We start from the raw sequence: 72,089 nt of genomic DNA on the forward strand, positions 1-72,089 counted from the left end.
ACGTGGTTTCTGTACAGACAACGTCAAAGTTACTGAGAGAAATTGTCAGGTTTTGCTTTCTCCGTCCCAATTTCCTGGAAAAATTTATCGACAGAACCCTTTGTGATTCTCAGTTTCGGTGATTGACTCCCCTGGGTGCTTGGCGATTCGATTGACAGTGTGTGTGTGTGTGTGTATTTCGACTCACGACTTAAACTCAGTTCATTTCACCGACTGTCAAATGATTCATATTCGTGCATCACAATAATTTTAACCTTAATGAACTCTGTATCCACTCGACCACCGCACCGTCATCCTGCATCGTTTTGTCCCCGTTCCTGTTACCTAAATAGTCAGTTGTTGATCTTGTTTTATTTTTAGTTGCTTGGTTTGGCTCGTTTTATCTGCTAACTACTCGGAATAATTGCTTGGTTTGGGTTTGGTTCATTTGCTAACTATCCGATGTTCCGATGATCATTGGTTCGAAGGTCAAACATTCGAACCCATAAACATTCGCCCCATTGCGCCACTTTTAAGCCATAAGCCGCGATAGTGTAGGTCAGTAAACAGTTGTCGGGAAAAATCTTTCAAATCATTCTGTCTATATCTCTGTTTTACACTCTTCTCTTGTCTCACTGTAGTTACTTGGTCTACTTCTTGACTCTTATTATCTTGTGCACTGTTTTAAGGCTTTCTCTTGTTTGTATATCTCCGTATTCTCTCTCTCTCTCTCATTTTTCGAGGCTATCAAACGACGCAGGGATCAAAAACTTTAGACCAAAACTTATAACTATTTCACAGTTAAACAGTATTCCAGCGTAGGTCATGCGGCATGGTTACTCCTAGCTCTTGATAGGTCGTTGTCTCGATTGATTGATTAGGTTATATTATTTTCAGACAAATCTATTGCATATATTGTTTCGTGTAAATTTAAAGTCAGGTGTGGTGTTATTTGGGGTTACTGTATATGATGGTAGGGGATGGTAGACCAATGGAACGGTTTAGCATCCCAAGCTGTTGAATCACAAACAGTATTGGACTTTAAAATCGCCCTTGACAAAATTATCAAGAATAATGGCGGGGTCCAACACAGATCACTGACCTCCTTCCCTCGGCATGGTTACCTCTAGTGGATGGCCGTTGGGTAAATAAAGTATGTTAGACCTGGTAATATATTAATGGGGGGTCTTAACAACTCTAAGGTCTTGTATGTGCGTAGTTTAGGTCAGTATATACAGTACACTCCAGTCACACGATATTAAGATCACAAGAAGATTAGTATCCCAGTTTATTTTACCTGTTGATTTAAAACTCCTTAATGCTACTTGAGGGTTATGTTATATTGAGTAGGATTAGATTGTGTTAGACTATTTTTTTGGTTAGGTAGAAACGGTTAGGTTAAGCTAGGAAAAGTTAGATTAGTGTTAAGGTGTTGAATCCTAAGTTGAAATAAGCTGGGGGTTAATCTTCATATAATCCTATAATCTCTGTATGATAAGAGATTAATTAGAACTATTATATGAAAATGATTAATCTTAAATTCCACTATTTTCTATGTTATTGTGGCGTTTAAAGTCGCACATCTCTGAAGAATTGCGTTGTTTACAGGCAGAGGGGAGGTAACGAGGCTTTGTAATTTAAATAAAACATCTGACTTGCGTCCTTGGGGTAACAACAGTTGTCTCAGACCATAAGTACCAAGTATTTTAGTTCTAAGTAGCTGGTTAGCACTCATTACCAACAGAATGGAACCTGGCTGAGTGTTAGTGAGTGAGTGGGAGAGACGGATGTTTTTTTTAAGAGAGAAAAGTTTGAGTGTTTTCTTGACCACGAATTGGTGATCTTAATTATGGCTCAGTATGTGGTTGTGACATTTTTTTCTTCATGTTGTTTGGAAATGTTTTTTGACAACCGATTCATAAATAAGGTTTCTTTTTTTCAATAATTTTTTTCCTATACTTGTTTTGTGTGAGAATCTGGACCACGACTGCAAATAAAAAAAATATTCAAGCATTGTAGGTCATTAGTGAAATCGTTTTAAATATCCAGTTTACGAGAATAAGAGCACTTTCGTGTAGATCTTTATTTTTTAGGAAGTTTTCTGGGAACAACATCTGGCGTATTATGGCCATGAAAGTTTCTCCTGACATAGTATTGTAAGCGAAGTTAATTACTGACTGTTTTCATACTTGCAGTAGTTAGCTTAGCACCTTTGAATTACCGATATGTTTTCCTGGGTTAGTCACTTCAGCACTTAATTACTAACTAAGTGTACCTGTATTAGTTACCTCAGCACCTAATTACTGACGTGTTTATACCTGTACGCGTCAGCCCAGTCCCTGCCTCACCTTAATGACAAAACAACAATATTTTTCCTGTGTGAGGGAGTGTTTATCCCTACGCCCATTCAACCTCCTTGCCTACGCCTGTGTTATATACGCTGCCTCACCATACGACCAGCCTTGCACTAACGCAACTATGACCAACATTTGACTATAATTTTTGACAATCTGTTTAATTAATGATGATGCGTATTGGTGTAATGGTGTTCATCAGGTGGTGTAACGTGAGGGTAATGTAGTGTTAGGGTGAACTACTGTAAACTGGGGTGGGTTGGGGGGTTGATCTTCATGTCATCCAAGGTTTTTAGAAACTTTTATTGGGATTAAATTTGTGTTTTTAGACCAGATGCATTTTCTGTGTTAATACTCACTAGGTGTTGTGGAGTCGGCAGGTGGTAACGGTACCTTAGCTATCGTTAACATCTGGAATAGCGGTTTTGGTTTTTTAGGCCAGAATGCAACTTAAGATTATCAAGGAGGAGGATTTTGTAGTTACTGTAGTTAAAAAAAAATAGCTCTTAAAGTTCTTGTGGTTAGTGTTGAAGTGGTATAGATTTTACACTCAGATAATGGATCATCTGCACCTGCGGTTAACGCTCTCCTCTGCCTGGTATTAGAAGTCAGTGGTAAAGGCTGCAGGGGCGGTCTCAAGTTCCTGTGTTATGTCGGATAGTGAATGTAAGTGACCAGAAAATATAATGAGAGGATATGATAGATATATTGAGGGTTTATATTACGAGGAGCCGTATATAACTGGGTCTTCTAAACCGCTGTCTTGGTGGTAATGGTGATAATGGTGAGAGGTCGTATACATCAGTGAAGGTGTGTGGGTAGTCACTTGATATTTGGAAGGACCACTCGGGAATGTTGAGCCTCGGAGCTGTAAACTTGGGGATTGTGAGCTTTATATTTTATTCATCAGACAGAGATACGTACTTTTCTTTACCTGAATTTAAATGGATGGAGAAAAGGTATTTACTGTGGGAAAGATGACAGGCAGAGAAGCGTAGTATTGTCAGCGACTGGGGAAATTGTGGCAAATAAGTCATATATCTGGTTCGTTGGAGTGCAGCTCAAATTGTATCATAATGTTGACTGATTCTTAGTTTATCTCTTTCATTACTTGTACTTTGAATTTACTGAACAATAGACTGATTTACAGGCCTATAGTGTTGAGACCAAGTGGGTGGGTGGGTTAGTTTAATGTTCCTCGCCATGAAGAATATGACACAAACTTGTAAATACCTCCGTCTTCTATGTTACAGTAAACGGCTTCAGTGTATAAGGTTCAGCCACAACACCGCCTCGAGCCAACAGACTAAATTTCACTTGTGTTTCGTGGTCTAGGATTCTCCCTCGTGCGGTTTTGAGTTCCGGATACATGCACTAGTCGCGTCCCTCCCGAGTTAAACCTACAGACCATAGTCGCAAGTTAGAGCAGACACCACGATTATAGGCAGTAATGAGAACAACGGAGATGGATGTCATGCAAAATTAGCCGCGGTTTTAGCAGTTTATTAATGCAGTAAAGTCAGTGGTCATGCATAGTCCCGCATCGTCGAGTCATACATTTCCCTCACTTCTGGATTATTATTTTTTTTTATTCTCCCCATCACACACGCCTGCACTGTGTTGGTGGCTAATTGATTGGTTAGTTGCGACGGAGAGCTGCCAGCTAGAGTTATGCTGTGTAGATTAGTGAAGCAGGATAAGTTAACCGGTACCTCTTGGATGTTTGTCCCTACTTCAACTCTTGGAAGCCTTAGTAAGGTGATAAAGTAAGGATCACCTGAAGATTACCCACCCTAACTGTAACCTAACCTCGCCTCACCCCCCAACACCCATCAGGTGACTTCAGTGGTTTATGTTCAGGTAAAATAAACTGGAATGTCTAACCTCCCGGTGGTGGTAAGGTACAATAAGCTTCCATCAATATTGGTGACTCTTGGGAAGTAACTTACGTGACTCCCCAGCAGCTGAGTCACTCAATATTTTATGCCCTGTGAACCTTACACTAATATATTATCGAGTAGCGTCAGTGTTTTAATCACGTCCGTCATAACCTGAGGATTAACTAACCTAACCTAACCTAGCCCAGCCCACCAGGTATACGTTTAGTGTATTCAATATTTAGGCGAGATAAGTTAGGGAAAGCTAGGGAGACTAATCTTAATGTGAAATAAGCTTTGTGTGTGAGTATCGTATCATTTTCCTTTCCTCGGTTTCACTATTTCTCCACTTACAACACGAGATAGTACGTTACAAGCACCTTTGCCGCATATGTCGACACAAGCTTTCACATTTCACGTCGTTAAGAAGAGAAAAATATAGACATCTCTTGGAATGGAAAAAAAAGTGAGTGAAATGCTTCGTCTGACAGTGCCAGAGAATCGTGTAACGTAACGATAGACTTTACTATTGAGTGTGTGGAAGGGCGTTAAGGAGGGGACCCCCAGAGTAAGTGGCCCTTAACACAGCTTTATGCCCCCCCCTCCCCTCTCCCCCCTCCCCTCCCGAAGAAAGCTAAAGAGGGCAGTTTTGGGATCACATGAAAATTAGCCTCCGCCCTTTAGCTTATTTCACCTATTGATTAAATCCTAACGCTACCTGGAGGTGTGGGATAAGGCTAGGTTAAGTTAGACTGTCAAGTTAAGCTAGGTTAAGCTAGGCTACGTCAAGTTAAGCTAGGTTAAGTTGGGTTAGTGTCAGGGTATTTCGTTATTAGGTGGAATAAGACGGGGGTTAATCTTTGTGATTCCATTTTTGGTGTTGCAACAATACTATATTATATAATTGAAAATACAAGGTTTGTAATTCCTATCATTTATCGTCGTGTGATTTTTAAAAGTTGTTGTGGAATCGACGACTTGATGAACGTTGTCAATGAATCCTCTGGCTGTCGTGGGTTGTGGGCTTTCATGCAGTGTGGGCCGTAGTGAGTTGTGGGCTATACGTGGGTTGTGAGCCGTCATGGGGTGTGAGCCATCGTGGGTGACAGAACAACACAACAATTGCAGGTCGTAGCTGTGTGCATGATGCCAGAAGCGAACCGACGAAGTGCCGGTACAATTATACTGCACTCGAGCGATGTCTTGACCTCCCCCCCCCCCTTCCCGACGCTTATTGGTGAACTTTACCCTTAAGTGACCTCGTGATAACTCGGCTATTGACCTCTGTTCTTGATCTTTGTCCAGTGTTGACCAAAGTAGCGATTTGTGTGTTTCATGCCAAAGTAAACCAGATGTGATAAAATTACTGTACCATCTTAGAGTCTTGGTCTATCTTGCTATAACGTGGGTCTAGTCTATATCTTGCTATCTTGTTGGTCTAGCCTATCTAGCCCTCTGTGTGCGTGTGTGTGCGTGCATCGACTGGTTTCTTCTCAATGTTCATAGTAATCGAAGCTGTTCTCATTGTTTTGAAGGAATTTTTTTTTGCGATCTCGTGTCCTTCGTGGTTGTGAACGAGTAACACACACACACAGGTTTGATTAGCCTTAGGGTGGTTAATCTTCAGGTGATATAAACCCTGGGGTCCTAATCTTCACATGATGGAAAGGTACCGGTAACTGAGGACCTCTGGAAACAATCATCTTTCCATCATGCTGACTGTAAATGACCCAGTTCCTGTAGTGATCCAACATGTGTGTAGGTATCGTAGTTGAGGTATCGTAACGTGATACTGCACTACTGTTTATAGGTTAGTTTGCGGTGAGGAACGTGTTTTAGCAGATTCTTGGGTAGGTGAAGAGACTGACGGGGGTGAGGGTGGGGGAGGAGATTGTGGCAGAAAGACAATTATACAATTATATCACGTGGAGAATAGCCCCCCCCCACCCAGCTTATTTCACCCGATGATTAAATACACTAACGTTAACCTACCGGGGGGTGAGTTAGGTTAGATTACTTTAGCCTTAGTGTAGTCCAAGGGAAATAATTCACCTTGGAAAGAGTGTTGAGAAATAGAGTGGTGGTGGAGGTGTTTAATAGGGTGTGTTAATCAGGGTGTTGACTCAGATTAGTGGGAGTTCCGGCTCACTGATGGTAGAGAGATGATCGCCCTCTAGGTCAGGGTGATGGAGGAGGGTGTAGCTTCCAACCGCTCTAGTAATATCTTGGTGCTCAGGGACCCAAGAACTTAAGTCTAATATTACGACATCATTGACGAAGATAGTGTATGTATACGTTCTTTTAGCTGTTAGGTCCCTTTAATCTATCTCCAGTTAAGAAGAAATAACTCATTCTATGGACGTTTCAGTACCCGGAGCCAGAAGGTTTATATAAGATAGATGATCCACGTGACTGATGCACCGTTATACACTGATGGTGTAGCTTACCGTGATATATATGTTGTGATTCAGTGCGTTAAATGTCTCCCCATGATGTGTTGAGGGGTATACACCAGATTAACTTGGAAGGTCTACATATAATGCTCAGTTCCCTCTCTGTGAAAGTGGGTTGACGATAGGAATTTACCCGATGGCATCTGGGACACTTTGCCATCACGTAATGACGGCTAACCCAAGCAAGCGTGGAAGTTGGCCACAAAACAGTAGTGACGGTGACGATAACTTCAGGTATGGGGTTAAGATTAGAGGCAAAATGGAACGCAGATAAGTGTGGGATTATACTGAAGCTAGATATGTTCTCAACTTCTTAACTCGAGGAGGTGAAGGGAAGGGAAATTGGAGTTAAAGTCCTCAAAAATCTGAACTTAGCTCATTTTACGGTCTCTGTCGTGTCCTGTCAAAAAGGGAGGTAATGCACGGTCATATATGCAGCGTCATGGTGACTCATCACTGTAGGCGTCATGGGACTGCAGTTTATGCTATAATTTCACGGCTGGGTGGCTGGTGAGTGGAGTCCTCTTCCCTGCTGACGTGGGAACTTGGAATAAAATACACTTCAAGTCTCTCACCTCCTGCATTTATTATCACTTCCCTTCTTATTTCTTCCCTTTCTTTACGAACGATCATAGTTTTGTGCATTCACTTTGAAATCAGCCGATGACTAGCTATGCACGGAGCTCACACTGGTGATATATTATTTTTGCGCCAAGACATTGATTACTGAAATCACAATGCGTAACTGAAAAATAATTACATTGCTTAACTGAAAAAAACCAAAACAATCCCTTCCGTAATATTTTCTTTTAATTCACCAACACCATTCATTATAAGCCAAGTAAACAATGTGTTTTTGCTCGTAACAAGGCTAATAAAGTACTTGGGTTCATACAAAGGAGTGTTAGTTACAAGACTAGCGAGGTCATCCTAAAACTGTATGTTGCTCTTGTGAGACCACACCTGGTTTACGCAGTACAGTTCTGGTCACCGTATTACAGAATGGATATAGAATCCTTGGAAAGAATTCAGAGGAGAATGACAAGACTAATCCCGGGCATTAGGAACCTTGAGTATAGAGACAGGTTAAAGCATCTTAATTTGCACTCCCTTGAGAGACGTAGAGCGAGGGGCGACCTGATAGAGGTGTATAAGTGGAAGGCAGGGCTAAACAAAGGGGACATTGGAAGGTACTCAAATTATCCAACCAGGAGACAACCTGTAACAATGGTTTTTAGACAAATTTAGATTTAGGCGCAAATAGGTAAACACTGGTTTGGAAACAGAGTAGTGGATGAATGGAACAAGTTACCAAATATCATCATTAACTCGAATACGCTGAATTGCTTCAAACATAGGTTGGATGCTCATATGAGCAATAGGGGTTGGGTGTAAACGGGACTGCCCAGTATGGGCCAATAGGCCCGCTGCAGTTTCCTCCATTCTTATGTTCTTATGTTCTTATAACGAGATATACATAATTCACTGTACATTCTCGCCAGAAATATCCCAAAACTCGTGTAATTTTTTCGCCACATAGAGAACTCTCAACCAAGGAAAATGAGGGACAGCACGAGCCCCCCTCTGTACGTGTTATTATCTAAGGTCTGGTGGAGGCGGAGGTTCACGTCGCCATATGAATTTACTCTAGCGTGAAGAATAGAAGACTTTGATGGCTGGGTCGGATCACCTGATTACAACCCTCACCCCACCCCCTCCCCCTCCTGCTTATTTCACGTTAAAATATTCACCATAACATTAACTCAAGTTCAATGTGTGCCCCCCCTCCCCCCTCGGTACTTTGTTTACTCGACTCCTTAATCCTTTCACAGTTTGATGCCAGATAAGTTTAATACAACTCAGACAATATTTAAGACACAATTCAACCTTAACTGCATCACTTTGTCGTTTTGGATAAGGAATTCAGGTCTATATACTGTGTAGTCTTGTGTTAGTCCAGTGTAAGAGTAATGCGGATTTAAGTTAGTGGGTTAGTTATTTTCTGTTCTTGACTTCTAAGAACTTATGACTGACACGTGATCTGTCCAGCGAAACAGTTGATGAAATATTTACTAGTCAACCAACCTCACAATTTTCGTCGTTGTCACTGAAATTGTTTACATTAAATTGTTTCTGTGACTGAACCAAAACACTTATCGTTACTTCTTCCAGCAATTAAATCATCAGCGTTTTCTTACAAAAAAACATAAATTAAGGCAAATAATAAAAAAAAAGGTCAAGGGATTATTAAATGCTATTTGTATACGAAAAATATAAAATTTCCCTTTAATCTTCTTCATTATTTCATTTCGTTTTAACCTATAGTCAGAACATTTCACAAATCCAGGTGCTTGCATATCTTAACCACAGTTGACTAATTTTAATAAGATCAAATCTAACTATTCCTAAACTATTAAAACTGGAAAATTCCACAATAAGTTTAATTAAACTTATTCGATCCATACGTGACCTCACCAAACCTTAGTGGGCCATATAAATGCGTGGCTGTCGGACTGGGAAAGAGTTGGTGAATTTGTGTATTCTGACCATTATATTACTAGAAGGGGTGCGGCAAGGTTCACAGTACAGTACATGCGAAATAAAACTTGCAGTTAAGAATTTGTCAAGAGCCCGCTCCTCACCAGGCGCCGAACTTGACCTTAAGTTACTCAACAAACTATAAACATGTGGTGAAGGTGTTTCCTGTTTACTTTGTGTGTGGTCAAGTGAAGACCGTACCTCTTTGTTTTATATATTCAAGTGTTGTCACCAACTTTAGCTTCTTTACTACCTGATATTCAACACTAAATGACGACTTGAACAAAGGGTGCAAACCTGTGCGGTTCAGAAGGGCCTCACTGGTGCGGACCTGTGCGGTCAGGAGGGCCTCCCGGCCTCACAGGGCGGGCAGGGTGGCCGGGCACCTGAGAGCTAAATCTTTCATGAAAATATTGGGATAAACCGAATCATATATTTTCTTCCTCGAGGGTCGAAATTTTCCCCAAAATAAACAATTAAATCAAATTCGAGCGTAAGACAAAACTTTGGTTCATGACGACTTGATTACCGTAGTTAATTTATTGAGTTAAGTGAGGTTAAGGTTAAGTTACATAGGACGGAGCTCCCACTACTGCCTTCATCCACATAACATCTCATAAATGTGTGAGAGAATTAAAGTAAAAACTAACACTTACCACCATGGCTGTTAATAGCTAATAACCTCATTCAGTGACGTCACGGGTACTGTAAGATCTGGCTAATGGTTTCCTGCCTTAGATTGTGCTGTTTGGGTAATGGAGAAGATAGTGACGCAGCGTTCCTCGGCCTGGACCCCCGAAACTACCGGCTCGAACAGCTAATATCTGTGACAAGTGGTGTCATTCACGCTTAGTCTGTGTCTCGTTGTGTTATCGCTTCGTTATCCCATTTGTTTCTTTTCATGCTCGCCATTTTGTTGTCTCGTAATTTATAGTTATTTTCTCGTCTCTCTGCCTCTTCTTCTTCATTGTCTCCCAAACTTGTTACCTCACCGTCTGGTTGTCTCTTGAAACCTCGTCGTCTCCTCGTCTTTCTATACAGTCATCATCATCATCATCATCGTCTGTCTATATACGGTCATCGTGTCACCTTCCACTACTTCATCACCAGGAAGAGCTTTGTCACGCACAGTTAGTATTTCTGAGATAGATTTTCTCGTCAGTCCTTCAGCTTTTGTGTGTTTGTTTGTGACCTGTGTGTGTGTGTGTTTACTTGTGTGTGTGTGTAAGTGTGTATTTGTGACCTGTGTGCGTGTGTTTACTTGTGTGTGTGTAAGTGTGTATTTGTGACTTTTGTGCATATTTGTATTTGTGTTTATTAAAAGAATTGTTAATATCACCGTGTGTAAAGTCTGACAGCATGGTACTTGACAAATTTGGGATTATCTAAACTCCTAACGATTAATTTCAACAGCTTATTTCACCTGAGGATTAAGCACCCATTTATAACCTAAAGCCCCCCCCCCCCAGGTAGTGTTAGGGTGTTTAATCCTCAGGTGATATAAACTAGGGTTCCTAAGCTTCTAGAGATCGTTTTCTTTTATTGATTACACTTGTTTTTTTCAGTCCTAGTATCTGTTCCTTTCTCTGTTCCTTTCTTCTTTTATTTTTTATTTTTTTCTGTATGAATTTTCATCAGATGACTGGTAACATCTGCAGCGGCGCTTCTGGGCTTAAGACACTTGCCAGACAGAGCTTCTAGGTATATGACGCTCCATGTGTGTGTGTCTGTCTGTCTGTTTGTCTTTCTGTCTGTCTGTCTGTCTGTCTGTCTGTCTGTGTGTGTGTGTGTGTGTGAAAATTTCCAATGCTTTCGTCACTCCAGTTGCGGTGGTAATGCGAATTTTCAAGATGTGTGCTGTTCACTACGTCTGTCATCTTGTTGTTTCTCTCTCTCTCTCTCTCTCTCACACACACAGACAGACAGACAGACAGACAGACAGACACACACACAGTATTATTGTCTTGGTTCTAAGTTACGTATCAAGACTGTGAAGGGTTGGTGGAGGTAGAGAAGGGAATATAGAGGGATGGAAAGAAAGATGGAGATAAGAGAGGGTAGTGAAGGAAGGGAAGAAGGGAGGGAGGGTGAGGGAAAGAGAGAGAGATGAGAGGAAGGGAGAGAGAGAGAGGGAAATGCCGATTGTATGGTTAATTGATTATCACACTTGTTAACGAAATGTAGTGTTTCCCTCCACCACAATCCGTTCTCTCCACCCCTTCTCGCCCCTCACTCACCCTTCTAGCCCCTCACTAACCCTTCTAGCCCTCACTCATCCTTCTAGCCCCTCCTCACCCCCCTAGCCCCTCCTCACCCCTTCTGGCCCTCACTCACCCTTCTGGCCCCTCACTCACCCTTCTAGCCCCTCACTCATCCTTCTAGCCCCTCACTCACCTCTTGCCCCTCACTCATCCTTCTAGCCCCTCACTCACCCTTCTAGCCCTCCTCATCCTTCTAGCCCCTCACTCACCCTTCTAGCCCCTCATCTTCTAGCCTCACACCCCCTTCTAGCCCCTCACTCACCCTTCTAGCCCCTCACCCACCCTTCTAGCCCTCACTCACCCCTTCTAGCCCCTCACCACCCTTCTAGCCCCTCACTCACCTTCCTAGCCCCTCACTCACCCTTCTAGCCCCTCACTCACCCTTCTAGCCCCCTCACACATCCTTCTAGCCCCTCACTCACCTTCCCCAGCCCCTCAGCCCCTCACCCTTCTAGCCCCTCACTCACCCTTCTAGCCCCTCTCATCCTTCAGCCCCTCACTCAACCCTTCCTAGCCCCTCACTCATCCTTCTAGCCCCTCACTCACCCCTTCTAGCCCCTCACTCATCCTTCCCTGGCCCCTACCCTCACTCACCCTTCTAGCCCCTCACTCCACCTTCAGCCCCTCACTCACCTTCGCCCTCACTCACCCTTCTAGCCCCCTCCCACTCACCCTTCTAGCCCCTCACTTACCCTTCTAGCCCCTCACTCACCCTTCTCAGCCTCCCACTCACCCTTCTAGCCCCTCCTCTTCTAGCCCCTCACTCACCCTTCTAGCCCCTCACTCACCCCTATCTACCCCCTATTAGTCCCATTACTCTCGTTCATCATTACTCTCCCAAATGTATCCCACATAGCCTGAAAAATCCCGCTTATCTCACCTGAAGATCAACCACCGTAATGCTACCTGAGGGGGTTAGATCAGGTGAGGTTAGGATAGCCTTTGGTTAGGTTAGATTAGCATTTGGTTAGATCAATTTAGTCCTTGTTTATGTTGGTTGGATTAGCATTTGGTTTGATTAGGTGGTTTATCTTCATGTGAAATAATCTTGGGTGGGGGGGAAGAGGTGAGGTGATCCTATATATCCGTAACATTTTTGTTGAAGTTAAACAGAACGAGAAGGAGACAGGAGGACCAAGGTGTGAGATGGATGGGGGGGTGTCACCATGGCCGGGTTAGGCTGGTGCTGACTTTGCTCTCTTCACGCGCTCTCCTCCCACAGTCCTTACTCAGCCCGCTTACTGCTAGGGTGCTCCTCTCTCTCTCTCTCTCTTTGGCTACCGAGTGTTGTACGTAAGGGTAGCAACACGTCGCCAGGTATTGCTCATTCAATCTCCTTGTTCACACGAGTTGTACCAGATTTACTTCTTGCCTCTTCTGCTGGGGGAATGAGGGATGGCTTGGGTGTCCTTCCTTTGCCTAGTTAGTGCTTTTTCGGGGTGTATAATAAGGTGTTTGTGATAATGTTATGAAGGGGGGAGGGGAGGAAAACGTGCATTGTGTTTTGATCATCGTGGTGCGTTCCGTCCGTCCGTCCGTCCGTCGAAAATGGTGTCCTCGCAATAACTCAAGTTTAGATGGGAGGATTTTACAGGTAACCAGACACCATTCACAAGTACATTGAAAATATCTGATAACTCGATTGACTTTGTTCTCGGTCGATAGATGGACCAACTCGTGTGTGTGCGTCTTACCATAGCGGAATAGTTGTGGTTTTAATACAGGTACATATAAATAATACTCTACTGAAGGGTAGTCAAGAGAGCCTGGTTAACTACTCGTATGTCTAAATGTTCTGTACTTGATATCAGTTTAAAGTGTGTCTGTGTGTGTGTGTGTGTGTGTGTGTGTGTGTGTAATGTTTTGTTTCATTGTGGATTTATGCTTTTGTTTGTATGTTTTGTGTTTGTTTATCATGGGTAGGTGTGTTTGTAAATTATTTGTCATGGATTGGCTTGTGATTGTGTCTGATTTGTGTGTTTGCGAACGTACGTGTGTGTGTGTGTGTGTGTGTGTGTGTGTGTGTGTGTGTGTGTGTGTGTGTTGTATATCTTTGGTGTGTGTTTGTGACTTGTTTGTGTGTGTTTGTTTAGGTTATTATGCCGTGTGTTTGTACCAGGTTACCGTAGCGTTTGTTTGTCTTAAGTTATCATGATGTACGTATGTCCGTCATAAGTTATCGTAGTGTGTTTTTATGTAGAAGTTATCGTAATGTGTTTGTTTGCAGTTATCGTAAATCAAGTAATACTAATAATTGAATGAAATAAAAAGATAATAAGTTGAAAGAAAAGAATGAAATAGATTGAATGAAAGGAATTAAATATAATGAAACGATTAGAAAGAATTAAAAAGAATGAAGAACGTAGAAGAAAGAATAGAGGAGGAGAGGAAGAGGGATAGATAGATAGATAGATAGATAGATAGATGGATGGATGGAAATTGATGGAGAAAATAGAAGGGAGGGAAATTGATAAAAATGAGAAATTGAGAAAGAAAATAGAGAAGGAAAATGATAAGAGAATAGAATAAGAGAGGAAACTAGAGATAAAGTAGAGGCGGTATGGAAACAGGAGGATTAGAATCTGTCACCTGGAGGAGCTGAACCAATACATGTTTCTCAGGGGGTTAACACACACACACACACACACACACACACACAGTTAAAAATCGCTACGCTCCGAATACTTTCCTTTCGTAATGTCATCCTCTGCCCCGCCCCGCCCCGCCCCGCCTCAGGACACTGCTGCCCCAATTGTCTTAACGTCATCGTCTTTTTTTCTTGTTCTTTTCCTTATTTTTTCTTGTTTTTCTTCTCTTGTTGTTGTTCGTCTTCTTATTCTTCTTAATTCCTTCGACTTTTCTTATTCTTGAACACTTTTCCAAGGCAATACAATTTTGTTATAATCATGGCAAGTTCTTCGTTATATTTTGATATTATAACCATCTGGCGAGCAATTAACATCATTAGCCATTATTTACATCCCTCGCCATTGTTAACATTACTCGCCATACATCACATAACAGCAAAAAAAAAAAACATCAACAGGTAAAAACATTAACACGTGATCGCTGTTAATATCTCACCCGTACTGTGAGATGGTCCGCTGAGTGTGTGGGTCGCTAGTCTCAGCTCTTGGGGTAATTGATTCCATCCTCACCTAAGGCCGCCCATCGTCTCCTGAAGGTGTTTACCCCCGACAGACGAGGCACACAGACAAGCACCTGAGAGTCGGTGTGTATGTCAAGGTGGTGTGTGTGGGCATTAGGGGAGGTGTTGGTGTAAATATGAGGCTGACGTCATGGGTTCATAGTTGATACACGTCACTTGTCACCATCCAATCATCGTGCTGTAGGTGACGTCAGAGATCTACAGTACATTTCAATATACAGTACACGTAGTGACGGTGCTAAATGTAGTGAGGTGGTGTACAGTTATACTCGTTGCTCGTTCGTAAGACAAATGGGAAGTTAGTCTCGCATCATCTCCCATCGCTACTGCCGAAGGAACCTGCAGGGTCATCATCTACCGCGAGAGTGTTACAGGGGAGGAGGTGGTGTAGTTGACGTCGGGCGTGAATTGGTCTTATGAGTTGGTCTATAATTATGTACCTGTAGTATTTTCATCTAGATTTTTTTTTAGGTACACAGAACGTCATGACTTGTGTGTGAATCATTTACTATAGGTTCTCCCTGATCTATAGTTTATGGCAACAAAATGGTGGTGTGAGTGATTTACCTTGAGAACTGGGAAGGGACTATTAACTGTACAATAATGTGATCTGTCGAGTGTTAACTTTAAAAACAAACCAGAAAGAACATAAGCGATCTGTCATTCCATCATATAATTCCTAAAAAAAAAAGTTCTGAGGTAAAATATCCTTTTAAAGTTATTTTGTTTAATGTACTGTAGTTTATAACATTACCGATACCTTTTAATTGTGATATATTATTTCTTCCGCCGCACTTTGATTTTGATCCAAGTTTCCTCCTCTGCATTGGGTTTCAGACTGACGAAGGAGGAGGAAGAGATAGAAACGTCCGACGAAGGAGGAGGAAGAGATAGAAACGTCCGACGAAGGAGGAGGAAGAGATAGAAACGTCCGACGAAGGAGGAGGAAGAGATAGAAACGTCCGACGAAGGAGGAGGAAGAGGTAGAAACGTCCGACGAAGGAGGAGGAAGAGATAGAAACGTCCGACGAAGGAGGAGGAAGAGGTAGAAACGTCCGACGAAGGAGGAGGAAGAGATAGAAACGTCCGACGAAGGAGGAGGAAGAGATAGAAACGTCCGACGAAGGAGGAGGAAGAGATAGAAACGTCCGACGAAGGAGGAGGAAGAGGTAGAAACGTCCGACGAAGAAGGAGGAAGAGATAGAAACGTCCGACGAAGGAGGAGGAAGAGACAGGAACATCAAATTTCAAATGACATTGGGAATTTTTGGTGTAAAGTGCAGGTGAATTCGTTCAAGCCAAGACTGTATGACTCCGAGTTTGCTTCAAGCCAGTATTGGAGGATACAATCTGCTCTAGTCATAACTATAAACACCAGAATTTAGTAGACATAATTCTGACGGGATTTACTTAAAGCTAAGGCTAATATCAAGAATTTTATCTAACCAGAATTAGGTAACAATTTGCTAACGTCAGAATTGCTACACCTTGATCAACCCGGAAGAAAAACCCTTAAAGAACTTGATATAAGGAACGAACTTAATCTAGAACTTGGTTTTGTGAAGATCATTAGTCAGTGTTTGCCGTAAGGAATATTCTGACATGATATTGTGGGATAGCAAATAATATAACAAAGACTATAAACGACTTTGTCATGCCATCACAAAGGATTTAACACCTGCAATGGCCTATATAAACGACTTTAATGCCTGTATATGATGCTACAACGAAAGCTTTAGTGAAGCCTTGTGTATATATGAAGGGAACGTCCACCTGTCAATGCCTTCAAGCTTGAGGACGAGGTAAAGCTGAACCTATTCTCGGTCCAGGGCGAAGGAGGAAGTGTCGACTTAGAGGGAAAGTCCATCACCCTCTCTACCAAACAAGATGAGCTTCAACATGTTCACTTTCCTGCCGACGACGCTGACGGTGGTGACGCTGCTGCCTCTGTTGCGTCTCGTCCTGGTGTCCATCATGAGGGAGTCCCGCCACGCTGACCAACTTTTCACCAGACCTGAAGCCTTCAACCATTACTACGACTTTATTGTGGGTGAGTGTGACGGGCTGCGGAGGTGGCTCATGCTGCTGCTGCTGCTGTTCTCACATCTATCAGTCTTTTTCTCAGTCACTCAGTCTCTGCCTCATCATTCTGCCTTTGTCAAGTTTTTTTTTTCCCTTCCCTGTCTCTTGTGTTTCCTTCTGGTTATGTCTCTACCTTTGTGTGTGTGTCTCTTTGCATTTATTTATAGGCTTTCGTGTCCCTCCTTATCTCTCCTTGGTTAGATACTCATATGTCTAGCAGTGTCACTTGACCATGAGCGTCCTGGAAGCTAATAGGGAGGTAGCTGGGTAGGAGGAAGAATTTATTTAGTCAGTCAGTCGGTAGGTCATTCAGTCAATCACACAGTCACTTAGTATGTCAGTCAGTCAGTTCATCAATCTATTCGCCAGTTAGTCACTTAGTTTGTCGGTCAGTCAGTTGGTCAGTTAGTCATTCAGGAAAGGTGTTTATAATACTAACCCACCCCCACCCCCAAAAAAACTACATAACTGGTCTTTGTCTTCAGTGGGTGCAGGAACGGCAGGCAGTGTGGTGGCCTCCAGACTGTCTGAAGTGGCAGGCTGGAGGGTGCTGTTGCTGGAGGCTGGAGGTACCCCGCCCCCAGAGACCTATGTCCCCGGTCTGGTGGGTCTCAACTATCTCCGGGGCAACATCAACTGGGGCTACACTACCGTCCCCCAGAAACACGGACTCAAGAACTTCCAGGATCGGGTAAGTGTTAGGGGGAGGTTAGTTGTTTAAACGGTGTCTAGGGGAAAAAAATAGCAGGGGAAAAAAGTTACGGGGATAAAAAAAAAAGGGTCAGAAAAAAGTATCGGGATTTTTTACTGGGGGAAAAGTCATGGTATAGGGAGTCATCTTTTAAATGGCTTAAATTGGATTTGGTCAGGTTAAGATTTGATTAGGTTTGGTTCGGATAGGACAAGGTTAGATTAAGGTTTGGTTTGGTTGGGCTAACGTTTAACGATACAATGACAGTTTCCACATTGGCATTAGAATTCCAGAAGCAAGCAAGCCACGTCCTCATAACCATCAGCTATGGGAAGGTATAACACTACTCTGAGAATGCATGAATGTACTGTGGCGGAAGGAGAGGGCCAGGTTTCCAAGATAACCTGGACGGGGATCATTAACCTGGTGAGTTATGGACGCGATGGAGCGGTATATTGGCCGCGTGTTCTACTGCTGTTACCTGCCGTCCTCTCAACCCGTTATATACCCTCCCAAAAAACAATCACACATTCCCTCCCTGCACGTCCAGTTCACGTAAAGTCATTGTGGTTGAGGAATTAGACGTATGTAACCACCATCGTATAATACTACCTCAGTCTCGGAACATCTGCAGTTTATGACCACTCGAGCCTAATGGGGTGGGGATTAAGTTAATGACTTGGTGGGCGTTAAGGGTTTCGCTCAGTCACCATGACGTATTGTATTTTGAACGTTCCTGACAGTGAGTGTGTCTTAATGATCCCCTTGAGTGGTGTGAGTGATGACTACCATGTGTTAGTATCTTCGCCTGTTGACAGAGGTGTGTGTGTGTGTGTGTGTGTGTGTGTGTGTGTGTGTGTGTGTGTGTGTGTGTGTGTGTGTGTGTGTGTGCTTCCATCATTTTCTTACACAAGTCACTGAGAAACGTCAAGGAACAGTGACTTGAATTTTATGATATACTGTACCTCAAGATAAGCATTGTTGACTTTGTCTATTTTTAAGTCATGGAATAGTTGTAGTGTGCGACATACTGTACCACCGCTTAACAGGCAAATTCAAGGTATCTGGGTCTTACCTTGTCATTCAGACGCCAGGTAGTACGTGTGTATTAGGAGCCTCTTGACTGTCTTCTCCACGCAGCTGCTTTCAACTCCTTACCTGGTATGGTCACTATCTTGTTAATTCCGCCATTCCACCTCGTTCTGGGTCTGCCAACGGGTGGATTCATATCAAGTATCCGGTTCAGGTTTCTTGTTGGCGACATTCTTCTTGTGTGACCAGACCATCTTGGGGAAGTATGAGTAATAAGGTAACACGACCTAAGGTGCCCACAGGAAGGTGTTGTCTGCTGCAGGTTATCCTCCTCAGTATGGTGGCCAGTAGCAGCGACAACTCTCACCTCTTAAAGATCATTGTGCATTTTCACGTTGCTGTGCGCAGTGTCAAGAATATGCTTAAGGAAGCACAACCTTTCCTTGGTTGATAATGCAGCGAATCGACATCTTCCCGGTGTGTGACGACTTGCGCCAAAAGCCAGAATTATTACAGCTGTCTCACATGCCCCATCAAACACCTCTCGGACAAACCTACACTACATCTATACAGTCTATAGCTTAAATACATTTATATTGTTTATCTTCCCTTGAACCAGCATCTTTCACTTCCTATGACCAAGTATTGCTCCTCGTTGCTCCTATATTAACATATCACCAATAAATCCCGTCTAAATCTTGTTGGTTTGCTCACCTACAGTATGACAAGCAATCCATGAATCATGACGTCCAACCCTGGTAATTCTCACCAGAGCTTAATTGAAGGTCTTCAGATGACATAACCATTTCCCGTGATTGCTTGACCAAACACTGACCGCCTGGTATGTGAATTACCATTACCCATACTTCAACTTACTGGACTCCTTTAAATATGCAAATCATTCGTGTTGCTCTGTTAGTTTCTGAAGCTCCCAAAATAACTCGATATCATACTTACAGACCTACTCATGCGTTTTACCTCTTTTTGCATCATTTACTCACGTCTGTCATCACCCTACCCTCGTTCTCTGGTATAAAGAGGTTCTGTTCAGCACTTGTTCGTCAGAAGTAAAATGTTGTGAGTTGTTATATTACATTTTGCTTTCTACATCATACACCAAGTCATTGTGCAGGTATACAATATACACAGTGCAGGTATACAATGTACAGTCACGGAATGAAGTCCTGTCAGCTCTCTGACCTGAAACTCATAAACCTGCGAATCCGAGACATGATACATTGTTGGGCCCACTGGGTTGTATGTTGTCTCGGATTCACAGGTTCATAAGTCTGAGGTTTCATTGATGGGATGGAAGATTGACAGGAAGTTTCCGTGACTGTACATAAGACAGCACAGATATACAAAGCAGCTTAGACCATGCTGGGTGTAAAAGCATACTTTCTCCCCTTCGACACTTACTGTTGCCATCTTCACTTCCCCGTCATCAATACCTCCACCCACCCCCCACCCCCCCAAAAATGCTACTTACACAGTGCATGATGGATAAAAATTGATAAATAGAAAATGAAAATTTAAAAATAGAGAAACGCTTAATGAGTAACTCTCTGGTGCCCGGTCTGGTTACACGTCAGCCATCGTACTAGTAACGTGGGTAATGTTTACGTGAAAGAGCAGAAGGCAGGACTTTTATGCATCTTCTGTGTTTTATATTATGATATAGTACTACAGTAAGTTTTTATCGTTCATGGATGGATATTCATGTCGTTAAGATTTACACTATAAATAAGCTCCTTATAATTGAGATTTACACTGCCAATACAGTGTTCATCTGAAGATTGGACACACTAGTTTATTTCAGCTGATGATTAAACACCTTAATGTTAACCTGAACTAGATTACTGGGTAACTTGAGCTAATTTAATCTCCCAGATTGCATTCGGGTGTTTAATCAACAAGGCAAATAAACTGGGATGCCTAATCTTCAGGTGAGATATTATTATTTTGTATTGCTATAATAACAGTACTGTAATGTACTCAGATCAACTTTTCTACAGTATTTTTTGTGATCAAAATTGTACACCTATCTTTACACTAACGTCTGGACTGTGTTTATTGGGCAGAGCGCCACCATCCCCCACGCGCGGGTGTTGGGCGGGGGATCCACCACCAATGGGATGCTGTACGTCCGTGGTAACAGACGAGACTTCGACCATTGGGCTGCCCTGGGTAACCCCAGCTGGGACTATCAGAGCGTCCTCTATTACTTCAAGAAATTCGAGGACTATCAAGGTCACAAGACGCCAGAGGCTGGTGAGTCATGTTTACCTTTGACTCCACTATCCCACCAAAACTATAATGTAGATTATTTTTTCCAGATCTTGAGGAGCCTTCGTGAGATTCTTACCCTAAGTGGCTCAAAATGGTGCCCAAGTTGCACCAGTAAAGGAAAATTTTACATATTAATTTTTAAAAGTCTGAATCGTTTTATGTATTCAGTAACTTATGAAGAACATTTGTGCCCTCGTCACGCAGTTTGTCTCGTATCAGGTGTTAGCTTGTGGGTAATCTTAGAAAAATCACATCGTCTTTACCAGTAATGACTTACACAAAGATTCTTATATCCATTGTTGTCTATATCAATCTATATGTCTATATATCATACGACCAGTATATACACACAAGGTTCTCTTAAGGACTTTATTGTCTATATGTATCTATCTGCCTGTAGTGTACTATATATATCTTGTGACCACCATTTTCGAGTACAGTAATTACAAAGGTTCTCTACACGTATAAACTGATGATAATGTCATTATTTATTGAGGTATTTCAACTGCCAAGGTCTTTAAGCACGTTCAACAATCATATTTCCTACACAAGAATAACTTTGAGACAATTATGGAAGATTTTATGAGTAACGGTGTAAATTTTCGTCATAGAGGAATACCACGGGAGGGGAGGACCTATTGGTGTTACTCCTGAAGGAAAAACTGGCAAGCTGGCGAGGGCCTTCCTGCACGGTGGCCTTCAGTTGGGCTACGATGTCCGCGACCCCAACGGTGAAGAGCAGATGGGTGAGTTTCATACACCCGTATTCTCGACCCCCACATCTGTAGCCTCAACCCCACATCTGTAGCCTCAACCCCCACAACTATAACCTCGACCCCCACATCTGTAACCTCAACCCCCACGTCTGTAGCCTCAACCCCCACATCTGTAACCTCAACCCCCACATCTGTAACCTCGACCCCCACATCTGTAACCTCAACCCCCACATCTGTAACCTCGACCCCCACATCTGTAACCTCGACCCCCACATCTGTAACCTCGACCCCCACATCTGTAACCTCGACCCCCACATCTGTAACCTCAACCCCCACATCCTGTACATCTGTAACCTCGACCCCCACATCTGTAACCTCGACCCCCACATCTGTAACCTCAACCACCACATCTGTAGCCTCCAACCCCACGTCTGTAACCTCGACCCCCACACACCTGTAACCTCAACCACCACATCATAGCCTCAACCCCCACATCTGTAGCCTCAAACCCCACATCTGTAACCTCGACCCCCACACCTGTAACCTCATCCCCACACCTGTAACCTCATCCCCACACCTGTAACCTCATCCCCACACCTGTACCACCAACCCCACACCTGTACCATTAACCCCACACCTGCACCATCAACCTCACACCTGCACCATCATCCTCCACACTCTCATGGGCACTAACCTAATGACAGTGATGGTCAACTTGTTCGGTCGTGACACCAACTTGCCGTCTCTTGAAGTTAATATTGTGTGGGTGAAGCAGGTGACCCAGCTAAGTGTTTGTGGGTAAGTGTTGCCGCTGCTTATATATCTACTGTGGGAAATGGCAAGATGTTTGATGTTTATTCAGAGAGAGAGAGAGAGAGAGAGAGTAAACAGTTCAGGGAAGGTTATTGGTGTCATATTTACTTGCTGTCTTTTATATATATATATATATATATATATATATATATATATATATATATATATATATATATATATATATATATATATATATGCTGATAACCACAATTCCTTGGTTATCAGCATATACCTAGACCTTGCACCTACAGTGATTTACTTGCATATATATATATATATATATATATATATATATATATATATATATATATATATATATATATATATATATATACAGTATATATATAAACGTCACGTCCTACATGAACAAGGACCCCGTGCATAAGTTTACCAGAACAACGTTACAATACTGGATTCTGTTACGCCAGAACACCTCTCCTTCCCTAAATACGTACTTATATCCTCAGTTAATCTGTATCTGTCGAGAGTATTGTCATTAGTGTACGTCCTATTGCACTTGATAGAACTTCACGGTGCATAATAACTCATTCTGCGACGTCATATAGAATGAAGAGACGAATGTGGTCATGCATGGGTGTAATGATCGTGGTTAGCAGGCAGAACTCTGTGTGTGTGTGGTAACTATATATATATATATATATATATATATATATATATATATATATATATATATATATATATATATATATATATATATATATATATATGCATACACGTAATCCTAAATTAGTTACCACACACACACACACACATATGTATGTATGTAATAATAATTAACGGTTTATTGAAAGAGCATGGCAGCCGGTAGGCTGAAAATTTACAGTTACGTTATTGGGGAATGGGTCTCTTGATTTACAAAAAATAAACGAGAAACATAAGTGATACAAATATGATATATAATAACTAGGTGGGGAGAAGCTCAACCTTCAGGGCATTTCAATATACTGTACTGTAGTGACAGTGGAAAAAGTAAGATTTACTGGGAGTGTATACACTGGTTGATTACAAGTTATTGATAATTTTTACAATGGTTGTGACTGGGCTGTTCTTATAGCGATCAGTTCGTGTGTGTGTGTGTGTGTGTGTGTGTGTGTGTGTGTTGATTTAACTGAACACTGAGCTAAATTTATGAATCACTCTCGTCCTCTTCCTCATCTTACAGCCTTCAGTGGCTTGTCTCTCACCCAGTGTTTTGTAGCTTCAGAAATGTGAATATAGCGTGGTTCTTGGTGGTACTGTATATACTGCAGAAATTCTCATATGACAGTCTAATTCTTGGTGACATATACAGTATTAAGAGAGAAAAAAAAATATTTCCCTTGCAGGATTTGCTACAACAGACTATACAGTGTGTGGGGGAATTAGATGTTCCACAGCCTGGGCCTACCTCAGACCTGCAGCCTCCCGCCCCAACCTGCACATCCTGCACAGTGCCACCGTCCTCAAGGTAGGTCATAAGTGTCGTGGTCATAATTCAGTCAGAAAATGGAGCATATCTTTGTGAATTAACCCTATAGAAGGCAAGGGTTTCTCTGAGCTGAGTAAAATCATTTGGAGTAGTGTTAGCCAGAATACAATACCTTAGTGCATCGCTGCCCTACAAGAGGTTAATGAAAGAATTGAGGAATCACCTGAAGTTTAGTCCCCAAGCTTCTTTCACCTGATGATTAATCCCCCTAACGCTAACTAGGGGTAGGGAGCGATAAGTTATATTATACAGTATATTGAAGGTGTAAACTAACCTTGTTGTTCCTGTTGGCAGATCCTCTTTAACAAGAACAAGAGGGCGACTGGAGTTGTCTACAGGTACAGAGGCCAGGTGAGTCTTATCGTGACTTCATGCACCTCACCGAGCCCTAGAGTTACCGTAGATTATAGAGCTTTAGGATTTGGGATAGATTATAGTCATTGGATTTATTGCAAATTATTGACTTAAGTTATTATAGAGTACAGAGTGTTAAAGTAATTACAAATGACAGAGCATTAGTCATTACATTTTATATAACCTCCTACTGTTCCAGATTACAGAGCTTTAAACTTATTACAGATTATAGAGCCTGAAACCTACTGTATTATGATTAATAAAGCCACAGACATATTACAAATAACTGGGCCTAGGATGTTATTTTGGCTACAGGGCCTCGATTACAGTACAGTATTACATATTACAGACCTTCGGATGTATGTATTTCAGAACTTAAACCTTCCCTGGTTCAACACTTGACTTTGTATCAGAGTGGGGAACGGAAAATTTTCTTTGCAAATACACTGTACTAGGAGATTAAATTACTGAATAAAATTAGGTGAGGTTGCATATGTGAATATGCTGCAGATCTGCATTTTGCTTCTTATTCGTGTGAGAGAGAAAGAGAGATGCAGGTGTGTGTGTGTGTGTGTGTGTGCGTGCGTGTGTGTGTGTGTGTGTGCGTGCGTGCGTGCGTGCGTGCATGTTAGAGAGAAAGGGAGGTAGACCCCCGTCTCACAGGGAAACTTTAGTTTGAAGAGAATCAACACAGATTGGACATTAGTAGCTCTACCTGACAATTTATGATGAAAGATTGACCATTTTCAGTTAGTGATTGGAATAAGGGCTTGCCAAGACGGCCAAGTGATGACTTGACAGTTCCAGGTTCATGTGAAAGTGAAGGGGCAGTGTGGTGGTTTAGTGGCTGACATGCATGTGTGACATTCTGGATTAAACAAAAGTACAGTATCAAGCTTCACTGATGAGATGCTTTGAAGCTCAAGATATGTTAACAATAAAAATGGACATATTCTAGAATTACCATTATGCAATTAAAAAGTTTGTCTGTAGTTTAAGATCATGATCAGACTTGATCAAGTTGATCATCTGAAAATACTGTATACAAATACATGCATGTGCCTTCCTTCTTGCAGGATGCTACATAATATGTTGTGGGTAACCTTCACGGTGGAAGTTGTCTTGATGGGGTGTGTGTGTGTGTGTGTTACAGGTGTTGACAGCTCGTGCCAGGCGGGAGGTAATAGTGTCGGCGGGGGCGCTGGCATCACCCAAGCTGCTCATGCTGTCGGGTGTAGGTGCTCAATACCACCTCGATGAACACCATGTAAGTCTCACACTCGTTACTTACGTTTTGGTGACCTTTATGAGGGGAGATTAATAACACTTACAGATGCTCCAAAATGTATCTGTTAGACCTTGTAGTGAAACTTTAATGAGCTTGTTGTATTGGAAGAAACATAAGTGTGTCTTAGGCAAGAATTTATAATGGTAGAGTGATCATCGTACTAGGCTATCTGTGTACAGGGTATTGAAAAAGCGTGATCTATATCTAATGTGAACCTGAATTAACCGTAAAACTTGCTTAAGTTTACCATGTGATTAAAGTCGATTTAATAAAGCATATTACGTTCACAGAAATAATTATAAAACTTGGTGCGTGAAATACCCTTTTTGCCGAACAATTAGCACGTACGTTTGTTTCCACCCACAGAATTATACTCAGATACTTTTACTTTTATCCTCTTTACCACTGATCAGCTCGTTAGCCGCTTGGGCGATCGGTTACGTCTCTGTTTCACACTGTTGGCAAGTACTGGGCATGAACTGGTTCCTGAATGTATCGGAACCTGCTCCAGTGTTGGTCACGTCTGGTCAACACTGGAGCAGGTTCAGATACATTCAGGAGTCATTTGGAAATTTCTCAATTTCTGAACAGACCTAATCAGCAAAGGTACTGTGTGTGTGTGTTGATGTTGCATGTGTACTTCCCTTGCTATTTTCGAGGTGAATTTTTTTTTTTTTAATTAACAAACGATGCACAGAGAGAGTTGTTTAATGTTAATATATTTTGAGTATCCATTTTCTTTTAATAAACTTTTCAGTAGAATCATATTTATTGTTCAGACAGTATAAAAATATTCTTCTCAAAACCATTATTAACTACAATCATGTACTGTATACAGGTGAAGGTGGTGGCAGATGTACCTGGCGTGGGACAGAACCTACAGGATCATCTGGGGGTGTATGGCTTAGCCTGGACCACCAAGACCAGCTCTCCTAGCATGGACAACACCTTCACCTTCCCCGCTGTGGCCCAGTATGTCCACCACAGGAAAGGTCAGTCTCTGCTGGGGAGTACACTCATGGGATAATGGCTGTATATTCTGTAGGAGAGGATGATGGAAACATTGTTGCTGTTTGTTTAATTGTGTTGGTAATGTTGAGCATGATACTTGTGAATGTATTTGTTGTTTGTGACTTGTAACTAAAGTAGTGTGTTTTCTAGTTATTTCTTATACATGTTACTGTATTGACATAATCATATAGCTAATCTCTCGATGACTCACGTGAAGATAACCCCCCTCTGATTTTTCCATGTTCAGATTAATTACCCTGAAGCAAACCTAACCTAACCTAACCTAACCTATCCTAATCTAACTTATGCCATAATCATGAGGTGAAATTAAGCTGAGAAGGTCTAATCTTCAGGTGATCCCAAAGTAGTTTGGTGTAAAATTCCACATGCTTCGATAAGTTTGGTTACATGAGGTTTTGTCTTGCAACTGATTCTGTAGAGTAAGTATACGTTGATGTATTACAGGACCGTGGACAAAGCCTGTGGGAGAATACGCCAGTGCTTGGGTGAAGACAAGGAACGATGGCGACCCGTACTACCCAGACGTACAGTTTTATCTCTCCCCTGCTGTGTTTAGCATGGACATGGGGCTCTTCCTCCCTTACATCTACAACTTTGATAAATCGGTAAGGCTAATCTGTTGTCTTAATACGTAGAGGATAGTTCTTCCCACCCACGATAATCACAAGAATAATAGTAATAATTCATCATATTAAAGGTACTATACACAGAGCTAAGAAGACATGTTAGTAATGACCTGTGATAGAGATATCCCCGTTAGCGAGAACAATTTGTGCAGAGCACTTCGAGAAATGAGTTATTTCCGGGTAACGAGACGACTCTCAAAGCCGGAAAAAATCCCTCGTTCCCGGAATTTTACGGGTAACGGAAATTTTTTCTCGGAATTTCCAGAAAATGCACCCGATTTTCATCTCTCAAACCCGGAAAAAACTCCCCATGCCCGAATTTTTTGGGTATCGGGAAAATTTTCTTGGAGTTTTCCGGAAAATGTGCTCCTCGAAAATTGTTCCCAAAGCCAGAATTTCCGGAAAATTCCGGCTTTAGGAACGATTTCCGAGAAAATTTAAATTCTGGCTATCGGAGAGTTCCCGGTTTGAGGGATTTTGAGGGGTTTCAGCTAACGGAGATATTACTGAACTGTACTGCGAGAATGATGAGTTAAAGTAGTGCAGTACAGTATGCAGGGGTTGCTAATATGTTGTGTAATAATTGACTTGCAAGTGATGCTGTGATGGCATTCATACAGTGTCCTGGAAATAAAAATAGCCTTGTTATTATTGCTGGCATGCAGTAGTTATTCAAAGCTGTTTAACATTTAATATTCATTTATCAAACCCAGTCTATAGTTAACAAAAACCCCTTTTCAATACAAATACAGTACTGTATTTATTTTAAGTCATACACTACTGTATTTTAAAACAATTTACATTATGTGTATTATGTTGTAAATGTAATATTTGTAAATATTGGTGCTGTATGATCATATAATACTGTATGTATACCAGGTAATATATATATATACATATATATATATATATATATATATATATATATATATATATATATATATATATATATATATATATATATATATATATAGTATATATATTTAATGTGTGTGTGTATATGTGCAGAAATACTTGGAGTACACTCGTCCACTGTTCAATCATCAAGGGTTCACGGTGAATCTGTTCCTGCTGAGACCCAAGAGTCGCGGGGCGGTGTTCCTCAGGTCCAGAAACCCCTTAGATCTCCCCATTATCGACCCCAACTACCTAAGTCACCCGGATGACCTACATGCTCTGGTCAATGGTCAGTGCTTCTTTACTTTTATCCTCTTCGCCACTGATCGGCTTGTTAGCCGTTTGGGCGGTCGGTCACGTCTCTGTTATGCACTGTTGGCAAGTACCGGGCCATAATGTAAAGTTTTACCTCACCCTAACATTTTTATTTTGTTGGAAGAGTTGCTTTAGTGTTAAAAGGACTGCAGGATGAGGTAGTCAACATAGATTAATGCACTCAACGACTGAGAGAATAATGGGATAATATATTTTTCAAGTCGGTAAAAAGTCTCTAAAATTTATTCAAGAATACACCACAGATTCTAGAGGTAGGAAGGAGTTATATAAATATGTCATTATCTAAGTACAAATATTATTATCCTGGTAATGAAAAGTACTTTGCCCTAGTTTGTGGAAGACCCCTGGGTTAAAATTCATAGGACTCCTTAGGATGGTATTAATCTGGTGACAAAAATGTGATTAACTTGTACTGTACTTGGTTGACTCGAGTGTGTGTTCACTGTAAAGTGGGCATCCTGTCTTTCAGCCAGTTTTATATAAGCATTAGCCTTAAACATGATGTGTGACAGAAAATCTATTCTGGGTAAAAGTAAATATTTGTGAGATGAAAAAGTTATTATAAAGATGCACAGATACATTGGGTATGGAGGTGTTGGGAATTTGATGAATTTTAACGTGACGAAAATTATTTACAACAGTACACTCAACCGATATGAGGTGGAGTAAATCCCCAATTTTGTTTTTAAGTCTAGGAATATGAAACTTCATTGGATAAAGTCACACAGAGAGTAAATTGTTTTTACCAAACTGTATAGAATTTTGTCACACAGATATTTTGTCTACTCTGTGTGCATGGAAATAAGGTGGAATCGACATTCAGAAAGCAGTATTATGCATGCATGAATGGAGACCATGGTGTTTAGTTATTTTCTAGGAAGGACCTTCTACTGTAAGGTGTTGCTAGGTCATGTGAAGAGACAGTAGTTGTCCAGATACTGTAGATAGATATTTAGGGCCTTGAAGGGAAGTACAAGAGCAGAAAAGAATAAGAAGAATTGAATGACAGCAAATGAAGGAAGATTCTTAGTTTGTGTCTATTTGCTTTCAGTAGTAAGCTTTAAAAAGGGAAATAGAAAAAGGATATGTTGTTTAATATTCCAGAGTCAAAACCTATCCATTCTATGAGTTATGTCAGCCAGGAGATAGATTACTGTTACCTTCTTCCAAGAGAAATGGTATTGGTATTTAGTCTTTTAATGGGATCATGTGAAGATTAGGCACCCCTGCTTATTTCACCTGATTGAAACATCCTAATGCTAACCTTACCAAACCCAAACTAGGCCCCAGGTGAAATAATCTGGGGGCCTAATATTCACACGATCTTTTTTAATGTCCCCGAGATCCCAAAAGATTGCTATAGTTGCACACGTTCCCCTCTAAGTGTTATTGTCCCCACACCAGGTATCAAGGTGCTGATGGCACTGGGCAACACTACATCTCTCAGGAAACAGTTCCAGGCCAAGTTCCATGATAAGGTGAGAAGTTAATCTAATGTTCCTGTTTATTATGTTGTCTTAGTGATCTCGTGGAGTTATAAGGTAATTTGTGATTTTTCCTGAGACAAATCAGAGGTTGGAGTTTGTCATAAACTTCTTCCTGTTTAATTGTGACTTATTCCCTGTGAACACTAAAATTTCTCAAGATTAATTAGAGTATTTCTATTGTTTTCAGTAATATTATGCATTTGCATTCCACTAAAATGAATGGGCTTGAGATTTTGACCGTTAGATGTCAGGGGCTGTCACCGCATTTACTAACTTTCAAGTTATATATGACGTACTTAGTCACTAATTATAGGAATTGCCATACAGGTACTGCACTGTACTTCTTTACTGTACCACCACTTTGCCTCTCTCATAGATTATGTGCTATATTGACCAGCATTCACATAACGTACATATTTTACAAATAAATGTGAGCTGGAATTATAACACGAGTACAGTAATCAGTCGAGAATTATCACAAACTTGACAGTAAGAGATATGCAGACAGATATAATGACTTAAAGATATGAATAAATCGGTAAAATGATGTGCATTTGTGTAGAGTTGTTGATTTAGGGCAATAATGATGGTGGTGATAATAGCATATCATAAAAACATAGTAATTTAAGAAACATTTGTGTGGTGTTTTGAAGTGAAGGTGAGCGAGGACAGTGTCGATGAAGGTGATTGATAACAAGATAGACAAATTTAAATCTTATGTTAGTGAGGAATAGTTAGGGTAGTGATGGTGATTGATAGGAACCAATTGTTCTGGTTATGCTTATTATGGAACTTTAATGATGCGATGAAAAACTAGTACAGTTTAGTGATAATGATGAGTGAAGAATTTTGAAAACTTATATTTGTTACAATGAACTAGTATGACAGTGAAAGTGTTGATTTTACAGCCGGTGCCTGGGTGTGAGGGGGAAGCCTTCGGGTCCCACAAGTACTGGGCTTGCTACGTCCAGCACATGGCCTCCTCCTTTTGGCACCCCACCAGCTCGTGTAAAATGGGACCCTCCTCTGACCCCCTTGCAGTCGTTAACCCCAGACTCAGGTAAGCTCGTTAGCTTTATCTACGTCATCTACAGACACTCAATTTCCTATTGCTCAAATTCTTAGTCATTCACTCAGTCAGTTATTCAGTCATTCCATCAAATACTTATCTGTCACACAGTCAGTCAATCACATGAACATTTTACTCAAGTATTCTAAATTCCCAGTCTAACAATCATATCCTTCCTGGCCATGACACATCTTGTTCTCGCATCCCTTCTGTACAAGCATGAGAAATACGTACTCACCTAAAAATTAAACACTGTAGCTTATTTCACTTTAAGATTGAGCATTTTTCTGCTACCTTGGAGTGTTAGGTTAGGTTAGCATTAGGGTGGTTAATCATAAGGTGAAATAAGCAGGGTGTCTAATCTTCAAGTGATCCAAAATTAAATACTGTATACAGTTTTGTAATCTATTGTCGGATGTGGAAAATAATTGTGGGATAAATATCACTTTGGAAACCCAGAAAACAGATGCATAGATGTTAACAGACAAGATAACTAACAAAAAAAAAGTATAAAAAAAAATCACATTTCTACCTTGGTGCGTTAGGTTAGTATTTCCTTTTTACTTTTATCCTCTTCACCACTGATCGGCTCGTTAGCCTCTTGGGTGATCGGTCGCGTCTCTGTTACGCACTGTTGACAAGTACTGGGCATGCACCGGCTCCTGAATGTACCTGAACCTGCTCCAGTGTTGGTCAAGTCTGGTCTGAAAAAGCATCACATGTTACATTATAGCACCACATCCCGGGTACACTCCACACCTGCAAATAAGGAACTCCTCGGTATTCTGAGATACACATACCAGGTACCTCGTTCACACTCTACTCTTGCTGAGTGGGATACTTCCCAGGTAATCATACTAGTACTGGTTCTACGCCTGGTATTATTAGGTCGCTCCACGTAGCGACCGCCAAACTTCTCAAACACGCAATTATTTTCTCCTATCCTGGGTGGTGATATGTAGGGTATCCCCAGTTTCACAGTGGAGGTGCATAATGGCCATAAGCAGACACACCACACCCGGTGAGTCCCTCACAGTGGTGGTTGTGGTGGCCTGACCGACGCTCTGGACGCGTGCGCACCTGTTTTGGTGAGTGAACGGGCCTTACTAAGCAAGGCCTGATGGACTTTTATCACCACACACTAGTACAACTATTGCTTCACTTTATAACATCAGGCAAGGTTTTAAAATGTAAAAAACTGCTAGGTAAGTCTTTTTAGGGCTGAATGGAGCACGATGGAGTTCACTGACCTGTTTTGGTGAGAGAGCGGGCATTACTGAGGATGGCCTACAGTTTCCACTCTTTAATTTTCACTTTGATGTTATTCTGTCTCTCACATATACATTTTCCTATCTATTGTGACCTTATGCCTTATAATTATATATCTTAATCCTAAATTACATACTGAAATAAGTGTCTGGTTTGCCAGTTCCTGGGAAAATTAATTGTGCTATATCAATAACTCAAAACTGTAGCCCGGGGCAGAATGGGCGCCAACATAGACAAAGCCTAGCGTCGTATATTCATGGCGTGGGTATATCCACTTCACTTCGATCTGTATTTAGGGATCCTCCCCTCACACGTTGCAGTCGTTGAACACATTTCATAAGATTCTCTGATCGTCGCATTGTTCGTGGTTATTCGTCACATGAGATAACGAGGTGTATTAAGGTCACACCGAGGCATACAAGATATTTTCTTTGAAGTATAGTTTCTGGATCACTTCCAACACTTCACATAGGTCTGATACATTTATCCTTTCTCCAGATCATTGTTCTCTTATATTTTTATCTGATACCTGCGGTAACTATGTTCACTAATCGTTCACAGACGTAAATAGTATGACCTTCAAACGCGATCTACACTTGTCCCTTATAGTATAGTACTAGTTTGTATCAATTGGACCTTCCCAATCATCCTATAGATACCTTGAGTTCTCCTTAGTGCTATAAGTACATACATTTAATATTATATGACCGTACCTTGGTACAATTTGTATAAAACAACATACAGTAGGTGAATTATCTTTTACCAAAGTTTCCCGTTTTTTGTGACACTACAAGCACCGTGGATTTGAATGTTATGTAGCGTACTATGAATAAAAGAGATATTAAGGATGACAATGATGTGCGCAGTACAGTAGACCATTCCGTAGATCTATCTTTGTACTCAAAGGTACACTTAATAATTCTTAAATCTCAGTTTGCTGTTTCCACTTGTTGAACTGCCTTCACTGAATGATCTGTCACAATGCTCAGATCTTTTTACTTAACAACAGTATCCAGCAAAATGTTCAGAACAGAATACAGTACTGTAGTTGTAAATACGGTAGCTGTATTCTACATGCAGAGTTTTACATTTAAATACCTCGTGTAATGTTTGATCGCTGAATTTTATTTACCGTAAGCTTTTTCATAATGAAATAAAAATTCAAGAGGACAAAACAAGAGTACTTATTTACAGTTGGGTGGTAGGAAGGAAGAGAGGATGTTTAGCTGTTGAATATTCAGTGATGCAGTATTTTGTGCTCTGTTAATTATGAGGAAAAGGTCAATAAAGAAATTTAATTTAGTGGTAACCTTAATGAGCTCCACAGAGGATGTATGTGACCTATGATGACCTGTATGACCTCAGGGTTCACAGGGTGTCTGGGCTGCGGGTGGTGGACGCTTCAGTCATGCCCATCATCGTGTCCGGCAACACCAACGCTGCAACCCTCATGATTGCTGAGAAGGCATCCGACTTCATCAAGGAGGACTGGAATGGCCACGGCTGACACACTGTCTCCCTCACTCCATTGTGATCTACTCGGCACATGTACTGTATATAATTGTAGATGCTTATATTGTATCAGTGTATATAAAGTTTGCTTGAAAGTTTATTGTAAATTCTTGATTTGTACAGATTTTGATTATACAGTACGTATACTGTATTTTGATATTAGAGATCATTGTACTGTAGTATAAAGCGATTGCGCTTTGGGATGTATTGTATATGATTTATAAACATCTCGGAGGTCACTATTCAGTCAAGTGATCATACATGAACCTGATGGAAGCCTGCCTTGCTAGGGGGCCACAACTAAAATTTGAAGAAGCCACAAGTTCAGAAAACTGTTAGGGGCAACTTTTTATGGAGTGAGTTTTAAACTCTTCGGACAATCTGCCAGAGAACATTGTGTTGGCACCGAGTGAAAGTTCATTCAAAACGAGACTTGACCAACACTGGCACAGACACATTCTGGAGCCAGTACACGATCAATACTTCCTAAAAGTGCTTAACAGAGACGTGATCGACTGCCCAAGCATCTAACAAGCCAATGAGTGGCAAAGAGAATAAAGTAAATTAAAGAACAGTAATATGAAGTAATGATAAATGCTTGATTTTTTTGAGTACACTGTATTGTATAGTATACATAAGCCATTATTGCGCTGTACAGTATGTGACTATTTTGTACTGGTGTATATGAAGTGCTGGGAGATCATTGTACAGGTATAAATTTATGGAGGATATACTAGACATAGTACTTTTTTTATGGGGAATAGCCCACCTGGGCACAGGTCATCGACCCACAATGGCCTGGGAGGCGAAAAAATAGGAATAAAAAAAATTGAGGAGGATATGAGTATGTTATGTACTGTAGGTGAGAGAGGTGATGTGTGTTATTATGTAGGTGAGAGAGAGAGAGAGAGAGGTGATTTGTGTTATTATGTAGGTGAGAGAGAGAGAGAGGAGAGAGAGAGAGGTGATTGAAGTATTATGTAGGTGGAGAGAGAGAGAGAGAGAGAGAGAGAGGTGATGTGTGTTATTATGTGTAGGTGAGAGAGAGAGAGAGAGAGGTGATGTGTGTTATTATGTAGGGTGGAGAGAGAGATAGAGAGATGATGTAGTTATTATGTTGAGAGAGAGAGAGAGAGAGTGTATGTGGTGGTGAGAGAGAGAGAGAGAGAGAGGTGATGTGTGTTATTATGTAGGTGAGAGAGATAGAGAGGTGATGTGTGTTATTATGTAGGGAGAGAGAGAGAGAGAGAGAGAGAGAGAGAGAGAGAGAGAGTAGGTGAGAGAGTGAGAGAGAGAGAGGAGTGTGTTATTATGTAGGTGAGAGAGAGAGAGATGATGTGGTGCATGTAGGTGAGAGAGAGATATAGAGAGGTGATGTGTGTTCATGTAGGTGAGAGAGAGAGAGAGAGGTGATGTGTGTTATTATGTAGGTGAGAGAGAGAGAGAGAGAGGTGATGTGTATTATGTAGGTGAGAGAGAGAGAGAGAGAGGTGATGTGTGTTATTATGTAGGTGAGAGAGAGAGAGAGTGAGTGTGTGTGTTATTGTAGGTGAGAGAGAGAGATAGAGAGGTGATGTGTGTTATATGTAGGTGAGAGAGAGATAGAGAGGTGATGTGTGTTATTAGGTGTGGGTGAGAGAGAGAGAGAGGTGATGTGTGTTATTATGTAGGTGAGAGAGAGAGACAGAGAGGTGATGTGTGTTATTATGTAGGTGAGAGAGAGAGAGAGAGGTGAGTATGTGTGTTGTGAGAGAGAGAGAGAGAGGTGATGTGCTGTGTAGGTGTGAGAGAGGTGATGTGTGTTATTATGTAGGTGAGAGAGAGAGAGAGAGAGGATGTGTTGTATTATGTGGGTGTGAGAGAGAGAGGTGATGTGTTTATTATGTAGGTGAGGGAGAGAGAGGTGATGTGTTTTATGTAGGTGTGAGAGAGAGAGAGAGATGTGTGTAGAGAGAGAGAGAGGTGATGTGTTGTATTATGTAGGTGAGAGAGAGAGAGAGAGGTGAGGTTGTCTTATGTAGGTGAGAGAGAGAGAGAGAGAGAGGTGATGTAAGTTGTATTATGTAGGTGAGAGAGAGAGAGTGAGAGAGAGAGAGAGAGAGGTGAGATGAGAGAGAGGTGATGTGTTGTATGTATTGATGTGGTAGGTGAGAGAGAGAGAGGTGATGTGTTTATTATGTAGGTGAGAGAGAGAGAGTGATGTTGTTTATGTAGGTGAGGTGATGTGTTGTATTATGTAGGTGAGGAGAGAGAGGTGATGTGTTTTATTATGTAGGTGAGAGAGAGAGAGGTGATGTGTATGTGTGATGTGAGAGAGAGAGAGGTGATGTGTTGTATTATGTAGGTGAGAGAGAGAGAGAGGTGATGTGTTTTATTATGTAGGTGAGAGAGTGATGTGTTGTATTATGTAGGTGAGAGAGAGAGAGAGGTGATGTGTTTTATTATGTAGGTGAGAGAGAGAGAGGTGATGTGTTGTATTATGTAGGTGAGAGAGAGAGAGAGGTGATGTGTGTTATTATGTAGGTGAGAGAGAGAGGGAGGTGATGTGTTTTATTTTGTAGGTGAGAGAGAGAGAGGTGATGTGTTTTATTATGTAGGTGAGGGAGGGAGAGAGAGGTGATGTGTGTTATTATGTAGGTGAGGGAGGGAGAGAGAGAGAGAGAGAGGTGATGTGTTTTATTTTGTAGGTGAGAGAGAGAGGGGTGATGTGTTTTATTATGTAGGTAAGCGAAGTGATGTCTGAGGTAGAAGCCACAAGAGGATTAGAGAAAGTGGGGGAGAGAAACCATAAGAGGAAAGTTTAGAAAGCAAAGACTTGCGCCATACCCTGTCAAATGCTTTGGAGTTGTCGAGGGCCCTAACAAAATTTTCCCCATAATCCCTGAGAGGATGACCAAAAATGGGTGCAGTAGGAGAGCAGATCACTAGTAGGTCTCGCCTGGCGAAAGCCATACTGGTTATCCGACAAAAGAGAATGGAGTTCAAGGTGGCAGCGAAAATGGGAGTTCAAGATAGTTTAAAAAAATCTTAGGGAGTGATGAAATTAGGGCAATGGGGCGATAGTTAGAGGGATTAGAATGGTCACCCTTCTTCGGGATGGGCTGAAGCAAGGCATGCTTCCAAGGAGGAGGAAAAGTTTGGGTCTTGAGGTGAGCAAGCACGGGCCAGAACTTCAGTACACTTCTTTACATTCCGTCCGGTCCATGTGCCTTACTCTCATAGAACCTGGATAACACACTAGCAACTGAGTATATGTTCGTAGTGAAAATTAATCGCAACCAAAAATACTGAACTGTAGTCGGTTTTGTTAATATTATTCCTCCGAAAATAAATGCCCTTTGAATTAATCCGGTTTCTTCCTCAACCTAACAATTCAGAGTCATATACACAGGAAATGTAAGATGTATGCAGACAGTTGTGGGTGTAGTGGTACTTCTTGGGGGGACCTCACACCAGTTACACCCACAGAACAATTTTAAAACCCATGACCTCCATCATTAAGTAAGAGGTGTTTTCAGATTTATCTACTTGAGCTTAGTTCTGCCTTAATGAGAAAACAAAAACCTTGAATGTGTAATCAGTCGAGATTTTAGCTACAGTAATTCCTTGACACTTCTGTGAGCACTACCAGTAACTACATGCAATAGAAACAAACTAAGACACTCATTGTTCAATATCTTTAGTGGGGTGTCTGTTCAAAGGTTTAGATACCACACGATCTCTACTCACCGTTAAAACAATACCCGTTAACAAGTAAGGAATCCTCCACCCCAACAGCCACTGGTCGGAACATCAGATCTGTTATCACTTACAAATGTCAGTAGAACCATTAAAACCGGACCTAACCTTTTACCACAACACCGAGACCAGCCTACATCTTGATACTCATAGGTGCATTATTTTAGCCCTTTTGCACGGTTAGTCATGCTGTTAGCAATTACCAAGCACGGACAGACTCCAAAATGTAGGAAAACCCGCACCACTATCAAATCTGGTCTTTAATCAATTCACGCTTAGTGCGATCATAACACCAGTATGTTTTATTTTTGTTGTTTTACTGCAGAATTTTCCTTAACTTCTAAGTCCTGCCCATGTTAAAACAAATAATAATGTGCAGCAATTTTATTTCCAAATACCAAAAATATAATAAACAGTTTATTGAAAAAATTCTGCAGCCCGAAGGCTGAAAATATACATTGGACATAAATGACTTATTACATACATTGGTGGTTTAACAAAAGCCTTCATTAGAGAAAGGAACATACAGATTAATGTATGTGTTGAACAGCAAACTCGTAGTGTAGCAACTCCCGCCCAGATGGTGTTAGGAACTCACGTGGTGTAGTAGTTTCCTCAGATGGTGTTACGAGGGACCTGGCGTGGTGTAGTAGTTTCCTCAGATGGGGTTATGAGGGGCCTCACGTGGTGTAGTAACTCCCTCACAGATGGTGTTACGAGGGGCATCACGTGGTGTAGCAATTCCCTCGCAGATGGGGTTATGAGGGGCCTCACGTGGTGTAGCAATTCCCTCAGATGGTGTTAGGAGGGACCTCACGAGGTGTAGTAACTCCCTCACAGATGGTGTTACGAGGGGTATCACGTGGTGTAGTAACTCCCTCACAGATGGTGTTACGAGGGACGGAAATGCTATAGAAGCAAATGGTCTGAATCACAGATTCTAAAACTTAAAATCCTAAAATTCACTATAAAACAAGACCATTTTACCCTAATTTCGACTGAACATTGGTCTTGTTAAATTGAAAGACTACTGGTTAATATTTAGTACTGTAGTGGCCTATTAACTGAGGTCAAAGAGGTTATTTCATACATAGGTTAGTTTTCCAAATTTCTTGGTTGGCTTTTAGTATTTTACTAGTTCTGGTGGTGTTCTCAGACAGTACCAAAAACAAACTACGTATTCGTTTTTCGCACTCTTTATAAGAGGTGTATTTTGAACGACTGGAAAAATAAGAAATTGCACATTAATTTCATCATCGTTCATTAGCAGTAGATCATGTTGTGAAAAGGCCATCATATTTAAAGATAGAGCAGTATTTCTCAAGAAGAAAGCGTTTAACAATAGATTATTTTACGATAAATATTTTGGACAAACTTACTAAATAGACGTAGTCCAGGTTATATAGCAACCAAAGATTTGTTTCAGTAAATTAGAAAGGGATTCCATAAAATACAAGTAGAATAACTAGCGATTTTTATTGGTTACATACAAACTTAATTTGTGAAAATGCGACTTTACTCGGAAAACATAATGCAACATTACTTTCTACAGGGAACAACCCACCTGGGCACAACGGTTTGAAGAGACAAAGTGCTTGTAGTTAAACACTTTACTACAAAAGTACAACCCCACTATGAAACTGTGGGAAGGATCCACCTCCCACTAACCGCAGTCAATTGCATCGGGTTTAGTTTATGGCCGAACTGTTAGCTCCGTCACTTACAGACACCAGTTTTGAGTTGACATGTCAATGGTGAGAGAGATAGTTACTATTACTGATAAAGCTCAATCACGTATAATTTGATAATGATTTATATGGTCAGGCTTCACCTCACACGTACAGTATCTTGGAGAGTAAATGTGGTACCTGATAATATACTGTACATTTATCTCAAGGAATTATTATATAACATTTAGTAGCATATGGATTAGTAAATACATATGAGAATGGTACCATATTTTTTTTTTTTACATTATTGTAAATATACTGTATGCGTACAATGTTTTAGGGGCAGTTAATTACACGTTGCCCAGTTCCTGACTTTTGTAAATTCATTGTTCATTGTTCTCATCAAGGAATATAGATCTGAGTGACTTGATTTTGCCGCTTACGGCGGCTACTTTATTGTGCACCCCACACTCATCCTGTGAGCGGTAGCGCAAAAGGATTACAGAGTAGAGTTTACAACGGGTCATAATAATTAACCCCCGTTGTCAGGATATTATGGCACTGAATGTTACACAGTATTTCAATTACATTATTTGTTTAGTTCTATACATAAAGGGTAACTTATTCACAAATGCGTGAGAACAGGCGTGTGAGGCAGTATGTCTGGCCTCACACTTTGTTATTCACATTTACGTGGGAGGTATTCAAGCACATTGTGTATTTGGTTCTGTACATGAGAATTGATATAGTTACTAAGTGCAAAAAAGTGGATACAATCTTAATATGTCGGCTATCTTGCCATTAGAGATGAAGTGTTGTGCCATTTCACACACAGTGTGCTTGGACCTGTCCCTAAAAGGTTCTATCTTCACACAGTCGAGGACGTAGTGTTCAAATGTGTGGCCATATGTCTAGCCACACACTTTACATTTAGTTTTGTTTACATCTGCTCGAGGAACATACTGCCAGAGGTACTTATATCCTAACCTTAATCTAGCGGTTACAACATCTTGTAATCTAGTGATCTTGTTGCTTGCTCCAAATACATGTTTCACTTGATACATCTCATCATGGTAAACTATGGATCGACTAGTGCCTGTTTGCACTAGTCTACTTGCGTCAAACTCATCAATAAGTTCTTTCCTAATTACAGTTTTAAGGGTTCTTTTTGACAGACCCAAATTGTATTCAACGGTGTCTTTGTTAGACGCGAGTTTGGCGAGGGCATCAACTCTGTCATGTTTTATGAGGCCTATGTGAGAGGGGATCCATAACAGTTTGACCCTGACACCCCGGTCAACAAGGCAAGCATGTTTGTGTCTGGCTTGAGAGACAAGAGAGTGACTGTAGGTAGGGTGTGTGGTTATCTTACTATTTCCATCTCGGAAGGAAACTTTATTGACTACGATGCTGCCACTGTAGGCTGTGACTTCCTATCATAACTTTTTCGTTCCTTTGCTTATCACAAATTCTCTCGTCCACTTATGTTTATAGTGTTGTTCAGTGTGAATACCCAACACAGCAGTTTACCTCGGGGTGTTATTGAGGGGCTTAAACCCCTCGTTTGGTTGTGACGGTGTTTGCTGGAGAAGTCGAGGATTCACAAACCGCGAATCTGATGGTTTTAGGACCCAGAAATTTTGACTATATTTCATGAAATCGACTTTCCTGGACTTGGTTTTAATAATATTGAAGATCACACTAGAGTTCTCATTGTCTCCTTGTACTTTGATGCCAAGGTGAAGAATAAAATCTCGAAAATTTAAAGTTTTTTCGAATGAACGAATTCACGGACCAGAAAGCGAATGATTTGACAGGAACGCGCATGCGTGCGTAGTGTCAACAAAGGCTGTAAGAGACTGCTCCTTAAAATTCGTATTTCTGACGAATTCAGCGAGTCTACCAATCCCAGCCTGTGCAGACAACTATAGTAAGACCCAGTTATCAGCACAGTGGCATATATTTTTTTGTTACTTTTGGACTTTGTCATTTTTTGGGGATAAAACATCTGGTCCTACCACCCGATCCCTCTGAGCAAAGTTTTTCAAGTTTGCGCATGCGCAATGTGATAGTGTGACGTAGCAGTGACGTCATTACCACTCCACCTGACTGCAGTGTTGCCAACGTGCCCTATGCCCGCCGTTAAACGCTCCCGTTCGTTGGAAACGGCGGCAGTAGGTGACAGTGATGCTGACGACTTTCTTCTTGAAGACACGTCAAAGAAGAAGCAGAAACCTCAGAAGTCAGGGTCTCCAGCAGGGGCCACGGCTCCCCCTTGCACCCCTTCTGGGGCTGTAGAGGGTGGACTCCTGTCATCGGGGTCCCCAAGTGAGCCTACATGTGGCTCAATGACCGACCCTCCGCCGACGATGGACATAGGGGATTCCCTTTGTCTCCCTGCCCCGTCGCGCCTTCGTCGTCTCGCCTTCCCTCGGGACTTGCCTCTGAGCACACGGACGACCTGGTTCTTCCGTCACTGCTCTCCACTTCAGGACTCAACACTTCGCCTCCGCCGAGGTCCCACAGCCGTGATAGTCACCACACAAATGGACGAGACGGTACGCCTGCTCACTCAGGTGGGCTTTCCTGCTCCCCAGGGGGAGGTGATGCTGAAGTTCACCATCATCACCCCAGAAACTCGTCGTACCAAGGTAATGGTTCGCCACGTACCCTGGGAGATCCCTATCGACGATCTTCGCCCTCTTCTCCCACAACTACTGGACATGGAACGCCGCATCAACCCGGTCTCCAAACGTCCATCCAACGAACTCATCGGCTGGTGGGTGGGCCCCCTCCCCCCGAAGGTGAATGTAGGACCAATTCACAACTGTCCTCTCGACCGATTTATCGGAACCCCGAAAATCTGTGGTCGTTGCCAATCGTGGAAACACCGCACCTGGGAGTGCACGAGGATGGTCGCCTGCGGTTTCTGTGCAGGTCCTCACGACACAGTGGAATGCAAATCGAAAATTCAGAACAAAATCCCAGTTATTCCACGGTGCGTCAATTGCCATGGCAGTCACCACGCCTGGAATGCCAATTGCCCACAGCGTCCTGGCACTCGCCCGGGGAAAACTTACCTTGTACCACCGCCCTCGTCTCTGACGAAGCCCCTGTCAACCAAACCTCAATCCTATCCACCACCGCCTCTTCCATCCACCAAGGATTTCCCATTGATCTCCTCTCCTCTACCACCCCCTCTATCACCCCTACCACCCATCCTTTCTCCCCTCCCTCCCTCTCCCTACCGTTCTTGGAACAAGGTCGTTGCCGGCCCTGCCACACAGTCACCACCATCTCCTGCCCACCCGGACCCCCGCTGTCTCTCACCAGCACCACCACCTCTTACTCAACTGAACCCTCACCGTCCCTCTCCGTCGCTACCACCACCACATGCCCAGTCGGGCCCTCGGCAATCCTCGCTGCCACCTCCAGCTCCTGCACAGGTACACCAAGTTGGTTCTATGGAAACAATCACTCTCCGTCTGGATCGCCACTCCAAGCAAATCAACCTTCTCTCAGCCCAACTCGACTTGTTTGTGAAAACAATTGCGACATTGCAGAAGCAACAACAACTCATTCTGGACACCCTGACCCAACAGGGGCGCACTTTGCAAGCCCTGATGACCCGCCTCCTTCCATCTCCCGAGATGGAGGATCCATCCCTCGCTCTCCCACTCCTCCCTCTCCATTTCTCTCAACAGAATTTGGTACCTCCTCTGGAGCCCAGTCTAGCCCCTCCGACTCATCTCACACCGGAGGCCGTTCCCTCCTCTTCTTACAATGGAACATCCAGGGACTTAGACCTCGCCGGACAGACCTCGCCCAGTTTGTGCTCTCCCATCAAGTAGATGTTGCTCTACTTCAGGAAACCATCACAGACGATGTTACTCCACTCCGCCTCTCTGGCTATTCTGTTTACACCCTGCCTCGGTACCGTGGGCAGGCTCGTGGCCTCCTCACCCTTGTGCGTAACACCATTCCATCTGTTCGTCTCCCTTCACCTGACTCACATGGACCCCCGTCTGAATTACTTTCTGTCTCCCTTACTCTTGGTGACCGGACCCTTCGTGTAGTCAATGTTCATTTCAAGAGTGATTCTCTGGACCCCCAGGTTCTTCACGACCTCCATGATGGGGTTCCCACTATTGTTCTTGGCGACTTTAATGCCCGCCATCCCACTCTTACTCCGGATCATCCCACTCCATGTACCCTTAACGGATCACATCTCTCACAGTTTCTTAATGGGGATGATGATGTTCGCTTTCTTTGTCCTGACGATCCTACTCGCCTCCCCCATAGTTTCCTTGATGTTGGCTTACTATTGAACGGTCATACTTCCTTTCATCCTACCGTCTGCACCGAGCCTGCTCTGTATAGTGACCATCTTACCGTTACTACCCATCTCAGGCTCTCCTTCTCTGCCCCGACATCAACTCCTTATCGATCCCCTCGCCTTCGTCTCACACAAGATGCTGTTCCTTCCTTTACCCAATACCTTTCTACCTGGGCGGATTCCTATGTTGTCCCTCAGTCCCTTGACTCTTACAGCGCTGATTTTGTTGATGCCGTGTATGACTCTGTCAATCGCGCTACCCCTCCACGCCCTCCCCGTCACCCCAGAAGTGCCACCAACTACTGGTATCGTATCCCTGCCATGAGACATCTCCGGCAGGTAACCCGTGATCTCCACTCTGCCATACGGAGGTCTCGGTCTCCAGAGGACTGGGAAGACTTCAAAAATTGGTGCTCCTTTGCAACTCAGGAGCGCCGTCGGATACGTGAGGCGGACTGGCTATCCTTCACGGGGTCTCTATCGTTCCAGTCGTCACCCTCTTATGTATGGAATCGGATTAATGCTATACGGGGTACTCGACGGAGGCCTCCTCCCCACCCTGACCCCGCCTCCCTTGCCTGCTCTTTAATGGAGGACTGGGCACGAGCTTCCTCCCCTGAGGCACTTCCAGATCCAATGCAGGAGGCAGTGCAGGCCCGCATCGATGCGTCTGAGCCTGTTGTTCGTGCTGCTCTTACCTCCCCTGCCCCCACTGATCATCCCATCACACAGTTCGAGCTTGACAGTGCTCGTCGCTCTAGAAAAGACACCTCTCCTGGGGATGATCAGATAACCTACTCCGTCCTCAACGCCTGTACTAATATTCCTAACGGCCCCTTGCTTGCTCTCTACAATATGTCTTATGAACATGGGGTTCTCCCGTCCAACTGGAAAAATGCCACTATTATCCCCATCCCTAAGCCGGGAGATCCTGGGAAATATCGACCCATTAGTCTTACCTCCTGTGTTTGCAAGATGATGGAGAGGATACTCCATCGTCGCCTTCTTCACACCATAGGCGGCTTCCACAACTCCCTCAATGGTTTCATTCAACATCGCAGCACAGCACACTCCATTGCTTCCTTTTATTGCAATCAGACTGCCCGCGTCTCCGTCTTCCTTGATATCAAGGGAGCCTTTGATACGGCTCAGCCTGCCCTCATTTTAGCTGAACTTGCGCGGTTAGGGGTTAAAGGGAGACTTCTACAATGGATCGCCTCTTACCTCACTGGACGTCAGGCCCGGGTTCGCGTTGAAGGCTCTATGTCTCCTGTTCAAGAAATGAACCTCGGCACCCCTCAAGGTGGAGTCCTGAGTCCCACCTTGTTTAACACTCTCATGCACTCCATTGCATCACTCCCGTGGCCGACAGAAGTTGTCCACTCAGGATATGCCGACGATGTCCTCCTCCAAGCCCCTGACTACCTCAGCATGCAGGAAGCCCTTGATCTGGTCTCCAGAGAGTGTGATTCACTTGGTTTCCTTCTTTCAACTGCGAAAACAAAAGCCATGTGGCACGGTCGTGTTGTACCTCCACCCCTTTTCTTATCAGGAACGCCCTTGGACTGGGTTAATGAGACAAAATACCTGGGTGTGTATGTAACTCGCACACGTTGTCAGATCCCTGAAGTCCGCTATCTTCGAGACATATGTTTTCGGCGTCTCGCTCCCCTCTCTACCATGTGCAGGGGTTCCCTTGGTGCCAGCATCCCTGTACTTCTCACCATGTACAAGTCTTTTGTCCGTTCCTGTGTCGACTACGCCGCCCCTGCCCTCGTCAACATTAGTCGGACTGCTGTCAACCGTCTCGAAGTTATCCAGAGGAAAGCTGCTCGTATCATCCTTGGGGCTCCTCAGTGGACACGCTCTACTTCTCTATATAACGAACTTGGTCTTTCCCCCTTACAGGATCGTGTCCAGGAGTTTTACCTAAAAACTGCCGTTTCCATTCTACGGGATCCTAGGGGCAACTATGTCCAAACCAACTTGACTACTGCTGTTCGAGACCGACCTCCATCTAGAAGACAGTGGCGAGGGTCACTCATCCGAGCCCTTCAGGAACACGACCTCCTGCCTGATATTGTTGTCACCCCTGCTGTTGGTTCGTCTCCTTCTCCCTGGCTGGATTTTCAACCTGAAGTGATTGCCCTCGGTGGACCGCTCCCGAAATCCCAGGTGAACCCTGTTATTCTCTGCAAATACCACCTCTCCAGGATCGCTCACTGGTCCCCAGGTAGGGTCGTCCTCTACACTGATGGTTCTGTTGACCCCGCTACAGGTAGGGCCGGGGCTGGTGTCTACATCTCCCGTCCTGATGCCCCTGAGCCTATCAAACTGTCTCTCAGAGTTTCTGACGGGGCATCCTCCACTCAGGCTGAACTAATAGCCCTCCTTGCTGCCCTTCTCGCTGAGGAAGAAGCAGATGGTTTCTGCCCCTTGCTTGTCTGCTGCGATTCCAGGTCTGCTCTCGACGGGATCGCATTTGGATCTGGGGAAAATAAGGACCTCATCCTCCGAATACGAGGGTTAACATCCACACTTCAGGATGCAGGCCGCCCTGTGACATTCCTATGGATACCCAGTCATGTCGGTATCTTGGGGAATGAGGCAGCAGATGACCTTGCCAAGACTGGCTGCAACAAGGCCACACCTGACTACGTTGTTCCTCGAACACTCTTACAGATTAGGACCCAAATCCGCCGCAAACAGAGAGAAGCTCGGGAAGCAGCCATCCCCCTGGACTCCCCGCCCACATGGTACGATGTCCTCCGTAAACTTCCTGACCTCTCGTACGTCTACGGGAAAGGGTCGCGGAAGGGGGACGTGATTGCTGCCCGTATCATCATTGGGTATGACTTTGCTTGGGAGATTGGTATCCCCACATCCCCTGAGCAACGCTCTTGTGCGTTATGCAGAAGACCCGACAGCCGCACCCTTATTCACTACCTCCTAAGATGTCCCCACACACAACGCTTCCGTGACGCCTGCTGGACCACCACTCCACGACCCCCTGACGGAGACACGATGATCCTCCCAATACTGGCCAGATATTTTGTAAATAATATTGATTATGTGTTAAAGGAACATCCTTCCTTCCTTAGGCTTTAGTAAGCCCCTTTATAATATTTATACTGTATATACTTTTCACACTTGCCAGATGATTCTGGTGTCATTGTACAGGGGTACCTAGTGACAGCACTAGGATCCCGCTTCCTCTATCAAGGAATAAACAATTGAAATTGAAATTGAAATTGAATGATTTGACGGTTCACCATCGAGTCGGCGGCAAGCGAGGTCACCTCAGAGGTTCACCCAGCAGCAAACAATCTGTTTCACTCGGACCTTTGTGTGTGGTTGTGGTCCTCGTGTATTCTTGTGAAGTGTTGTTCTTGTGAAAAGAGAACTATGTTTATAGTTGTGTAGTGTCATTTTGTTGTTCGGGAGTAAGTTCTCAGCACATATATGTTGTTCTTAAACGTAATTCTGTGGTCCATAACAGCAGTCATACGCTTCATTGATGTGTCTGGTTTGTGGTCTTTTGAAACCTATTTAAGAATCCTGTTTGTGGTGAATTAGTTCGCTTTTCAACGAGAAAAATTAATGAACCCGAAATACAGAATATTTTAGCGAATACGGTACTTCTATTAAAGTGAAATTTAAGTTGTTATTGTGCCAAGTAAATATTGGAAATTTAAATGAATAGTGTATTTTATTAAATTGGCAGATTGTGCTCCGTTTCGGTAAGAAAATGTGACCGAAATTTAGTTTATTTTTAAGTGCATTAAGATGGTGTTTGTGTAAACCGATGTAGTATCTTTTATTAGTGTTTTAAGAGTGTAATGTTGACATTTACTCGGGCTAAAGCTGTGTGGGTATGAAACTGAAAGTACTGCCTGTGCTAACATTAAGGAAACATTAAATTGTGTTCATGGCTGTGACTGACCGTCTATAAGCTGAAATGTGCGTATATTACTGCATCTCCGGCTAGGACAGATAATAGTGAAAAGTGACCGTTGTGGAAACCTGAAAAAAGAGGAAGCCGCAGCTATGAGTGTTTTGAGTAATAAACCACATTGGTGCCTCAAAGTTTTTTTTGTATTTTTTGAGATTCTGTCAGGTGATTTTGTGTGTAGTGATAAGTGACCCTATAAACCCGAGAGAAAGTGGGTAAGAAAATAAGTCTCCCGACAGCAACCAGATATAAACGTGGATGCGAGGGGTGCAAGACCAGAAGGACAGGTAAGTGATTCATTGCTATGTATATTGAGTTTACTTAGCCAGGAAGATAGATTTGACATTAATAACAATCTTGAAATGGCTGGTCCAATGGAGAGCCTTGGGTCATAGTGGCCTTATCTCGAGGAATTATTATGTAACCTTCAGTGTAGTTTGGAAAAGACCGCATGGCGTTGCTTTGGCTATCCTTGTTTCTTTCAAGAATATTTTTAGTCTATACATATTTTAGTAGTTGGTACTGTTCCAAAAGACAATAATGAGATTGGAGAGCAAGGCGAAAATCTCATAAGCCACACAGCATATACGTAGTTGGCCGCGGGATCAATCGATGACGTTAGTGTGCAAGGTGCAGGTCGCCTGTCAGGGGTTCACAACTTTAATTTTTGCCTCCGCGTGTGGACGGGAATTGTTATACCTGCTGTAAGGACGCGGAATTTCCTCATTTCATACTTCTTTTTATTCAATATATTTCTATAATTTTTTTCTTGCTCAAATTAGTTATATTTATTCTCTTGTTGTTTCTTCCTTGTGCATCCGTATATACGTGAGCCTGGGAAGTTCCGGCCCCCGCATACATAACAGAAAGGTTAATCTCGCCAACCGCATTAATTCAATTCACCACGGTCGCTGTACACGCCACTATGAACGTCAGTGTCACGGGTCGGGCTCCTTTAAATACTGTCTACACTGAGAATTTCTGTGCTTTCAGACCGGAAAGAAATTTGTTCATCAATGCATTGGCTCGACGTTTCTCGCCACCACAATAAATTACTGCCGCCCAGGCTGCTGAAGCAGCGATGCGGCCGTATCCTCTCCGATCTAGAAAATGCCTGTAATATCACCATATCGTTTAAGTTATTTGTTTAATAATCCTGTTGGGGGGGGGGGGGCAGCTCCCCCCGCCAATAAGATTTGGGCATTGTCACTCTGTTGTTAAATTTGGTTACTGCAATATGGGTTTTCAGACCGTGATTGAGATTAACCTTAATGACTTATTTGCAGGTGGTAGATGTGTGGAACTGTAATGGCTTGTACTGTGGATTATAGAAAATTATTTAGCAGAATTTTTGAGCTAGAGCCGAGCGTGTCTACTAAACGTGTTACGGTGATGTTAAATTTTGCAATACCATAATTAAAATTGAAGGGTGTTGCCAATACTTGAGTAGTTGGTGAGCGAGTCTTGTAAACGTTTGGTATTTGGGTAATATTTTCTTTATTTTCAGATTGTTGTAGAGGTGGAAAAAGGATAGGTATTTTTTTTTTGAGTTAGACTATGGGACCACTGATGGGTAAGTGTTGACTTTATTGGAAAGTTTATAAAATAGTTTATAGGAAATTTTAACAGGGCTGTGGAGTCGAAGACAAAACCTTCGACTCCGACTCCTCAAATTTTTATGCTTCCGACTCCGACTCCTTGGCCTATTTGTAACAACTATTTCTACCATCCTAATTGTAATTTGTATGTTGTAACCTGCATAGGTAAAAAGTAAAACACCGTGGCTATACTGCTACAGCTTTATTAATGATCTGGACGATATTTAAGAACTACAAAAAGATGATAGGCTTGACTTTCAAAGTTTCAATCAAAAGAAAAATAAATTTATTAAGAATTCAAGATATTAACTAGAAAACACCATTTACATGTATATCTAAAAGTTCGATCTCAGCATATGAATTTTGTTTAAGCTCATAATCTGATGTGGATCTAAATGATGATCCTACAATTCCTTTTAAAGTAAAGTTATATATTTATGTACATTAAAGAAATGAATACCTTATTAAGGAAAATGGATAAACCTTACATGATTAAGTTATTAAATTAAATTTGCCTTAATCTCACCAAAAACAGGTTGTAGCTAATTGTTTTGTAGCTGAGAGCCTCTGTGCAGTTTTCAACGAAACAAAATTTGATATAATTCAAAATTTCAAATGGTAAAGAAGAGACTATCGTCCAAAATTATAGTGCTATACTGTGCCTGCTACAATAAATTCATAATAATGCTTATAAAATGGAAATAAATTCTTTTAATAATTTAAGAAAATTAGTGGGATCAGTGGAATCACTGCAATGAATATGCCTGAGTTCATATATTTGTTCTTAGGAACAGAATAGCTTCAGTCGGAGTCGGAGTCGGAGTCTGGACAATTTTACCGACTCCGACTCCACAAGCCGAAATTTCCTCCGACTCCTCGACTCCGACTCCGACTCCACAGCCCTGGTTATAATGGCACTGAACTGAAATTGAAATAAATTATATAAACCAGAGTAACGGAAGGCCACCATCGCTAAGAGTTCTGCTGGGTGACTTGGGGTTATTGTTACTGATTTGTCTCCACCTGTGATGATGAGACCAAACCCTGAATCTGTCTGAATACTTGTGTGGGGTCTCTCAGTCAGTAGAAATAAATTCTGTAAGCAAGATAACTATCTCCTCAATATAAAGTTATAATGAAACTTTGTAGGAAATCTTGTCTAACTATGATCTTGTATATGATTATATAAGAGTTTTAATTAACCTTGTATGAGCTTTCTAGAATGACCACATCACTGAAAATGTTGTGTTCACTTTGAAACAAGAACAATTTACCATCATTAGAGGTTAGAACTTTCCCAGTCTTGTAGAATCAATAGTCTGGTATGTGACATGTCCCTTGGTATGATTCTAGTGTGCTGGACACGTGGTCGTGGATGAAAGAGGTGGAGGACGAGCAGTACGACGTAGTGACGTGCCTCAACCTACTGGACCGCTGCGACACACCCAGGACCCTCATCGAGGATATCCGCACCAAGCTGTCGACGCACGGGGCCCTTGTTGTGGCTCTCGTCCTCCCCTTCAGCCCCTATGTTGAGATTGGTAAGTGATCTGTACATTCAAAGTGACGAACATGAGGCGACGTCCCACAAAACAACGATATCGCTAAACTTAGGAATTTTCTAAATACAGTACAACAACATCTTAACATCCAGTCACTTTACACACACAAATAGATCTTTATAATGTTCTGGGCTCAGCAAAATCAGTTAATAATTGAAGCATATTGGGGAGTCATTTAGTTTGGGAAGAGAGATCTCAGCTGAATGAGTAATTGTATTTTATTCATGTAGAATGTCTTAGGCATCATTTGAAACAAAGGGGGGGGGGGGCGTTACACTTATGTTTACGTTAAATCTGACCTTACCTTTCCTGGCTGTGTTTTCAAGAAATAGACAGGTCTGACAAAATAAGAGTAATTATTATTGGTTAGCCAGACTTCTATAAAGACGTGCTAATGAGATGTACAGACAGAAACTTCACGCTTCCCCTACCCCACCTCCTTAGACCTTCCACCCCACCTCCCCTTAGACCTTCCCTACCCCACCTCTCCTTAGACCTTCCCCTACCCCACCTCCCTTAGACCTTCCCTACCCCACCTCCCCTTAGGCCTTCCCCTACCCCCCACCTCCCTTAGACCTTCCCTACCCTTACTCCTTAGACCTTCCCTACCCCACCTCCCTTAGACCTTCCCTACCCACCTCATAGACCTTCCCCTACCCCCACCTCCCCTTAGACCTTCCCCTACCCCACCTCCCTTACACCTTCCCCCCACCCCACCTCCCCTTACACCTTCCCCTACCCCTACAGACATTTCCCCACCCCACCTCCCTTAGACCTTCCCCCCACCCCTCCCTCAGACAACCCCTCCCCACCTCCCCTTGAACCTTCCCCTACCCCACCTCCCCTTAGACCTTCCCCCTACCCCTCCTTTAGACCTTCCCCCTACCCCACACTCCCTTAGACCTTCCCCTCACCCCACCTCCCCTTAGACCTTCCCCTACCCCACCTCCTTAGACTTCCCCTACCCCACCTCCCCGTAGACCTTCCCCTACCCCACCTCCTTAGACCTTCCCTACCCCACCTCCCTTCGACCTTCCCCTACCCCACCTCCCCTTAGACCTTCCCTGCCCCACCTCCCCTTACACCTTCCCCCTGCCCCACCTCCCCACACAGCCCTACCACACCTCCTTAGACCCTACCCCCACCTCCCCTTAGACCTTCCCCTACCCCACCTCCCTTAGACTTCCCCTACCCCACCTCCCCTTGGGCCTTCCCCTACCCCACCTCCCCTTAGACCTTCCCCCTACCCCCTCCCCATACCTTCCCCTACCCCCACCTCCCCTTACACCTTCCCCTACCCCACCTCCTCCCCCCTACCCCACCTCCCCTTACACCCTACCCCACCTCCCTTACACCTTCCCCACCCCACCTCCCCTTAGACCTTCCCCTACCCCACCTCCCTTACCTTCTTACCTCCCCTTAGACTTTGCCCCTACCCCACCTCCCTTAGACTTTGCCTACCCCACACCTCCCCTTAGACTTTGCCCCTACCCCTCCCTTACCTTCCCCTACCCCACCTCCCTTAAAGATTTGCCTTTCACCCACCTCCTTACACGCCCTACCCCCACCTCCTTGCACCTTTCCACCCACCTCCCACACCTTCCCACCTCCCTTACACCTTCCCTACCCCCACCTCCCTTAGACTTTGCCCTACCCCCACCTCCCCTTAGACTTTGCCCTACCCCACCTCCCCTTGGGCCTTCCCCCCTACCCACCTCCTTAGACTTTGCCCTACCCCACCTCCCTTAGACTTTGCCCCTACCCCATCTCCTTAGACCTTCCCCCTACCCCCACTTTCCATGTTTTGCCCTATCCACCTCCCCTTAGACTTTGGCCTACCCCATCTCCCTTAGACTTTGCCCCTCACCCCCCCTCCCTTAGACTTTGCCCTACCCCACCTCCCCTGCCTTCCCCTACCCCCACCTCCTTGGGCTTTCCCTACCCCACACCTCCCCTTAGACTTTGCCCCCACCTCCTTACACCTTCCCCCTACCCCACCTCCCCTTGGAGCTTTGCCCCTCTACCCACCTCCCTTAGGCTTTGCCCTACCCCACCTCCCTTAGACCCCCTACCCCACCTCCTTACACCTTCCCCAACCCCACCTCCTTACACCTTCACGCACACTCCCTTGGAGCTTTGCCCCTACCCCACCTCCCTTGGAGCCTTCCCCACCTCCCCTTGGAGCTTTGCCTACACACCTCCCTTAGGGCCTTCCCCTACCCCTCCCCTTAGACTTTGCCCTACCCCACCTCCTTACACCTTCCCCTACCCCCACCTCCCCCTTGAACCTTGCCCTACCCCACCTCCCTTAGACCTTTTCCCTACCCCACCTCCCTTGGAGCTGCCCTACCCCACCCCACCTCCCATTACACCTTCCCCTACCCCACCTCACCCACCTTCCCCACCCCACCTCCTTACACCTTCCCCTACCCCACCTCCCTTAGACTTTGCCCTACCCTACAAAATCCTGGATCCATTCTAATCATAGTTGTTCATGACAGCCTTTGTTTGATTCTCTCTCTGGTGTGATGACTAATCAGTCCAAGAATAATCAGCCCTAATACATAACCTTAACGTGCGTATTACACACACACGTTGTGTTTTCTTATTTTTCGCATATCGTAAAAGTTATTTCGAACACTGCATTGAAATCATGTAATCATAATCTCATACATATGATAATAAATTCAGTTGTTGGTCATTTTTGGAATTTCTGTTCCAGTAGAGTATCATAGAGCACGTACCCTCCCCCATAAAATGTTTCGAGATCAGGGGCAGTCCGGACCTCCTCCACCGCATTATTCTTGTGCAGGTACCTGGAGCAACGCCGTCTGAGGCTGGGCGTTACGGGCACTGCCATAGAGGGGCAGGTTAACAGTTTGACCTGAACGTCTTCCCAGCCTGGGATACAAGCTGGAGCGGTGGTCGCGTCTTCCGCCACTAGTCCGAGGTGACCTCGACCAGGCCTACATTGGCTGTCGATATTTGTTATGGTGTTTAGCAAGGTCAGCCCAGCTGGTCAGAGGTCAACGAGAGACAATATCTGCCAGAGCAGACGTAACGGAAGAGTGAAGATCCATTACGATGACGCCCTTGACCATGTCGTATAGAGGATCCAGATCATATCAGAGAAGTGTTGAAAGGCCATAGTATCTTATAAAGAGATGTCTTACTGAATATTTCTACACTTCAAATAATGTAATTTTTATAAATATATTTTTATTAAGATTTGTTCATTTTATTCCTCTGTTGAAAGATAGTTACTGTACTGGGAAATAAAACTTACTTTTGGATAATATAAATGAAGTATTTCTGTTCTCCTTACTATAAGGTTAGGTGAAGAGCGTGTTAGATAAAATAAGCATTATGTTCATTTATGTGCGAGTGTGTACAAATAAACTGTAGAGAACCTATATATAATGTGTGACAATTTATTTTAACTTTAACCCCGCCCTGCAGTTACTACCGGTTATTCAATCGACTTATCGTAGGTAGATTATCGACTTTTGGGAAATATTAGCATATTTTCCAGTAGAGTAGATATCATAAAACGGGAAATTTGTATCATAAATGGAAATATCTGCTTTCGGGAAAGTTGGTTATCTACTTTCCTGAAAAGTAGATTATCTACTTTCGGGAAAGTAGATTATCGACTTTTCGTGAGTAAATTATCCACTTTTGGGAAATATTACCTAATTTTGCGAAGTAGTTATCATAGAAACGGGAAATTTGTATATAAAATGGGAATATCTACTTTCCGGGAAGGATTGATTTATCTACTTTCCCGAAAAGTAGATTTTTCTACTTTTCGGTAAAGTAGATTATCGACTTTTTGGGGAAGTAGATTATCGACTTTTTGTGAAATATTACCTAATTTTGAGAAGTAGATTATCATAGAAAACGGGAAATTTTTATCATAGAAAATGGGAAATATCTACTTTCCGGGAAGTTGGTTATCTACTTTCCCGACAAGTAGATTTTTCTACTTTTCGGTAAAGTAGATTATCGACTTTTTGGGGAAGTAGATTATCGACTTTTTGTGAAATATTACCTAACTTTGAGAAGTAGATTATCATAGAAGCAGAAATTTGTATCATAAAAAATGGGAAATATCTACTTTCCGGGAAGTTGGTTATCTACTTTCCGAAAAAGTGAATAGATTTTCTACTTTTCGGGAAAGTAGATTATCGACTTTTCGGGGAATTAGATTTTCGAATTTTGGGGGAAATATTACCTAATTTTGCGAAGTAGATTATCATAGAAAACGGGAAATTTGTGTCATAAAAAACGGGAAATATCTACTTTCCGGGAAAGTTGGTTATCTACTTTCAGCTTCAAACAAATTCCCTACCTTTTCGGAAAGTAGATTATCGACTTTTTCGGGGAAATGAATTTTTCTAATTTGGGGAAATATTACTAATTTTGCCCAGTGAATTATCAAAAACGGGAAATTTGTATCATAAAAAATGGGAAATATCTGCTTTCCGGGAAAGTTGGTTATATACTTTCCCGAAAAGTAGATAGATTTTCTACTTTTCGGGAAAGTAGATTATCGACTTTTCGGGGAAGTAGATTTCGAATTTTGGGAGAAATATTACCTAATTTTGCGAAGTAGATTATCATAGAAAACGGGAAATTTGTATCATAAAAAATGGGAAATATCTACTTTCCGGGAAAGTTGGTTATCTACTTTCACGAAAAGTAGATAGATTTTCTACTTTTCGGGAAAGTAGATTATCGACTTTTCGGGGAAGTAGATTTTCGAATTTTGGGGGAAATATTACCTAATTTTGCCAAGTAGATTATCATAGAAAACGGGAAATTTGTATCATAAAAAATGGGAAATATCTACTTTCCGGGAAAGTTGGTTATCTACTTTCCCGAAAAGTAGACAGATTTTACACTTCTCGGGAAAGTAGATTATCGACTTTTCGGGGAAGTAGATTTTCGAATTTGGGGGGAAATATTACCTAATTTAGCGAAGTAGATTATCATAGAAAACGGGAAATTTGTATCATAAAAAATGGGAAATATCTACTTTCCGGGAAAGTTGGTTATCTACTTTCTCGAAAAGTAGATAGATTTTTCTGCACCGGAAAGTAGATTATCGACTTTTCGAGAAATCGTTTTCGAATTTTGGAAATATTACCAAATTTTGCCAAGTAGATTATCATAGAAACGGGAAATTTGTATCATAAAAAATGGGAAATATCTACTTGCCGGGAAAGTTGGTTATCTACTTTCCCGAAAAGTAGATAGATTTTCTACTTTTCGGGAAAGTAGATTATCGATTTTTCGGGGGAATAGATTTTCGAATTTTGGGTGAAATATTACCTAATTTTGCGAAGTAGATTATCATAGAAAACGGGAAATTTGTATGACAAAAAATGGGAAATATCTACTTTCCGGGAAAGTTGGTTATCTACTTTCATGGCCAAATAGACACTACTTTTTCGGGAAAGTAGATTATCGACTTTTCGGGGAAGTAAGATTTTTCGAATTTTTGGAAATATTACCTAATTTTGCGAAGTAGATTATCATAGAAAACGGGAAATTTATATCATAAAAATGGGAAATATCTACTTTCGGGAAGAGTTGGTTATCGACTTTTGGGAAGTAGATTTTTCGAAATTTGGAAATATTACCTAATTTTGCAGTAGATTATCATAGAAAACGGAATTTGTATCATAAAAATGGGAAATATCTACTTTCCGGGAAAGTTGGTTATCTACTTTCCCGAAAAGTAGATGAATTTTCCTACTTTTCGAGAAAGTAGATTATCGACTTTTCGGGGAAGATTTTTCGAATTTTGGAAATATTACCTAATTTTGCAAAGTAGATTATCATAGAAACAGAAATTTGTATCATAAAAATGGGAAATATCTACTTTCCGGGAAAGTTGGTTATCTACTTTCCCAGTAGAAAATCTACCTACTTTTCGGGAAAGTAGATTATCGACTTTTCACGGGGAAGTAGATTTTCGAATGGGAAATATTACCTAATTTTGCGAAGTAGATTATCAGAAAACGGAAATTTGTATCATAAAAATGGGAAATATCTACTTTCCGGGAAAGTTGGTTATCTACTTTCGAAAAAGTAGATTTTTCTACTTTTCGGGAAAGTAGATTATCGACTTTTAGGGAAATAGATTTTTCGAATTTTAAATATTACCTAATTTGAAGTAGATTATCATAGAAACGAAATTTGTATCATAAAAATGGGAAATATCTACTTTCCGGAAGATTGGTTATCTACTTTCGAAAATAGATAGATTTTCTACTTTCGGGAAAGTAGATTATCGACTTTTCGAGTAGATTTTCGAATTTTGGAAATATTACCTAATTTTGCAAAGTAGATTATCATAGAAACGGGAAATTTGTATCATAAAAAATGAAACTACTTTCCGGGAAAGTTGGTTATCTACTTTCGAAAAGTAGATAGATTTTCTACTTTCGGGAAAGTAGATTATCGACTTTTGATAGATTTTCGAAGGGAAATATTACCTAATTTTTGCGAAGTAGATTATCAAGAAAACGAAATTTGTATCATAAAAATGGAAATATCTACTTTCCGGAAAGTTGGTTATCTACTTTCCCGAAAAAGTAGATCGTTTTCTACTTTTCGGGAAAGTAGATTATCGACTTTTCGGGAAGTAGATTTTCAATTTCGGAAATATTACCTAATTTTGCGAAGTAGATTATCAGAGAAAACGGGAAATTTGTATCATAAAAATGGGAAATATCTACTTTCCGGGAAGTTGGTTATCTACTTTCGAAGTAGATAGATTTTCTACTTTTCGGGAAAGTAGATTATCGACTTTTCGGGGAGTAGATTTTCCAGGGGAAATATTACCTAATTTTGCGAAGTAGATTATCATAGAAAACGGGAAATTTGTATCATAAAAATGGAATATCTACTTTCCGGGAAAGTTGGTTATCTACTCGGTAGATGAATTTTCTACTTTTCGGGAAAGTAGATTATCGACTTTTTCGAGGAAGTAGATTTTCAGTATGGGAAATATTTCCTAATTTTGCGAAGTAGATTATCTACTTTTCGGGAAAATAGATAATCTACTTTCCGGAAAGTGAATATTTCATTTTTTATGATGCAAATTTCTCGTTTTCTGATGATCTACTTCGCAAAATTAGGTAATATTTCCCCAAAATTCGAAATCTACTTTCGAAAAGTAAATCTATATCTACTTTTCGGGAAAGTGAACTTTCGGAAAGTGAATATTTTTATATTTCTAAAATGAAAAATATCTACTTCGGAAGTGATAAATCTTTCGGAAAATAATAACCAACTTTCGAAAGAAGTAATATTTCCGACTGTTACAAACATTTTCCTGATAATCTACTTCACTAAAAATAAATAATATTCCCCAAATCGAAAGAAAAACGATAATCTCGAAAGTAGAAAAATCTATCTACTTTTCGGAAAGTAGATAACCAACTTTCGGAAAGTAGATATTTCCATTTTTATGATGCAAATTTCCCGTTTCTATGATAATCTACTTCATAAAATTGGTAATATTTCCCCAAAATTCGAAAATCTACTTTCCGAAAAGTCGATAATCTACTTTCCGAAAAGTAGAAATCTATCTACTTTTCGGGAAGTAGATAACCAACTTTCGGAAAGTAGATATTTCCCATTTTATATGATAAATTTCCGTTTTCTATGATAATCTACTTGCAAAATTAGGTAATATTTCCCCAAAATTCAATCTACTTCCCCGAAAAGTCGATAATCTACTTTCCCGAAAAGTAGAAAATCTATCTACTTTTCGGGAAGTAATAACCAACTCCCGGAAAGTAGATATTTCCCATTTTTATGATACAAATTTCCGTTTTTATGATAATCTACTTCGCAAAATTAGGTATTTCCCCAAAATTCAATCTACTTCCCGAAAAAGTCGATAATCTACTTTCGAAAGTAGAAAATCTATCTACTTTTCGGGAAAGTAGATAACCTTTCCGGAAAGTAGATATTTCCCATTTTTTATGATACAAATTTCCGTTTTCTATGATAATCTACTTCGCAAAATTAGGTAATATTTCCCAAAATTCAATCTACTTCCCGGAAAGTCGATAATCTACTTTCCCGAAAAGTAGAAAATCTATCTACTTTTCGGGAAAGTAAATAACTTGGAAAGTAGATATTTCCCATTTTTTATGATGCAAATTTCCCGTTTTCTATGATAATCTACTTCGCAAAATTAGGTAATATTTCCCCAAAATTCGATAACTTACTTCCACGAAAAGTCGATAATCTACTTTCCCGAAAGTAGATAATCTACTTTTCAGGAAAAGTAGATATTTCCCATTTTTTATGATACAAATTCACGTTTTCTATAATACTTCATGATGGAGTAATATTTCCCCAAAATTCAATACTTCCCCGAAAGTCGGTAATCTACTTTCCCGAAAGTAGAAAATCTATCTACTTTTCGGGAAAGTAAATAACCAACTTTCGGAAAGTAGATATTTCCCATTTTTTTATGATACAAATTTCCGTTTTCTATGATAATCTATTTTCGGAAAGTAGATATTTCCCATTTTTTATGATACAAATTCCGATTTTCTATGATAATCTGTACCGGCAGAATTTGGTTATCTAACCAACTTTCCGGAAAGTAGAAAATCTATCTACTTTTCGGGAAAGTATATAGCGGCAACTTTCCGGTAGATATTTCCGACACATGATACAAAATTCCCGTTTTCTATAATATCTATTTTCGAGAAAGTTGGTTATCTAACCAACTTTCCCGGAGAGAAATAGATATTTCTATTTTCTCTATGATAATCTATTTTCGGCTAAATTTGGTTATCTAACCAACTTTTCCCGGAAGTAGATTTTCCCATTTTTATGATCTAAATTAGCACGTTTTCTATGATAACTACTTCGCAAATTAGGTAATATTTCCCCCAAAAATTCAATCTACTTCCCCGAAAAGGTGATATCTACTTTCGAAAAGTAAGAAAATCTATCTACTTTTCGAGAGTAGATAACCGGAAAGTAGATATTTCCCATTTTTATGATACAAATTTCCCGTTTTTCTATGATAATCTATTTTCGGGAAAGTAGATATTTCCCATTTTTATGATACAAGATTTCCCGTTTTCTATAAATAATCTATTACTGGCAAATTTAATTATCTAACTTTAACTTTTCAAACTCAAAAATCTATCTACTTTTCATTGAGTAGATAGCCAACTTTCGGAAAGTTAGATGTTTTCCCATTTTTGTGATTACCAGGTTTCAAGTTTTCTGTAGATGATACTAAGGCATCCAGTGACTTCCCCAGAGGTCGAGAATGTTAACTTCCCGAGGTGGGTAGTCAGCGGTGGAAAGTCTGTCTGCTTTTCGGAGAGGTATAAACAGCTTTAGGAAGGTAGATATTTCCCATTTTTATGATACAATTCCCCGTTTCTATGATATCTGTTACCGAGAGTTGATTATCTAACCAGCAGGAGGTTGATATTTCACATTTTTGTATTCACAATTTCCGTTTTCAATCTATTTTCATTGAGACTGATTGGCATCCTTTACTCGAAGCCAGATATTTCCCATTTTTTTGTGATACAAATACGTTTTCTATGATATCTACCCAAAAGTCGATAATCTACTTTCCAAATTAGAAAATCTATTCTTTTCGGGAGTAGATAACCAACTTTCCCGGAAGTAGATTTTCCCATTTTTATGATACAAATTTCTCGTTTTCTATGATAATCTATTTTCGGGAAAGTTGGTTATCTAAAACTTTCCGAAAGTCGATATTTCCCATTTGATACAAATTTCCCGTTTTCTATGATAATCTATTTTCGGCAAATTTGGTTATCTAACAACTTTCGGAAAGTAGATATTTCCCATTTTTATGATACAAATTTCCCGTTTTCTATGATAATCTATTTTCGGGATAGTTGGTTATCTAAAACTTTCCAAAGTAGATATTTCCCATTTTTATGATACAAATTTCGTTTTCTATGATAATCTACTTCCCAAAATTGGGTAATATTTCCCCGAAAATACGAAATCTACTTTCCCAAAAGTCGATAATCTACTTTCCCGAAAATTAGAAAATCTATCTACTTTCGAAGTAGATAACCAACTTTCGAAAGTAGATATTTCCACTTTGATACAAATTTCTCGTTTTCTATGATAATCTATTTTCGGAAAGTTGGTTATCTAATAACTTTGGAAAGTCGATATTTCCCATTTTTATGATACAAATTTCCGTTTTCTATGATAATCTATTTTCGGGAAAGTTGGTTATCTAAAACTTTCATGGAAAGTAGATATTTCCCATTTTTATGATACAAATTTCCCGTTTCTATGATAATCTATTTTCGGCAAATTTGGTTATCTAACCAACTTTCCCGGAAAGTAGATATTTCCCCATTTTTATGATACAAATTTCGTTTTTCTATGATAATCTACTTCCCAAAATTAGGTAATATTTCCCGAAAATACGAAAATCTACTTTCCCAAAAGTCGATAATCTACTTTCGAAATTAGAAAATCTATCTACTTTCGGGGAAGTAGACTTTCCCGGAAAGTAGATATTTCCCATTTTTATGATACAAATTTCTCGTTTTCTATGATAATCTATTTTCGGGTGGTTATCTAAACTTTCGGAAAGTCGATATTCCCATTTTTTGTGATACAAATTTCCGTTTTCTATGATAATCTATTTTCGGGAAAGTTGGTTATCTAAAACTTTCGCGGAAAGTAGATATTTCCCATTTTTATGATACAAATTTCCCGTTTTCTATGATAATCTATTTTCGGCAAATTTGGTTATCTAACCAACTTTCCGGAAAGTAGATACCATTTTATGATACAAATTTCCGTTTCTATGATAATCTATTTTCCAAATTTGGTTATCTAACTCAACTTTCGGAAATAAGATATTTCCATTTTTTATGATACAAATTTCTCGTTTTCTATGATAATCTATTTTCGGGAAAGTTGTTTATCTAACAACTTTCCGGAAGTCGATATTTCCCATTTTTATGATACAAATTTCCCGTTTTCTATGATAATCTATTTTCCGGAAAGTTGGTTATCTAGAAAACTTTTCGCGGAAAGTAGATATTTCCCATTTTTATGATACAAATTTCCGTTTTCTATGATAATCTATTTTCGGCAAATTTGGTTATCTAAAACTTTCGGAAAGTAGATATTTCCATTTTTTATGATACAAATTTCCGTTTTCTATGATAATCTATTTTCGGCATAGTTATCTAAACTTTCTGAAAGTAGATATTTCCCATTTTTTATGATACAAATTTCCCGTTTTCTATGATAATCTACTTCCCAAAATTAGGTAATATTTCCCGAAAATACGAAAATCTACTTTCCCAAAAATCGATAATCTACCGAAAATTGGAAAATCTATCTACTTTTCGGGGAGTAGATAACCAACTTTCGGAAAGTAGATATTTCCCCATTTTTTGATACAAATTTCCCGTTTTCTATGATAATCTATTTTCGGGAAAGTTGGTTATCTAAAAAACTTTCGCTTAGATATTTCCCATTTTTTGATACAAATTCCCGTTTTCTATGATAATCTATTTTCGGCAAAGTTGGTTATCTAAAACTTTCGCGGAAAGTAGATATTTCATTTTTTATGATACAAATTTCCCGTTTTCTATGATAATCTATTTTCCAAATTAGGTTTTCTTTTGAGTAGATAACCAACTTTCCCGGAAAGTAGATATTTCCCATTTTTATGATACAAATTTCCGTTTTTTATGATAATCTATTTTCGGGAAAGTTGGTTATCTAAAACTTTCCGGAAAGTAGATATTCCATTTTTATGATACAAATTTCTCGTTTTCTATGATAATCTATTTTCGGGAAAGTTGGTTATCTAACCAACTTTTCCGGAAAGTCGATATTTCCCATTTTTTATGATACAAATTTCCCGTTTTCTATGATAATCTATTTTCGGGAAAGTTGGTTATCTAACCAACTTTCCCGGTAAGTAGATATTTCCCATTTTTTATGATACAAATTTCCCGTTTTCTATGATAATCTATTTTCGGGAAAGTTGATTATCTAAGAAACTTTCGCGGAAAGTAGATATTTCCCATTTTTTATGATACAAATTTCCCGTTTTCTATGATAATCTATTTTCGGCAAATTTGGTTATCTATCCAACTTTCCCGGAATGTAGATATTTCCCATTTTTTATGATACAAATTTCCCGTTTTCTATGATAATCTACTTCGCAAAATTAGGTAATATTTCCCCCAAAATTCGAAAATCTTCTTCCCCAAAAAGTCGATAATCTACTTTCCCGAAAAGTAGAAAATCTATCTACTTTTCGGGAAGTAGATAACCAACTTTCCCGGAAAGTAGATATTTCCCATTTTTATGATACAAATTTCCCGTTTTCTATGATAATCTATTTTCGGGAAAGCATATCTAAGAAACTTTCCCGGAAAGTAGAGAGATATTTCCCATTTTTATGATACAAATTTTCGTTTTCTATGATAATCTATTTTCGGGAAAGTTGGTTATCTAACCAACTTTTCCGGAAAGTCGATATTTCCCATTTTTTATGATACAAATTTCTCGTTTTCTATGATAATCTATTTTCGGGAAAGTTGGTTATCTAATAAACTTTCGCGGAAAGTAGATATTTCCCATTTTTTATGATACAAATTTCCCGTTTTCTATGATAATCTATTTTCGGGAAAGTTGATTATCTAAGAAACTTTCGCGGAAAGTAGATATTTCCCATTTTTTATGATACAAATTTCCCGTTTTCTATGATAATCTATTTTCGGCAAATTTGGTTATCTATCCAACTTTCCCGGAATGTAGATATTTCCCATTTTTTATGATACAAATTTCCCGTTTTCTATGATAATCTACTTCCCAAAATTAGGTAATATTTCCCCGAAAATACGATAATCTACTTTCCCAATAAGTCGATAATCTACTTTCCCGAAAATTAGAAAATCTATCTACTTTTCGGGGAAGTAGATAACCAACTTTCCCGGAAAGTAGATATTTCCCATTTTTTATGATACAAATTTCGTTTTCTATGATAAATGATTTTCGGGAAAGTTGGTTATCTAACCAACTTTCCCGGAAAGTAGATATTTCCCATTTTTTATGATACAAATTTCTCGTTTTCTATGATAATCTATTTTCGGGAAAGTTGGTTATCTAACCAACTTTCCCGGAAAGTCGATATTTCCCATTTTTTATGATACAAATTTCCCGTTTTCTATGATAATCTACTTCCCAAAATTAGGTAATATTTCCCCGAAAATACGAAAATCTACTTTCCCAAAGTCGATAATCTACTTTCCCGAAATTGAACAATCTATCTCCTTTTCGGGAGTAGATAATAACTTTCCCGGAAAGTAGATATTTCCCATTTTTATGATACAAATTTCTCGTTTTCTATGATAATCTATTTTCGGGAAAGTTGGTTATCTAACAACTTTCCCGGAAAGTCGATATTTCCCATTTTTATGATACAAATTTCGTTTCTATGTAATCTATTTTCGAAGTTGGTTACCTAAAACTTCGCGGAAAGTAGATATTTCCCATTTTTATGATACAAATTTCCCGTTTTCTATGATAATCTATTTTCGGCAAATTTGGTTATCTAACCAACGTTCCCGAAAGTAGATATTTCCATTTTTTTGATACAAATTTCCCGTTTTCTATGATAATCTATTTTCGGGAAAGTTGGTTATCTAAACTTTCGCGGAAAGTAGATATTTCCCATTTTTATGATACAAATTTCGTTTTCTATGATAATCTATTTTGGCAAATTTGGTTATCTAACCAACTTTCGGAAAGTGAATTTTCCATTTTTATGATACAAATTTCGTTTTCTATGATAATCTACTTCCCAAAATTAGGTAATATTTCCCGAAAATACGAAAATCTACTTTCCCAAAAAGTCTATAATCTACTTTCCGAAAATTAGAAAATCTATCTACTTTTCGGAGTAGATCTTTCGGAAAGTAGATATTTCCCATTTTATATTTGTTTTCTATCTATTTTCGGGAAATTAGTTATCTAACCAACTTTTCCGGAAAGTCGATATTTCCCATTTTTATGATACAAATTTCCCGTTTTCTATGATAATCTATTTTCGGGAAAGTTGGTTATCTAAGCTTTCGCGGAAAGTAGATATTTCCCATTTTATGATACAAATTTCCGTTTTCTATGATAATCTATTTTCGGCAAATTTGGTTATCTAACCAACTTTCGGAAAGTAGATATTTCCATTTTTATGATACAAATTTCCCGTTTCTATGATAATCTACTTCCCAAAATTAGGTAATATTTCCCGAAAATACGAAAATCTACTTTCCCAAAAGTCGATAATCTACTTTCCCGAAATTAGAAAATCTATTTACTTTTCGGCGAAGTAAATAACTTTCCCGGAAAGTCGATATTTCCATTTTTTATGATACAAATTTCCGTTTTCTATGATAATCTATTTTCGGAAAGTTGGTTATCTAAGAAACTTTCGCGGAAGTAGATATTTCCTTTTTTGATACAAATTTCCCGTTTTCTATGATAATCTATTTTCGGAAAGTTGGTTTATCTAGAAACTTTCCGGGAAAGTAGATATTTCCATTTTTTATGATACAAATTTCCCGTTTTCTATGATAATCTATTTTCGGCAAATTTGGTTATCTAACCAACTTTCCGAAAGTAGATATTTCCCATTTTTTATGATACAAATTCCCGTTTTCTATGATAATCTACTTCCCAAAATTAGGTAATATTTCCCCAATACGAAAATCTACTTTCCCAAAAAGTCGATAATCTACTTTCCCAAATTGGAAAATCTATCTACTTTTCGGCGAAGTAGATAACCAACTTTCGGAAAGTAGATATTTCCCATTTTTATGATACAAATTTCCCGTTTTCTATGATAATCTATTTTCGGAAAAAGTTGGTTATCTAACCAACTTTCCCGGAAAGTCTATATTCCCATTTTTGTAATACAAATTTCCCGTTTTCTATGATAATCTATTTTCGGGAAAGTTGGTTATCTAAAACTTTCGCGGAAAGTAGATATTTCCCATTTTTATGATACAAATTTCCGTTTCTATGATAATATTTTTCGGAAAAGTTGGTTATCTAACCAACTTTCCCGAAAAGTCTATATTTCCCATTTTTATGATACAAATTTCCCGTTTTCTATGATAATCTATTTTCGGGAAGATTGGTTATCTAAAAACTCCCGGAAAGTAGTTATTTCCCATATTTTATGATAAAATTTCCCGTTTCTATGATTATCTACTTCCCAAAAATTGGTAATATTTCCAATACAATCTACTTTCCCAAAAGTCGATAATCTACTTTCGAAAATTAGAAAATCTATTTACTTTTCGCGGGAAGTAGATAACCATTTTTCCCGTTTTCTATGATAATCTATTTTCGGGAAAGTTGGTTATCTAAGAAACTTTCGAGGAAGTAGATATTTCCATTTTATGATACAAATTTCTGTTTTCTATGATAATCTATTTTCGGCAAATTTTGGTTATCTAACCACTTCCCGGAAAGTAGATATTTCCCATTTTTATGATACAAATTTCCCGTTTCTATGATAATCTACTTCCAAAAATTAGGTAATATTTCGAAAATACGAAAATCTACTTTCCAAAAAGTCGATAATCTACTTTCCCGTGAATTAGAAAATCTATCTACTTTTCGGGGAAGTAGATAACCAACTTTCCCGGAAAGTAGATATTTCCCATTTTTTATGATACAAATTTTCGTTTTATGATAATCTATTTTCGGGAAAGTTGGTTATCTAACCAACTTTCCGGAAAGTCGATATTTCCATTTTTATGATACAAATTTCCTGTTTTCTATGAAAATCTATTTTCGGAAAGTTGGTTATCTAAGAAACTTTCGCGGAAAGTAGATATTTCCCATTTTTATGATACAAATTTCCTGTTTTCTATGATAATCTATTTCGGCAAATTTGTTATCTAACCAACTTTCCCGAAAGTAGATATTTCCCATTTTATGATACAAATTTCCTGTTTTCTATGATAATCTACTTCCCAAAATTAGTAATATTTCGAAAATACGAAAATCTACTTTCCCAAAAAGTCGATAATCTACTTTCCGAAAATTAGAAAATCTATCTATTTTTGGGGAAGTAGATAACAACTTTCGGAAAGTAGATATTTCCCATTTTATGATACAAATTTCTCGTTTTCATGATAATCTATTTTCGGGAAATTTGGTTACCTAACCAACTTTCCCGGAAAGTCGATATCCCATTTTTATGATACAAATGTTTCTATGATAATCTATTTTCGGAAAGTTGGTTATCTAAGAAAACTTTCGCGGAAAGTAGATATTTCCCATTTTTATGATACAAATTTCCTGTTTTCTATGATAATCTATTTTCGGCAAATTTGGTTATCAACTTTCCTTCTCAAAAGTAGATATTTCCCATTTTTTATGATACAATTTCCTGTTTTTATGATAATCTACTTCCAAAATTAGGTAATATTTCCCGAAAATACGAAATTCACTTTCCCAAAAGTCGATAATCTACTTTCCCCGGAAAATTAGACAATCATTCTCCTTTTCGGGAAGTAGATAATCAACTTTCCCGGAAAGTAGATATTTCCATTTTTTATGATACAAATTTCGTTTTCTATGATAATATTTCGGGAAAGTTGGTTATCTAACCAACTTTCCGGAAAGTCGATACCCATTTTTATGATACGAATTTCCGCTTTCTATTATAATTCTATTTTCGGAAAGTTGGTTACCTAAACTTTCGCGGAAAGTAGATATTTCCCATTTTTATGATACAAATTTCCGTTTTCTATGATAATCTATTTTCGGCAAATTTGGTTATCTAACAACGTTCGGAAAGTAGATATTTATTTTTATGATACAAATTTCGTTTTGTATGATAATCTATTTTCGGGAAAGTTGGTTATCTAAAAACTTTCGCTGAAAGTAGATATTTCCCATTTTTATGATACAAATTTCCGTTTTCTATGATAATCTATTTTCGGCAAATTTGGTTATCTAACCAACTTTCCCGGAAAGTAGATATTTCCCATTTTTAAGATACAAATTTCCGTTTTCTATGATAATCTACTTCCCAAAATTGGTAATATTTCCCGAAAATACGAAAATCTACTTTCCCAAGTCTATAATCTACTTTCCCGAAAATTAGAAAATCTATCTACTTTTCGGGGAGTAGATAACCAACTTTCGGAAGTAGATATTTCCCATTTTTTATGATACAAATTTCCCGTTTTCTATGATAATCTGTTTTCGGGAAGTTGGTTATCTAAAACTTTCGCGGAAGTAGTATATTTCATTTTTTATGATACAATTTTCCTGTTTCTATGATAATCTATTTTCGGCAAATTTGGTTATCTAACCTTCCCGGAAAGTAGATATTTCCCATTTTTTATGATACAAATTTCCCGTTTCTGATATCTACTCTCCCAAAATTAGGTAATATTTCCCCGAAAATACGAAAATCTACTTTCCCAAAAGTCGATAATTTATTTTCCCAAAATTGGAAAAATCTATCTACTTTTCGGCGAAGTAGATAACCAACTTTCGGAAAGTAGATATTCCATTTTATATGATACAAATTTCTAAAATTAGACAATCTATCTCCTTTCGAAAGTAGAAACCAACTTTCCCGGAAAGTAGATATTTCATTTTTATGATACAAATTTCTCGTTTTCTATGATATCTATTTTCGGGAAAGTTGGTTATTCAACTAACTTTCCGGAAAGTCGATATTTCCATTTTTATGATACGAATTTCCCGTTTATGATAATCTATTTTCGGAAAGTTGGTTATCAAGAAACTTCGCGGAAAGTAGATATTTCCCATTTTTTATGGTACAAATTTCTGTTTTATGATAATCTATTTTCGGCAAATTTGGTTATCTAATCAACGTTCCTGAAAGTAGATATTTCTATTTTATGATACAAATTTCCTGTTTTGTATGATAATCTATTTCGGAAAGTTATTATCTAAGAAACTTTGCGGAAAGTAGATATTTCCCATTTTTTATGATACAAATTTCCTGTTTTCTATGATAATCTATTTTCGCAAATTTGGTATTCAACCAACTTTCCCGGAAAGTAGTAGATATTTCCCATTTTTATGATACAAATTTCCTGTTTTATGATAATCTACTTCTCCAAAATTAGGTAATATTTCGAAAATACGAAAATCTACTTTCCCAAAAAGTCTATAATCTACTTTCTGAAAATTAGAAAATCTATCTACTTTTCGGGGAAGTAGATACCAACTTCCGGAAAGTATATTTTCATTTTATGATACAAATTTCTTCGTTTTTATGATAATCTATTTTCGGGAAAGTTAGTTATCTAACCAACTTTTTCCGGAAAGTCGATATTTCCATTTTTATGATACAAATTTCCTGTTTTCTGATAATCTATTTTCGAAATATCTAAGAAACTTCGCGGAAAGTAGATATTTCCATTTTTATGATACAAATTTCCGTTTTGTGATAATCTATTTTCGCAAATTTGTTATCTAACCAACTTTCCGGAAAGTAGATATTTATTTTTATGATACAATTTCCTGTTTTCATGATAACTACTCCCAAAATTAGGTAATATTTCCTCGAAAATACGAAAATCTACTTTCCCAAAAAAGGCGATAATTCTTTCTTTCCGAAAATTAGAACTTATCTACTTTCGGGAAGTAGATAACCAACTTTCCCGGAAAGTAGATATTTCCCATTTTATGATACAAATTTCTCGTTTTCTATGATATTCTATTTTCGGGAAAGGTTATCTAACCAACTTTCCCGGAAAGTCGATATTTCATTTTTATGATACAAATTTCCTGTTTTATGATAATCTATTTTCGGAAAGTTGGTTATCAAGAAACTTTCGCGAAAGTAGATATTTCCCATTTTTATGATACAAATTTCCTGTTTATGATAATCTTTTTCGGCAAATTTCGTTATCTAACCAACTTTCCCGGAAAGTAGATATTTCCCATTTTTTATGACACAAATTTCTCGTTTTCTATGATAATCTATTTGCGAAAAGTTGTTATCTAAATCAACTTCCCGGAAAGTCGATATTTCATTTTTATGATACAAATTTCCTGTTTTCTATGATATCATTTCGGGAAAGTTATATCTAACCAACTTTCCGGAAAGTCGATATTTCCTATTTTTTATGATACAAATTTCGTTTTCTATGATAATCTATTTTCGGCAAATTTGGTTTAACCAACTTTCCTGAAAGTAGATATTTCATTTTATGATACAAATTTCCTGTTTTCTATGATAATCTACTTCCAAAATTAGTTATATTTCGAAAATACGAAAATCTACTTTCCCAAAAGTCGATAATCTACTTTCTGAAAATTAGACATCATCTCCTTTTCGGGAAGTAGATAAACAACTTTAACGGAAAGATATTTCATTTTTATGATACAAATTTCGTTTCTATGATAATTATCTGGAAAGTTATTATCTAACCAACTTTCCGGAAAGTCGATATTTCCCATTTTTTTATGATACAAATTTCCGTTTTCTATGATAATTTACTTCCCAAAATTAGGTAATATTTCCCGGAAAATACGAAAATTTATTTCCCAAAAGTCGATAATCTACTTTCCTGAAATTAGAAAATCTATCTACTTTTCGGGGAAGTAGATAACCAACTTCCCGGAAAGTAGATATTTCCCATTTTAGATACAAATTTCGTTTTATGATAATCTATTTACGGGAAATTTGTTATCTAACCAACTTCCCGGAAAGTCGATATTTCCATTTTTTATGATACAAATTTCAGTTTTCTATGATAATCTATTTTCGGAAAGTTGGTTATCTAAGAAACTTTCGCGAAAGTAGTGATATTTCCCATTTTTTATGATAAAATTTCCTGTTTTCGATATCTATTTCGAAAGTTGTTATCTAACCAACTTTCCGGGAAAGTCGATATATTCCATTTTATGATACAAATTTCGTTTTCTATGATAATCTATTTTCGGAGTTGGTTATCTAAGAAACTTTGCGGAAAGTAGATATTTCCCATTTTTATGATACAAATTTCTGTTTTCTATGATAATCTATTTTCGGCAAAATGGTTATTCAACCAACTTTCCTGGAAAGTAGATATTTCCCATTTTTATGATATAAATTTCGTTTTCTATGAGTAATCTACTTCCCAAAATTAGGTAATATTTCGAAAATACGAAAATCTACTTTCCCAAAAGTCGATATCTACTTTTCCTGAAAATTAGAAAATCTATCTACTTTTTCGGAAGTAGATAACCAACTTCGGAAAGTAGATATTTCTATTTTTTTGATACAAATTTCTGTTTCTATGATAATCTATTTTCGGGAAAGTTGGTTATCTAAGAAACTTTCTGCGGAAAGTAGATATTTCCATTTTTTATGATACAAATTTCCGTTTTCTATGATAATCTATTTTTCGGCAAATTATTCTAACTAACTTCCTGAAAGTAGATATTTCCCATTTTTATGACAATTTCCTGTTTTCTATGATAATTACTTCCCAAAATTAGGTAATATTTCGAAAATACGAAAATCTACTTTCCCAAATCGATAATCTTCTGAAAATTTAGACAATTATTCTTTTCGGGATAACCAACTTTCCTGAGTAGATATTTCCATTTTTATGATACAAATTTCGTTTTGATATTAGAAAGTTGGTTATCTAAATCAACTTTCCCGGAAAGTCGATATTTCTATTTTATGATACGAATTTCGCTTTCTATGATAATTCATTGGAAAGTTATGAAAGTAGATATTTCCATTTTTATGATACAAATTTGCTTTATGATAATCTATTTTCGGCAAAGGTTATTTAACCAACTTTCCCGGAAAGTAGATATTTCCATTTTATGATACAAATTTCGTTTTCTATGATATCTATTTTCGGAAAAGTTGGTTATCTAACCAACTTTCCCGGAAAGTCTATATTTCCCATTTTTATAATACAAATTTCCTGTTTTCTATGATAATCTATTTTCGAAAGTTGGTTATTCAAGAAACTTTGCGAAAGTAGATATTTCCCATTTTTATGATACAAATTTCCCGTTTTCTATGATAATCTATTTTCGCAAATTTGGTTATCTAAACCAACTTTCCCGGAAAGTAGATATTTCCATATTTTGGATACAAATTTCCTTTTCTATGATAATCTACTCCCAAAATTAGGTAATATTTCGAAAATACGAAAATTCATTTTCTCTAAAAGTCGATAATCTACTTTCCTGAAAATTAGAAAATCTATTTACTTTTCGGGGAAGTAGATAAATCAACTTTCCTGTTTTCTATGATAATCTATTTTCGGCAAATTTGTTATCTAACCAACTTTCCCGGAAAGTAGATATTTCTATTTTTTATGATACAAATTTGTTTTCTATGATAATCTACTTCCCAAAATTAGGTAATATTTCGAAAATACGAAAATCTACTTTCTCAAAAGTCGATAATCTACTTTCTCTGAAAATTAGAAAATCTATCTACTTTTGGGGAAGTAGATAACCAACTTTCCCGAGTAGATATTTCCCATTTTTATGATACAAATTTCTCGTTTCTTATGATAATCTATTTTCGGAAAGTT

General features: G+C 39.9%; 1 protein-coding gene across 3 annotated transcripts; it reads left to right on the top strand.

The window, feature by feature from the left end:
• The first annotated feature begins 15,821 nt into the window (after window positions 1-15,821).
• Window positions 15,822-50,677, top strand: LOC121876635 (glucose dehydrogenase [FAD, quinone]-like). 3 transcript variants are annotated; one of them, XR_006090795.1, is made up of 14 exons: window positions 15,822-16,681; window positions 17,199-17,404; window positions 20,518-20,707; window positions 21,337-21,471; window positions 23,601-23,722; window positions 24,038-24,094; window positions 25,251-25,364; window positions 26,224-26,377; window positions 26,862-27,022; window positions 28,052-28,229; window positions 29,681-29,754; window positions 30,672-30,823; window positions 33,467-34,547; window positions 34,651-34,685. XR_006090795.1 is itself a non-coding variant. In XM_042381915.1 (13 exons), exons 1-13 carry the CDS (start codon window positions 16,519-16,521, stop codon window positions 33,606-33,608), a joined length of 1,848 nt encoding a protein of 615 aa, XP_042237849.1. In that variant the 5' UTR covers window positions 15,822-16,518; the 3' UTR covers window positions 33,609-34,572. The 3 variants fall into 3 exon arrangements, 2 of the variants coding, with proteins under 2 accessions (XP_042237849.1, XP_042237848.1); XM_042381915.1 differs by lacking the exon at window positions 34,651-34,685 and having other exon boundaries at window positions 33,467-34,572; XM_042381914.1 differs by lacking the exons at window positions 33,467-34,547; window positions 34,651-34,685 and adding an exon at window positions 50,261-50,677 and having other exon boundaries at window positions 15,833-16,681.
• Window positions 50,678-72,089: the final 21,412 nt, after the last annotated feature.

The sequence above is a fragment of the Homarus americanus genome, unplaced genomic scaffold (genome assembly GCF_018991925.1).
Source record: "Homarus americanus isolate GMGI-L3 unplaced genomic scaffold, GMGI_Hamer_2.0 scaffold28, whole genome shotgun sequence".
NCBI classification, from domain to species: domain Eukaryota; kingdom Metazoa; phylum Arthropoda; class Malacostraca; order Decapoda; family Nephropidae; genus Homarus; species Homarus americanus.

Excerpts from the sequence above, each read along its gene's own strand:
- LOC121876635 (XM_042381914.1), top strand. The coding sequence starts at position 16,519 with ATGAGCTTCAACATGTTCACTTTCCTGCCGACGACGCTGACGGTGGTG. Across the intron at positions 25,365-26,223 it reads ACCACCTCGATGAACACCAT|GTGAAGGTGGTGGCAGATGT; the intron begins GTAAGTCTCACA and ends TACTGTATACAG. Across the intron at positions 28,230-29,680 it reads CCTACATGCTCTGGTCAATG|GTATCAAGGTGCTGATGGCA; the intron begins GTCAGTGCTTCT and ends TCCCCACACCAG.